The sequence below is a fragment of the Gekko japonicus genome, unplaced genomic scaffold (assembly GCF_001447785.1).
Source record: "Gekko japonicus isolate JY-2015 unplaced genomic scaffold, Gekko_japonicus_V1.1 scaffold202, whole genome shotgun sequence".
NCBI lineage: Eukaryota > Metazoa > Chordata > Lepidosauria > Squamata > Gekkonidae > Gekko > Gekko japonicus.
This window is the reverse complement of record NW_015170893.1, coordinates 393971-460503: the sequence shown is the minus strand read 5'-3', so window position 1 is coordinate 460503 and position 66533 is coordinate 393971. Positions and strand designations below refer to the sequence as shown.

Genomic DNA, 66533 nt, shown 5'->3' with positions numbered 1-66533 from the left:
TGCCTTGCGGGGGGGGGGGAGTTTGATGTGTGGAATGGAGTGAAGTCCAATCAGCTTCCATATGCAAAAGACCTTGAAGGTTCCATATGCAACTGAAAATTCCAACTGCCTTGCGGGGGGGGTTGAGTTTGAGGTGTGGAATGGAGTGAAGTCCAATCAGCTTCCACATGCAAATGACCTTGGAACGCGGGGCGGGACTGCACAAAGCAGCCAGTCAACCCAGCCAGTGTGTTCTGAGTGGCAGTTCTTCCGGCCTAACACTAAGGAGGCCAAATTTAGAATGTTCAATATAGAATGTTCTTATTCAATTATATATAAGGAGAGATGGTCCAATCAGCTTCCACATGCAAATGACCTTGGAACGCTGGGCGGGACTGCACAAAGCAGCCAGTCAACCCAGCCAGTGTGTTCTGAGTGGCAGTTCTTCCGGCCTAACACTAAGGAGGCCAAATTTAGAATGTTCAATATAGAATGTTCTTATTCAATTATATATAAGGAGAGATACTTCCCTGATTCTCTTCCTTCCTATGCTTATCATCAGGCCTCACCTGGTTTTCTTAGGGCTTTTATTCTTGCTAGAATGAATGCCTGTCTGCAGGACCACTGAGAAGAGGGACTGGGTGTCAGCACCAGTTCCCCAGGGGGACACGGCAGCTTTGGAGGGCGGACTCTATAGTTCACATCCTCACTGAACTCCACCTCTCCTAGCACTGCCCCAAATCTCCAGGAATGTCTGAAGCCAGAGTTGGCAACCATAGGGACTCAGAGCCAGATGAGGCATGCAGTTTGTTTTCGTATGATACTTGGATTGGATCTGGATGGTGCGAAGGGACCCCAAACGGAATTTTCGTCTTGGGGCCCAAAGTGACTCTTGGCAGCCTTGCCTGTCGACCTCCCAGATCTCATTCTGTTCACTGGCATTCTGATGATGACATCAGGTTTGGAATCAGAAGAAGCTTCTTAGCCCACAATTGCTTTTTCAGACTGCAGAGGAAAATTAAACGTGTGGTTAGAATGCAAGAAGAGATTTTTATAACATGGAAAAAGCCCTTCGCCGGAACAATTTCAGTGTCACTTCAATAACAGAGTATGGGGGAGGAGGGGAAAACTTACAATGAGAATAAACAAAGCAAGCATTACCTATTTCCCTAGGCTTCTAGAAAGGGGGGAAACACCAATAGGCTTCCCCACCCACACACATGCATATTTCCATAAAATGTTCTTGTGGGATGGCCAGGAGGACTGGCTCCTGCTTAATTGCGCGTCATCATTACGCTACAAGAACTCATTGAGATGGGAAGTTCGACTATTGGTTTTTAATTCTGATGTTGTTTTTCATCCTGATGGCTCTTTTGCCTGACACTAAATTACCTTCCTGCAAATTAAATACAATAAAATTGCTAATAAGCCTATTAGAAGATGCTGACAGCGTGGAATCTGCTAGATGGAGAATGCTAGCCCCCCCCCAATGTCTTTTGCACTAAACCTGTTTGATAAAATCAATCTATTTGTAAACATGTACACGCCCGTGAACGTGAACAACCAGTTCATCTACTACATAATGCTACCACCCCAAACAGACTTGGTAAAAAGATAATCTGTACTACAGATTTATATACCACTCTCAAACTGGTTCACATGCTCCTCTAAAGAACCTTGAGAATGGTAATTTTAGAAAGTTGCAGACGTTATTTCTGCATGAAGTACTTTGATCCATGGAACTGTGGCTCCCAGAGTTTTTTGAGAACCATGACAGTTGAACCTGTTTGAAAGTGGTTGAAATGTGTACTGGAGATCTGTTCTAACCAAGTACCCATAAGTAAAGGCACCTGCTTAGGGTGGTGCTGTAACAAGGTGTTCCCCAGCCACCCCACTTGTCTCCATTGTTTCCTATAGGGGGGGAAATCCCAAGCTTTCTCCAGGGCAAAGAAGCCAATAGCCAAACACATAAGAGCAACCACTGGCCAAAAGTCTACAAATACAAACAGAATGAACAAGCCCAAAGAACCAATATCAAACCAGAGAATACCAGAAGAACCACATGCAAATATGGTGAGCCCAACAGAACCAATGCCAAACCAGGGAATCCAATAATCATGCCTGGGCAGACAGTTCTAGCATTCCTCCTAACATCTGATCCCATTAGCTGGGAGAGCTGCCTCCCTCCCCTGCTCCCTCTCATTTACTGGGAAACCTGTTAAAGGGGGGGGGGGAGGGACAGGCCTGGGAGGCTTAAACTACATGCCCCAAATATTGCCAAATATTTCTGGAAATATTCATGACCCAGATACTGCTATTCTGAGAATCCTAAATACCACTCCAGATACATGAATATACCTGAAAAGTAACTAGAAGTTATTTTTTGGATATATATTTGGACTGGAAATATCCAAACGTACATCCCTAGTTGGTTGTACTCATTGATTTGGGCTCATGCAAAATGAGGCATTCTTTTTTATCATTCATGTGTTCCAAGGACGAGCCCTAGCATCAAAATAAGCTCTTTACTCTTCAATAATTTTGACTCTCAAGGCACAAATAAGTGCAGTTCAGTAAAATGACCTTCAGATGCTTTCAGTGTAATTATTGCCTCCCCTGCTCTGTAGTCACACATTTTAAATGTGGAAAACAACATTTAGTAATTTCTTAGCTACTGAAAAAGATAATGAACTTTGAATGTAAACCTGGACCCCCAGTTTAACTCCGGAAGCAAAGAGTCTCTTTGGTAATGGGAGGACTGTAGCCCTCGTCTTCTTTTCCCCTTCTGTAAAGACAAGCTAATTGGCAAACAATCATTTCTGTAGTTGCAAGTAGTTAATCTCTATCTGTAGTATTCCTAAATAATCAAGGGTAAGGAGCAGAAGTCTTAAAGATATTTTACTGAGCATTTTTGCTAAGTATGTACCAATGTTTTAGTATTATGCTAAATGGCAGGAAAACCAACTCAGTGGAACCATGGCTGTTTTCGGATGTTTGTTATTGACCAAAAATCAACACACAAGATTGGATCCTTCAGATCCATTCTGTTAATAGAGGGGCTTCCTAATTCACTGCCAGAGGATGTGGTGATGGTTGCAGGCATAGACAGTTTTAAAGGGGACTGGATAGATTCATGGAGGATAGTCTATCAACAGCTACTAGTCATGGTGACTAAAGAGAACCTCCAGATTCAGAGACAGTGAACCTCTGAATACAAGTGCCAGGGGAAGGCCTCAGCCTCAATGCCCTGCTGTTGGACCTCCAGAGCAACTGGCTAATAAAAGCTTAGTGGGCTATTATTTATCAGATTATTTTATTTACTTTCAGGCCATTAAAAACTTCAGCTCCACATTTCCACCAATTAAGCCTCAATTAAAGGGACAGGACATTTTTCAGCAGGCCTATTAGCAACCCTACAAACAGGTCTAAGCAGAGCCGTGTACTATGCTGAAATGGTGAGTGCTTTCACACATGCTAAATAATGCAGTTTCAATCCACTTCAGCGACTGTTTGCAAGTGGATTTTGCCACTTCACACAGTAAAAGCCAGTTGCAAAGTGCATTGAAAGTGGATTGAAAGTGTGTTATTTAGTGTGTATTTGTGCTTCTCCGTGGCCTAAATATACGTCACATATCTGCCTGTGAAAGGCATCATGCACATAACAATAAAATAAAATAAACTAGAGGACCCCCCCTTTTGAAGAACACTTTTTTTTCCTTTTCTTTTTTTTGGAATTTAAAAATAGACCAGCAATGAAGAGCACTTTCTAAAACGCCATATAGCCTGCCCTTCTTTTCGGGAGCTCAGAATGAGATTTTGGCAGCACACCGATCCAGTGAGATCCAGGTAGTACACCGATCCAGGTGTTCGGTAGAAGGACATTGACTTTCCCAAGGCAACATGTTCAGCTTCTGAATAATAGTTGAGCACAGATTTGAGCCCGTCAGGATTTCAAATGTAAGAAGCAACACTTTGAATTGTGCTCAGAAACAAATGGGCAGCCAGTGCAGGTCTTTGAGTGCTGGGGTGATACGTTCCCATCTAGGGTTGGCAACTATGGTTTAGGACATTTCTGGAGATTCAGGGGCAGAGCCTGGGGAGTCACCCAGCACTGATGTGATTCCATACAGTCTTCCCTCTACAATTGCCATCCCCCCTCCCCTAGGAAACTGATCTCTGTAGTCATGAGATCAGTTGTAATTCCAGGAGAACGCCAGGCACCACCGGGAGGATGGCAACCCTAATACTACCCATGGCAATAGCCTGGCTGCTGCATTTTGGATGAACTGAAGTTTCTAGACCACTTTCGAAGGCAATGCCACGTAAAACACGTTATACTAATCTAACCTGGATGTAATCAGGGGAAGGATCACTGTGGCCAGATCATGCCTTTTCAGGAATGGCTGTAGCTGGTATATCAGCTGAAACTGATAAATGGCACCACGTGCCACAGAGCTGAGCCTCCAACTGTAGGCCATGATCCAGCGGTACCCACGAGTGATGAACCATGCCCTGATTACATCCAGGTTAGATCAGTATAACGTGTTTTATGTGGCTGAATCGTCAGTACTTGAGCAGCTTTGTCATTGACCAACAGCATCACAGTCTTATCTGGATTGAGCTTCAGTTTATTGATATTCATCATACCCCATTACCATCATCTCCACACACCTATTCAGGAGCTGTTCTATTCTCAGCAGTAGTATCTGGTTTTATTATCACATTGAAACTTGAAAAATGGTAAGCCTTGCCCTCCAAATCCCTTACTGAAAAGGGGGGGGGCTTAATTCACAGTGAACTAAAGACTTTTAGAAAGGTTGAAGTCCTCTGAAAACTGGGTTCAGACACGTAGAGTGATTAGCTCATGTTTATTAGGTGGTTTCAACTCAAAACTAAGACCAACTAGCAGGGTCAGAGCCCTGCTTATATTCGTACCACACACCACACCCAACACACACACACCACTCCCAACGATAAGCTATTTACAGGGTATTGTTAAACAATTGGCTATTACTAGGATCCGGGGCAATCTATTGGTTCATTCTAGGATCCTAGCCTTCTATTGTTATGCGTTCAAAGCTTCGCCATTTCGCATGTCCGTTGCCAGCCAGCCCATTCGCAAGTACGGTTCCATTGCAATACATACCATCCTCATTCAGGCTCATTGAGAGCAACTTACTTCTCTACCAACTAGGGAATATTAGCTTTTCTCTCTCTCATCAGAGTCAGCAGGGGAAATATAACAGCACTATCAATCAATATGTCTATCAATACAAAAGAATCTTGCTGTGATTTCTTACGGGTTCCTACAAAACTCACCTAGTACGACAAGATAATTTTGTTATATTTGAAAAGCTGACAATGAAGACACTTCTGGACTTGGACCTGGGAGTCTTGGACCCCAAAGCCTTCTTGGGCACAAATTGAACAGAGGTTTAACTGCCATGTTTCTCAGCTGCAGTTGCCCCCCATTTGCAAACACTGACGTGCCTCCAACCTACCTCCCAGGCTGGCTCTGTGAACAAACAACATGCAATTTACCATACATTTTAAACAGGACTCGTGCTTCAAATGAAAGTGACTCAGGTTTTGATTTGCATCCAGAGTGAAAATTTGTTTGCCAAGAGTCAACCCAATGAGATTTCAAGCAGCTGAGATATTAAATGCACCAAAACAGAAACATAATAGGAATGCTGACAGGTTTTTAATTATTGCTCTGTGCGTGGGGCACTAATATAATTTCAGAGGGGAAATTTTGCCTTGCCTTTAAAAAAAAATGTGAAGTGATGAAGTCTTCACTAACCAAAACCCCTTTTTGTCCTCTCTCTTCACTTTTAAAACATTTTTATTTCAGTGAGAACTAAATCACAGAGCTCCCATTCTCTGTGTCCCCATATTTAATGCTATGCTTTGAACAAGGAATTTCACGGCAAGTCATGGGCTTGTTCCAGTTCTTGTTTATGAATGCTTCCTCTTGACTTCAACGAGAGCTGGGGTAGGTTCTTTTGAAAAAACTATTGGGGGCATAATTGATTCTGCAGTCACCCCATCTCCTTCATATAACTGGAAGGAGGACTCCTCCTCATTAGGAAGCGCAAGTCTGAGGCAGAGTGCTTCAGGCTCTCCTACCAGCAGTGCCTTTGACAGAGTCAGCTGGTGTCCCAGCAGAGGATCTGTCTGAATGGGGCACAGATGCTCCCGCTTTCCATGCCCAGATGCTCTACAGACACAGTATTTCTCCCCCTGCAAAGGGAAATAATAGAAAGTTCCAGAAACTCTGTGGATTGCCGCAGATTCTGCCTAACGTGGCAGCCCTCTTTGTTTAGTGAGCATGATGATGAGGAAGATAATCATTCAAGATAATTTCTGCCGTTCAGGATAAGCTCAGCAGTGGAAGTTAAACAGGACCTGCAGACTGTCTGACCCCATCATCTCTGGGGCACAGAAAACAAGAAGCTTGTCAAAGGCATGTATTTAATTGGACTCCCGTCTTGCAGATTGACACGTCAACACTTGCTCCAGGCAGTTATTCTCTTGCAGGAAATGCCTTGCCTGCCTGCCATTATATTATGTCTTTATGTCCCAAGTCACTGACTTATTGCCGCCTTTTGAAGGTTGATGAAATCGTTCCCAACTTCTACTACACTCCATGCACCCCTTCTGCTAATCAATGCAATATGGTTTTTAAAAAAATATGGCACCGATGGATTCAACCTGCCTCCTCAGGCCTATCAGTTAATGCTACCCTGATGGAGTGTCTGTGTTCAGGTTCAATGTACACAGCTCATGGCATTAGGGTGGTAACAAGAGCAGACTCTGGATAGGAAGTTGGTACGAGCATCCCAGTCAGCACCAAGCTAAGCCCCTACCCTTAAGACAAAGCAGTGTTTCAGTAGTACAGAAAGAATCTTTCATTGATACTGAAGGGCAGGGACATGAATAAGAGGCAGGAAGGTTATTTGCACAGCATCCAACTGAAAAAAGGGAATTTATACCCAAAGGGCGTGTAGCCAATCAGTTATGTGCCACTCACTTCTTGTACATCGTGTTGCAGTGACAGTTACTGCTACTGCCACACGATATATGCCTGTGCTAGTGGAAAGGAACATGTCATTTCATTCATACTTTTATAAATGCAGGGACCCAAACCAGCTTCTACTCTGGCTATAACACCGATTCTTCCTTGGGCACGCTAGAGGTGTAAAGCTTGGATCTGCCCATGTCCAAACCCACCCAGCTTTGATGACTAATGTTGTAGGAAAGCCAACTGCCTCCTATTGGAATTTATGCTGTAGTAGTGGCTGGATTCCTTTGAGCCTAAATGTACATTGAAACAAACAGAATTCATGTTCTTTAGACGTGACTGATGTCTTTCCTGGGAAGCTGGAGAACATCTGTAAGAGCTCATTACAACATAAATCATGTCAGAACTATACATAAGGTTTATATCAGCTTTTCTGACTCATCTTATTCCACAGGAAAATATACATATAAATATTTCTCAGCACACTGCAAGTACAATGCTATGAAGCACTTTTTAAAATGCCAGTATCCTAGAACTATGACCAGACTTGGTAAGGACACATTGGTAATGTACATTAGTCAGGTAAAACCTGGAAGATGCCAGAATTAATAGTGGGTAGCAAGGATATAGTAAAAGAGAAAAAGAAGTGTGAGCAAGACAAAGGTGATTCAAGAAAGACATCATGAAGGAAACAAATCTTGATCAGAAACAAGCACTGGTCTATATGTGCTTCATCCTTTTGATAAGTTGTCTTTGCAGCAGCATCAAGAGAGGATTGCTATATAGATCCTCCAGGTTGTGTGGAGGATTTCTGTGCCAACAACAGCAACCTCTTGTACACCCAGAACCAATGATGGCACGGAAATATGCCATAGGGTCAGGAGAATCCTTATGGCATGCCACACAAATGTAACAGGAATGGAAGCATGTTCCCTCTAAGCTGTGGAGTCTTGTGAGCAAAGATTCTACTTTGTGAGCTACTAACATTCAAGCTGTGAGCGAGCGATTTGGCTACTGCATAAATTAGTTTGCTCTGGAGCCATCCTTCCTGAGCTAAGACATAAATGTGTGAGCCAGAGGCTAAAAAACTGTGAGCTAGCTCACACTAACTCAGCTTAGAGGGAACACTGGAGATAACATGTCGACCATTCCCTTCAAAGCAGAGAAGGAAGTGAATTCTAGGCTACAAGAGCAGCATAGAGATGGGAAGTTAGAGGACAAAAGCGAGAGAGGGGTAGATGATGGATTACTATTGATTATGTATATAGTCATTTTTATCATAGTCCAAGAGTGCTTTAAAATTTAATATTTGTCTATGTCTGCAATAATCTGCAAGGAAGGTCAGCATTAGCAGTTGACATTTTGCAGATGGGGAACAGAAACCAAGTTACACATGCCAAAGGGCAACTAAGGAGTTTAAACAGAGATTTAGATTGAGGCCTTGAATATTTAACATATTACCCACCTGACTCTCATATGATATGTCACAGTGTAGTAAAACAGCTTTTTAATACAGGCTTCATTTCACAGAATGAAATGATGAGCATAAGAAAATCCAGCCATAATCTTATTATTATACACAGACTGATACTAACTCTACATCCATATTATAAGTATGTCAGTGGACAATAATAAAATATATTAATGCTATTCATTTGGGACAAGTAGGAAGCAACAAAATCATAATTTACAATATTGATTTCTTTAGGCCACTTCTAATGTTACAATTACTCACTCCAAAAATTCATGATTATTTTGATAGCTGGCAAGATTATAGTATCCTAGGAGGCACTGGGAACCATTTAACCCATCAAAAGAGAAAGAGCTTTATAAGCTGTGGGGTATAGAAGTAATAAAGTAATGGGCTTAAGTTAGATAACTTTATATGTAGTAGCCTAGAAGTATGCTTGAGAATTCCGGCTTGTGATTCATCCAGGCCGGCATTTCACATGATGTATTCTGCATATAAATTAAATAAGCAAGGTGACAATATACATTCTTATTGTATTCCTTTTCCTATGCTAACCCAATCAGTTGTTCCATATCCGGTTCTAATTGTCACTTCTTGACCCTTATACAGGTTTCTCAAGAGACATGTGAGGTGGTCTGGTACTCCCATCTCTTTAAGGACTTGCCACACTTTGTTGTGATCCACACAATCAAAGGCTTTACCATAGTCAATGAAGCAGAAGTAGATGTTTTTCTGGTACTCCTTTGCTTTCACTATAATCCAGCAAATGTTGGCAATTTGATCTCTAGTTCCTCTACCTCTTTGAAACCCAGCTTGTACTTCTGGCAGTTCTCTATCCACGTACTGCTGAAGCCTAGCTTGTAGGATCTTGAGCATGACCTTGCTAATGTGTGAAATGCGTGCAATTGTGTGATAGTTTGAAGAAGAAGAAGAAGAGATTGGATTTATACCCTGCCCTTCACTACCCAAAGGTGTCTTAAAGCAGTTTACAAACTCCTTTCCTTTCCTCTCCCCACAACAGACACTCTGTGAGGTAGGTGGGGCTGAGAGATCTCTTGACAGAAACTGCTCTTTTTCAAGAACAGCTCTTATCAGAACTATGGCTTGCCCAAGGTCATCCAACCAGGTGCAAATGGAGGAGTGGGGAATCAAACCCGGTTCTCCCAGATTAGAGTCCACGCACTTAACTACTACACTACACCAAACTGGCAAACCACTACACCAAACTGCGCACTTAACCACTACACGAAACTGAATGGTTTGAACATTCCTTGGCATTGCCCTTCTTTGGGATTGGAATGTAAACTGACCTTTTCCAATCCTGTGGCAACTGTTGTGTTTTCCAAATTTGCTGGCATATTGAGTGCAGCACTTTAACAGCATCATCTTTTAAGACTTTGAATAGCTCAGCTGGGATAACATCACCTCTGCTAGCTTTGTTGCTAGTAATGCTTTCTAAGGTCCATTTGACTTTGCACTCCAGGATGTCTAACTCGAGGTCAGTGACAACCATCATGGTTGTCAAGGACATTGAGGTCCTTCTTGTATAGTTCTTCTGTGTATTCTTGCCATCTTTTCCTAATTTCTTCTCCTTCTGTTAGGTCCCTACTGTTTTTGCCCTTTATCATGGCCAGCTTTGCATGAAATGTTCCCTTGATTTCTCCAATTTTCTTGAAGAGATCTCTAGTCCTTCCCATTCTATTGTTTTTCTCTATTACTTTGCATTGTTCATTCAGGAAAGCCTCCTTATCTCTCCTTGCTGTTCTCTACCCAGAAATTGTGGATAAAGATTCTGACAAAGGAGGAACACAGGCACAGAGGAGAATGGCTTCTCTCCTATTATACTTCACTTCTGTAGCTGCCAAAGTGAGCAAAGACAATAGCTAAGGTAGCCAAAGGAGGTGAAAGGTGAAAAGTATTATTGACAGTGAGTGGGAAGATAAGGGAATTGCTAATGGTCAAAGTGGCTGGTTGATGTCCAACTTGGAGAGGCAATGGCCCAATCTGCTCCACTGTTTTACCAAGCCCACACTGGAACAGAAAAAGATGTGGCTCAAAACCACATTCATATACCCCAGGCCAATGCCATACTGACTGCAGAGTCATCCCTGAATGGCCATAAAACAGCCATAAATCTATGTATACGGCTACCATAAAACCAAAAGATCAAAGTGAAAGCGCCATGCAGTCTGGACACTGCCATAAAATCCGAAAGTCAATCAAAGTGAAAGTGGCTTGCAATGTAGAGGGGAATTTCTGTTCCAGCGAGGGTTTGGTAAGACACCAGAGAAAATGCTAGATGCAGATTGGACCAATGACAGCAAGCACTGCAGTAAACGCCATGTCTCTGAGACTGAAACAAGCACAAGCATGGCATATCCTGCCACATCAAGCCAAGATACATTGGCCGGGAATCATTTCACCTTTAAGTAGGCAAGTATAACAGAAAGGAGGGGACTCCAATTTGCCACAGATTCATACATTTAGTACATACATAAAATCAAAAAGATTTTAAAACATGGTAATAAAATGTGTTGAACTCACTGTGTTGCAGGGCAAATGTGAGAAAATAAATATATTTTTAAAAAGGCACTGATTAAAAAAGTTACTTCAAGTTCTAAATTGGACATTACTGTAGTGAAGATTTAAAATACAATAATTAAAGCATCAAAACCCAACTATAACATTAAATCAAATTTAAAATCCCAGACCCAACACACACACACACACACACAGAGGGAGAGAGAGAGAGAGAGAGAGAACTTTTAACATTTAAACTTACCCCATACAGAGCTCATTATCCTGTATCTAATGCTGAACCAGAGGATCAGGTCAGGTTCAAATAGGGGGTATTTTTCTGCAGGCCTGGGTGGCCATAGCTTTGTAGGAAAATGTGAGCCCCCCCAGTGAAGGAGGGTTTAAATCCCCACAAAAGAAAACATTGTATGTGCTTATGCAGACAATGTAATGGAGCACTCCATTCTGGGTGGTTGTGGGGCAGGCAGAGAAGCAGGAGCCGCTATACAAGCCAGGCAGGCAAAAGAGACAGACAGAGAGGTTTCTGCATGTGCCAGGAGGCAGGAGGAGGGGAGAGCTTGAGCCACTATCAGATATGCCAGGCAGGCAGAGGTGATAGCACTGAGCACAGGTGGAGGGAGGAGGAGAAAGGCAAGCTGGAGCTGCTCCCGTACCACATGAGCTATGTAGCCATTAGCAGTGGCTTTTGGAGGCAGGCAGACTGGCCAGCAAGTAGACAGCCCAGAAAGAGAGGGGACAAAAAGGATGCAGGTTCCCACTTGTAGTAGTCTAATCTGGATATTATCAGGTAACTTTCTCCCAGAATAGGTAATGACCCCTGTGGCAGAATGTTTCCCCTCTGGCCTGCAGGTCCTATTCTGCCCTGCCCTCTTAGGTTTTTCCCAACACCTGGAGAGGCTTTTCTTCCACTCCTGGGTAGCCCGCCACCACCACCTGACCTTTGTGTGGAATTGCCCTCTGAAGTTTTGAAGCCTTGCCTCTGCTGCTGCCCAGGGCCTAGTCACCATGAGGACAGTTTACGGCCTTGAGCACCCCTGGAGGAATAGCCACTTGACAACTGTCTGCCTTCCTCCTGGCACTCCTTTTAAAATAGCGTGTCTGAGACAGTGGAGGTCTGTGTGGTACAGAGAACCACTGCCAGCATCAAAAATTATAAAATATTTATTAAAAAGAAAATGTTCACAAGCATACTTGTAGTACAGCACCAAACTGAGCAAGGGGTTCAAAAGAACTAGGTAAAATGCAAATCCTCTGTCCCTCTCTCTATATATGCCCTATCAAATCTTAAAATGGGACAGGCTCCTTAAGCTTAGGAAGTTACAAATCTCTACAGATTTGACCTAACCTTGAAGCTTGCTCCAGTTCTTTAAGCAAGCACATGGTCAATGGTTACCTTCCCAGCAGGGAGGTCAAGTGCTCTCATGGACTCAGCACTCAAGGAAAGAGACCTCCTTTCTGCTGCAAGGAGTTTTTATCATATCTGTTTCTCCTCCCACTGACTCAGTCAAGCCAAGTCAAGAAAGCCTTTCCTGAAGCCTCCAGAAATCTCCTTCCTGAGGCCTCTCTAGCATTTAACACCTCCCAATCTCTGTTCCCTGTTTGGGGAAAGGGGAAGAGCTTGACCTACCCATTATCTCTCCTGCCAGATGTATTAGCATTTGTATAAAGGTGAGCTGAGGTATGTCTGGAAAGCAATTGCACTGATTTCCCTCTCTCCTGCCTGTTCTCTGCCCAGAGGGAGAAAAGAACTTTAAAATGCACAGTGGAGGTTTTGTTCATTTGAAACCTCCAAAGCGAAGACACATTTCTTCACAACCCCCATAAGCTGGTAGAAGGCATTCCTCTCCACATCCTTCACCTGTTTATTGAGGAGCCCTGGAGCACTTCCAGACTACTTGGTCTTTCGGGAATGCAACTCTGTCCAAAAAAGGCTGAATTACTGTACTGGCTTTATTACTGAATCACAGCACTTACATCTTGTCTGGATGTGTCATTTTTGTTCCATCTCATCCAATCCCAGACTGGCCTCTTTCCTCCATCTCCTTAGAATGATATGGGAGGGGGTGGGGAGATGGTTATTACCTACATACTGAATCAGAGAATACAGAGAGCCCAAGATGTTTGTCACTAAAGGGAGGAATCTGTTGCTAAAAAGGGGAAGGATTTGTACCACTATAGGAGAGGGAACTGGAATTTTGGATGCAGTCCAACAGAAGCACAATGTTGGATCCCCAGGCATTCGAAATAACTCCACATTTGGATCAAAGCAAGGTTTATTTCAAAGCGATGGTTCAAGCAGGAACAAGGACATTGTTAGGAATAACTGCTAATACACATGAGCAACATAATAAAGAGATTTGAACCAGGTGAGGGCCAATGAGCCCAGTTCCCGCTGGCGGGAATAGAACTTAGAAACGCGCGCCCATTTCATGGGAACATAACAGTTCTACACAATCAACACAGGTTCAGTTCACAGGCTAGATACCCATAACAAGCTGAGCGAAGCACCGACTCCCACCACCAGCTGCATGACCTTGGCCAGTTCCGCAAAGTACAGAGTAAGCATAAGGAAGCAAAAGGAACCGGGGGGGGGAAGGGTACAAGATGTGTTAAGCAGGTAACACCAGATACAATGGCAGCTAGCTGACACACAACAGAGTTTAGCTATGGAGCACCTTGTGCATACAGAACTTTGCCCTCCGTGGCCCCAAACATGAGACTATCCTTACAGTTTATTGGGCATAACTTTGATCTATAACATGGGGTTTCTTCAGAAATCTTTTGTACCTCAGAAACAGAAATTAGTATCCAGAGGCATTACCGTAGCTTACATAATCCATATGTACTTTTCCCTTTTCTCCAACATAGTAATATTAGAGCTTTCCCAACAGGACAATTTCATACAAATGTCTCCCTACACATAAATAAGATAAAATCATTGACTATGGATTGCACCACTTCAGAAACAACACATGGATTGGGTTGTATGTTAGCATTTATTCGCATTATAATTTGCAGAGAGAGAGAAAATAACCTTGCAGTAAAATATAAGATAATAGATTTGACTGACTACTGTGTGTTGGATTTTAAAGCAAAGTACAATAGCCTGCTGTTCAGAAAGCTGTTTTTTCTTACTTCACTGAAAAGATTTCAGATATCAGTGCAGAAAAGCATTGGCTAGTTTTACAGCTAGGAAGGCCCAATGTAAAAAGACCAGTATTCCAGACTAAATTTATGCATTCATTTTATAGTCCACCTTTCTTGCTAAGACCCAAGGCAGATTATGAAATTTAAAAACAATGCAATAGGGCCACTATAAGATACAAGAATATAAAGCAATGCAGTAAGAACAAGATAATGCATATAATACAGTGCCATAAACTACAGCTCTTGTCCCTTTGTAAAAGCATCCTCTTGAATGACTGCATTTTACTACACCCCTATTCCTTTTAAAAAATGCCTTCTTGAACCATTCTGTTTTACACATGCTGCAGAATGATGCAAGTGTGAGAGACTTACTGACCTCCTGGGGCAGGCCATTCCACAAAGTGGGAGCCACAACAGAAAATGCCAGGGTACAGGCAGCTGCGGATTTTACCATTTGCAGGTACCTTCACCAGAATTTGCTCAGATGAACACAGCTTTCTCAGTAGGGTGTATTGTGAGGAATGGTCCTTTAGATATGTGGGTCCCAGGCCACGAAGGGCTTTGATGGCAACAGTCAATACCCTGAATTGCTCCATTCATAAGTCAGTGTTATTTCCCTATTTCCAGGTGTAAAATGGGTGTGTCATTTCATCTCTTCCTGTGAGTGGAATCTCTCCCCCACCTGTAGTGTGAAGCCCCTGAGTCCCTGGCTAACTACAAGCCACAGGACAACAGCCCTTTGGATCTCAACCATAGGCAACCACCAAAGGATCATGCCTCTCATTAGAACTAGTTTAAGAGCCCAATTATCTGCAATGAAGATCTGCATCCATGCACTGTAAACGACGGCGGCGGCCAGGCTGCTTCCAGTTCATTCCACAAACACCCAGAAAAAGTACAGCTTCCCTCTTCCCCTTTGACTTTCCTTAACCTTTAATAGGTATATAAACATAGGGATTTTGGCAGGGGCAGCTCATCACAGCATGGTACTGCAGTCTGCAAGGGTTACAAAAGCTGGACTTCCAGAAATTCGATTCATTAAGAGATGAGATCCAGTGTGGTATAATGTATGAAACTTTGAATTTGGACCAAGGACACTTGAGTATAGCTCTCCACTCAGTCATGAAGTTTCTTATGTGATATGGGGTAGTCAGTCCAGCCCAATCTACCTCACAAGGTGGTTGTGAAGATAAAATGGGCAAAAACTCCATGTCTGCACTACTGAGCTGCAAGACAGAATACAAATGAAATATATTGAGAGACAGAAAGAGACATATGGCAGCCTTTATTCATTTCAGCCACCTGACTGGTGTGTTTTCTTTTCAGATTTCTACATGATGTCATCCTCTGTTTGTGCACAGACTGTTAACAGCCCACTTCTTCCATTAAAAATCTGCTTTATTTTAAACTTGTAACCCTCCACTCTCCTGTTTCCTGGGCAGGATGCTATCAGTACAAGCTGTTTGTTGGCTCTGAAGGGGAAACACTATAACTTAAGGACTTTAGTGAAGTGCCAGTGTGTTACTCTATTCATTTGTTGATGGGTGCAAGGAGCCAGTCCCCAGCAGAAATTAACATAACAGAAGAGTTGCCTACCTTTTTGACAGAGGGGAGGGGGAGGCTCTGAAAATATAAAGAGGTTTTTTTAAAGGTTGTTAAAGATATTGTGTTATTCCTGTCCAGCTGTTACTCATGTTCATGGCTTTAAAAAAGAGAATCACCTGTTCAGACTGCTCTTTAGGGAGTGGGAAGAGGATCCTCAATGTCTGCAAATACATGGAAGATTTTCAAAAGGTTTTTTTAAAGTTATCATGTTATTTCTATGCCCATGCGCCTTAAAAAAATTTAAACAAGTGGGCAAAGAATCCTGAGAGTCATGTGTATGCACATCAGGTGTGAAAGGGAAACCACAGCTAAACATAAAGAGAACTAGGGTTGTCATGTCCACCCTGGCCACCAGCAGGGGATGAGAGAGCTGTAGGGTTGCCAGGTCCAGGTTGGGCAATTCCTGAAGATTTGGGGATGGAGCCTGGTGAGGACAGGGATCTCAGTGGGGTACGATGCCATAGAGTCCATCCTCCAAGGTATCCATTTTTTCCAAGGGAACTGATCTCTGTAGTCTGAAGATGAGCTGTAATTCTGGGGAATCCCCAGGTCCCACCTGGAGGCTGGCATACCTAGGAAAAAGGATTACCCTAGACTGTCTGGAATCTCCGTTGCGAGAGAGATTGTACAGAAATCATATCAGCAACCAGACTGCCATCAAAAATCACCCTGGTGTGGGGTCACCCTGGTGTGGAAGCAGATGCATCACATACACATACGCCTTCAAGTCTTGTAGCTGTATGAAACTCAAAACAGTTCAACTTATCTTTGGCAAAGGGTCAGACAGGCGTAAAAATACAACCTGGGTTCTTTTAAGAGAGCGTAGATTGTTCTTTAATACTGAAGTTCAGTTTCAAATAAAGGGCAGGTGGGAAGGGATTTCCTTAAAATTTCTAGTGACATTTATTTTTGGTAAAATATCAATATTTAATGTCATGCTGATTAGCTTCCCTCTAGTTGCTAAGCAACACAATATATTTAGAGGGGATTATAGAGGAATAAATTCATATAGCCTCTGTGTAAACATTGCCATACTTTTCTTCACCTAAATGAAAACCAGAGTCTGTCACACTGACTCCTGATATATAATGTATTTACTTTGAGGGATCATTTGCTGAAAAAAGTTAGGAAAAAACTGAGACTTCTGTTTCTTTCTTTCTTCTTCTAAAAAGGGTATGATGCAATTTCAAACCAGTTACACTAAAGACTTCCAAATCTAATTTATAGTATAAGCCTATGCAGAGTTACTTCAGGATAAGCCCTGTTTCATTGCACTCCTAAGAACACTTTTCTAGGAGTAAGTCCCACTCAATAGGCCTGAGCAGGATTCTGAGTTGACTGGCTTAGGAGGATTGCACTGTCAGTCTGCAACATATCCTGAACAAACTGCAGACCAGAGGTTTTTCCATCTTGGCTTAAAAACATCTCTCCCCCTCCACCATTTCCCCCCCAGAGATCCACCGTAGTAAAGTGTTGCGAACAATGTTCCCTCTAAGCTGAAATTCTACCTCATGAGCTAAAAGATCTACTAGCCTTAAAGCTGTGAGTGGGCCTATCCCTCTAAGTAGGGGTCACTTCCTGCAGGAGCGCCCAGGAGCGGAGCTCCGGCAGTAAAGAGCCCAGGGGGTGGGCATATGCAACAAGCCCCGCCCCTGCTCCTTCTCTCCCTCATTCTTTCCCTCCTTCTTTCCTTGTCTTTCTTTATTTCTTTTCCTCCCTTTTTCCTTCTTTTTTCCCTCCTCCTTTCCTTCTCTCCATCTCTCTCTCTCCCTCTCTCTCTCTGCACAGATCTGTGTGAGGGCAGATCTGTGCGCCTGCCCCCCCGTCTAGCAATCCAAAACAGTCCAGTGGCACCTTTAAGACCACGTTTTATGCAGGTACAAGCTCTCCCTCCTCTGCAAGGGCAGATCTGCATGTCCCCCCTCCCAATAGCTAACAATCCAAAAGCATTCAGTGGAGCCCGAGCAGTAGCTGTTGTCTTCTGACACACTTCCAGTGATGTCAGGGGGTGTGGCATATGCAAATAAGTTATGCTAATGAGTTATGCTAATGAGATCCTGCACCATTTTTTCTACTAAATGACCCCTGCCTCTAAGTATGCTGAAAAATATATATTTAACTTGCATTAAAAATTGAAGAAAATTTTAACCAGGCTTTGCCCAATTTAATTACAAGCTGAAAGTTACTCCAGAATATGCTGTATTATTCACACTCAGTGTAAACTATATGTGGCACCCAGGGGCAGATTAAGGCTCACTGGTGCCCTAAGCACTGACCAATCTTGGTGCCCCCCTCCTTTCCACACGGAACGAGTCCATTTTAGTTGTTGACCTGTCTGACCAGATATACCATGCAGGTTGCAGCAATACAAAAATTTATTCATATGATAACACAATATACTGTACAAACTAAGCTTTTCACCCTTTTCCCAACTTTGTGGTGCCCTCTTTGGCCCTGGTGCCCTAAACACGTGCTTAGTCTGCTTAATGGTTAATCTGCCCCTGGTGGCACCCCTGCATTTGGACACATTGGCATATGTAGCACAGACCTTCCTGTAGAACTCTTGAAATACATTATCCAAAACCTCCAACAAAAATGCATTTCTCTGTTAATTTTACCCTGTAAACATGGGTTTTGCACTCTCAAGCTCTTATTCACTAATTTTAATCTTCTATTCCCCCTTTCTGTTTTGAGGAAGGAAGGAAGGAAGGAAGGAAGGAAGGAAGGAAGGAAGGAAGGAAGGAAGGAAGGAAGAGAGGGAAGGAGGAAGGAAGAAGGGGAGAAAAAGAGAAAGAGAGAAATGGAGGAAGAAGAAGAGAGGTGGAAAGAAAACAAATAGATGGGGAGAGAGGAGTGAAAGAAAAAAGAAATAAAGAGAAGCCCCCACACAGCCCCCCATGGTGCTGGCAATGGGAGTCAAAAGGAGGAGCTCAGCCAACCACAACCACCCCAGGAGTCTGCCCACTATCCTTCAAGCCCGGCTCAACCCCCCACCTCCACCAGCAAGGGGAGAAGGGCCACCCATATAACCACCACCTCAGGAACCCACCCATCAGCTCTGCAAACCCCCTCAGAGGCCCCAGGAGAGACTCAGCTTTAACTTTAAATAATTTCTCCAAGCACCTCCTGCCTCCACTGTTGCGTGGGCCAACTTGCCTTGAAGAAGAGATTTAAAGAGACAAATGCCTTCTCCAAGCCAAGCTGGCTCCCGTGGCTTGGAGAAGGCATTTGTCTCTTTAAATTCCTTCTTCAAGGAAACCTGACCCGCATGGTGGTGAGACAGGGGGTGCTTGGAGAACACTAACTTTAAATGCATTATTCAAGCTCCCCTCACCCCCACACCGATTGGCTTGGCAAAAGGATTTAAAGAGAAAACTGCTCCTAGGAAGAGGGGAGGAAGGAGAATATGCACCTGGGCCCCCGCACCTTCCTCCACCCCTGGCTGCATGCCCAAGTTCCCCAGAGCCCTGATTGCCCCCCCAACAACACTGGTCCTGGAGGGAAGAAAATCAAGGGGGCGACTCACCCCTGATGATGTGGGCCATGCAGCAGGCAGCAGCTCCTTGAAGACCTCTTGGGTGGCAGGGGCGATGGCTGCCCTTTATAGGGCCTGCAGGCTCCCAGGTGAGGGGGGCCAGGCCCAACCCAGGTTAGACAGCTCCCACCTCTGCACTGGGGGTGGGTAGCTCTGTGCTGGGAGGGGGAAATTAGTGTGCTCGCACAGTTTGGTGCACCCTAGAGGGAACCCTAGTTGTGGAATTAGTGCCTAGATTGAGCCTCAGTCCTTTGTTAAACCTATGTTACTTTAACCTATGTTACTTTAATTTCTCTAGTAAAGTATAGTTGAATCTTTGGTTCTGTTTCCCAGGAGGCTTCAGGACCCTGCTGGTGCTGTGGCCTTCTGGTATCGATAACCCTGTGCATGACGTTTGCCTTACGTGACTTTTGCCTTTGGGAATGCTTATACACTATCAAATTCTAAATAGATAGGGTATCTGTAAATAGCTTCCTTGACTCTCTGAGTCACCCTAGCTTTCCCTGACTTTCCTTACCCCAGAGATAGAATTTGTCATGTATATCAGGTATACATCAGATGCTTAGCAACAGACTTGACTGACAGTTACATTAGCTCCTATGGATGGAAAAGAGTACTTTTTTATATATAATTTCTTTATTGAATTTTAAAGACATAACAAACACAGATAAAGAAACAAACAAATACCCAACCAAAGATTACATTTTTCAACATCATTGCAACAGTCATACTTAACTTTAAAATATTTCTTCATATCTTATGTATTTTTCCACTATAAATCAAAGCATATTTTACATAATCTATCAATCTACTTTTCAACCCAAAATATAAAGGTTCTTAGACTTACATTCTAAAGTAATTACCTATCACCTTATCTTCTTTTATTTAGTTCAACGGATATCAACAACAGCTGAGTTCTTCAATAGTCTTCTCAGCAAAAATTTATCGAATGTTTAACCAGGCCCCAACATGTCCATGACCTTATTTCCAAATCTTAACCCTATATTTTATATATTGTATACTAACAACAAATTAGTACTCACAACTTTAGTCCTATTTTATTTCTTTACATTATAATGGCAAAAATAACCGCTGTAAAAACCACACATAAACGAAACAGTCTTTAAAACGGCTGGTCACAGCTAAAGAAATACATGGGAGCCATGTCTCTTTCTTTCCCTCGGTCGCTCCTGCTTCGAGGCAAAAAACGGCTCACCCCCACACTTGCCAGGTGCGGGAGGTGACTGAGTGAAGCCTCCTGCTAACCCACCTCCCTCCAGGAGGTTGGGCGATGCCCCCAGTGAGCCAGGAAAGCATCAAAGGAGCAAAGGGGGGAGCGGGCAATTCGGGAGTTTCAAAGAATGCCCGCTCTCTCACTGCGCTGTACCGGACGTCTCTAGGAAGTGTCAGAAAAGGGTACTTATTGTCTGAATTTAGTCTTGTTCGTGGTTGTTCTGGCCAACCACCCTCCGTTACAGATCTTGACAGAGCAACCAAGGATATCCTTTATAGAAGTAGGAGTGTACTATTTATGTGTTGGGGTTGTGTTGAAATATTCTTTGTTGAATATTGAAATGCTACAAAAGTGTTTTCTGACTTAAGAGTGTGTAATGGAGTTTTGGTTTAGAACAACTCTCTCTCTCGGTCTCTCTCTTGATGAAATATGGATTCCTGCCAGCTTCTCTCCCTCGCCAATGAACACAGTGGGGATGGGAGGCCATGAAAAGGTTCCTGCTCTCCTAATTTCCCCATCATAAAGAGTTCTAGAGAATTCAAAAGCTTGCATACTGTTTTGTGATATCTTGGATGGTCCTAATGAAAGGTATTACGTGACTTTGCTTTGGGATTTTTCTTTGGATGAACATAGTCCCTATCTACAACATCTATCTATTTGGGAAATACCAAATTCAGTCAGCTGATTTGGATTCTTCAACTGGAAGATGATGTGGAATGTGACTTTATTTCTTGAGGATCGATAGGCCTCCTACGGTCCAGTGTGGCTTCCTCTGACTCTATGCCTACAGTATCATTAAAATTTCTCTCCAGGTTTCTTTATACAAGGACTTCCATATTTTGCCTCTTCTCTTGACCTTTTACAGAATCTCTGTATTGTGTTTGGTGCTGGAAAGACATTTAATTAGCTGCTGGCTTTTATATTCTCAAATGGAGACTGTAATTTTTTCTTCTTTTTCCCTGAGGTTTTGGTACACCTTTAAATCAGTCAAACTAAGGACTTTTAATTGAATTAACTCTGCAAGATAGCCTGAATGAACTGCAAACCAGAGGCCTTTCCATCATTGTTTTGTTGTCCCCTCCCTTTTTGTTTTTTAACATTCAGACTGATTAATAGTCCTGGAGAATTTAAAAGGTTGCACCCTGTTTTGTGATATTTTGGTCATCCCTAATATAAAAAATTATACTACTTCTGATTACAAAGGAAAAATCTGTCTCATGTATAAGAATGTAATCAGAGCAATTAATGGATTTTCTAAATGCATGAGTAACATTCAAAGATTCAGTAGTATTTCTGACTCACAATTCTAGTAAAAAATATGGACTGAATCCATAAACAGACAGAAAATATCTATATAAAATCAAAATGTTCAAACTCTTTTATGTAAGGAAAAAACCTAGAATAATTTTATACAATGAAGTACTTTTTCAGTGTAATCTTGAGGACTGCTGCCACAGTGGTGGCCAGCCGCTGACACAAAAGCAACACCATTTGTCTGTTCCCTGTAGACATTCTGCAGGGGGAAGTAGGGCTCAGATGGCATAGCAAGCATGCCACAGTCCATAGCAATCCTGGTAATCAGACAATAGCAGCTTATGATGCCTGTGAGTGGCACGCACAGGTGCAGCCAATTACCATCCACCAATCCAGCCACTGCCTCTCAACACCACTCCCCCAGCCCACTGAGAAGACAGGGAGGAACAACTCAGCAACAGCAGAACCCCAACAGAGGCATGTAGACCTCCCAGCCCATGGGGGGACAGGATACCCAGTCCTTCCCTGGCATGTACCTGGCTAGCAGCAACAGTGCTACCCACACACCACCATCCCTGCTTCAAGCCACCCACCCCCTCCCATGAACAAGTAAAAAAAAAGATTTTTAAAAAGACAGACGCCAGGCCCAAATCCACCACCCCCACATCCAAGACCAGCATCCCAACCACTGGGTCAAGAGGGTAGGTTCAAGGATGCATGCCATCAAGCATTAGGCATTCTACCGCAGCCCAGACATCACTACCAGTCACATGGGCCCATGTGAAGGGGGTGGGGCAGCCCTAAGGGGATGGTTCAGAAAAAACATATCTTCCAGGAATAGGATTCTGTCAGGAAGTTTCACCACATTCGTGGGAAATTCTCTGGCAGAGATGTTAGATGCTACAAACATGTATGGAGAGAGACTTTGTGCAGAAGCAGCTTCTCACATGCATACTGTCCCTTACTAGATGAACTTTTGTTGCTGAGACCAGGAGGATGCAAAAGTGAGACCAAAGACCATGGGCTAGCAGTCTTTCAGCCACTTTCTCAGGTACACTTCTGGGTTGTGCTAAGGAACAACAACAACAAAAATGTTTTGGCTGCTAATGCAGTAATCAGAATGGGAAGACGGCCTTAGGGATATCTTGTGAGGGCTCCACGTTTCAGAAGATTCGGAAAACTGGACAAAAATGTGTGTGTGTATGTGTAAGTATTATTTTTATGTTTTGCCTGCTGTGCCAAACGGCCAAGGGATCAGTCACGTCTCGTACTTCTTAGAGATTCTGAAACAGTCCAGCTTTGCTAACTGAACATCCTATTATGAGAGCGTCTGTGGTGAGCATAACGAAATTCAAAAAGGAAAACAGTACAAACAAAATTCACATTAATATGGCTGCAAAAAAATAAATTGTATCACTATAAAATGGCATGATCCATAGCCATCTCTAAAATAACCAATTTCCTGTGATCTGTTTTTGCACAAAACAGAATCTATATTTAGCATTTCTGTTCTCATGCAGAAAATCAATAATGACAAGGTTGAAACAAAATTCAAAGTAGGTATGGCAATACATCACAAACTTCCCTTAGGGTTGCCAGGTCTCCGCAGCCACTGGCAGGGGATGTGGGGGTAGAGTTGCCAGATCCAGGTTGGGAAAGTCCTAGAGATTCAGGGATGGAGCCTGGGAAGGACAGGGACCTCAGTGCAGTACAACGCCATAAAGGCTACCCTCCAAAGCATCCCTTTTCTCCATAAGAACTACTCTCTGTAGTCTGGAGATGAGCTGTAATTCCAGGGGATCCCCAGGCCCCACCTGGAGGCTGGCATCCCTAATTGCACTTTCTGAGGTAATGGGAGTTTAGTCTTTGAAATCAGATGGAGCAAAATTTGACCCCAATATATGCAGTGCTGGGGCCTAAATAATTATAAAGTAAGAATATTCTAAAATGTAAATCTAGATCTAAATGTAAAAAACCCAAGAACATGCAGGGCTGAGTAATTCCCAATCACAATGACTAGAACAGTAGCTTACACTCTACACAGAGGACTGTGAAAGTAGAAGAAATCAGAGCTACAACTTGGCCTAATTATTTATTAACTGGATGCCACATTTACCAGCCAGAAAGTGTTAAATAAAATATTGGCTTAAAAGCTTAGGATTTTCCCCTGAACTTTCTCCACAAAATATTAATTGCATGGATTTTAGCTCAATTAAATATTCCTATCTTATTTTCACATTTCCATACAACACATGGTTATTAAGAACAGGCTTTCTCATAATTTTGCAGGTGATTTGATTGCTATAGACATGATGGAAGGCCATCCTTTGCTACACGTTTATAATATGTTAAATAAATTCACATGTTCTTGTTTCTGCATAAGGGAACTGAACTACACCATATGTTACTTACCCCTGTTTACCAGCAGGGCAGTTTGCCCCGGACCATTTAAACTGATTTCTCATTAGCTTTCTTGGCACGTGGTTGTTTTCAATCTGCTCCCAGAGTTTGATTTCCTTGGCGAGGTTTCCTGTGGCTTCCTGCATCCTCCTTCCTCCCACTCCCCTGTCTTCACCCTCTTAATCCCTCCCCTTCCCCCTCCACTTTTTCTCCGCGCGGCAACAGGAAACTTCTGGGAAATCAAGGATCGAGCTGAACTGGAGCAAAACGGAGGAAGCTGCGGGTCAAAAGGCAGCCGTGGAACAAATGGTGTGAAATTGACCAGTAGAAGAAAAACATAAAAATTACAAAGAGAATATATATAAGATGTTCTACAGATGGTATATTACCCCTGAGAAACTTGCTAAATTTGATCCAAATTGTTCAAACCAATGTTGGAAATGTCAAAATAAGTTGGGATCTTTCTATCATATGTGGTGGTTTTGTGACTTAGCTAAAAAATATTGGGCTTGGATACATGAAATATTGCACAAAATGTAAAAATGTTCTATACCATTTGCACCAGAAATATTCTTGTTAAATATTTTACCTGAAAGCTGTAAAAAATGTTTCTTATTTGATTTTGTATGTAGTTACTTCTGCTAGAATTTTATATGCAAAATATTGCAGAAGAGTGGAAACTCCTACTAAAGAAGACATCATAAACAAAATACTAGAAACAACAGAAATTGATAAATTGACTTTATTACTGAAAGACCACCCAGAAAAAACTTGAGAATACATAGACAAGGTTCTACACTTAGTTGGAAAATTATAACTTAAAGTTATAGACAAACAATACATGTGAGGATACAGAGAAGAGAGTTCGTTATACTGGCAACAAAAGACTAAAAATTTTTGAGATTAACATTTGACCAATATGGTTTAGTTATTAGGCACAAGTATTATAATTACTTGAAATATTTCCCCCCGTGTATGTATGTATGTTTGTACGTTGAATGTATGAAAATTAATAAAATATTGTTAAAAAAAATATAGAAACTCAATCTCTTTTTCCCGACTTGAACACATATTAACCCAATCAATGTGCGGTTAGTTAAAATCACCTATTACGCCAGAGGTATTTCATCTGGCCGCTAGCTTTAATTCATTCATCATTTTATAATCCTCCTCCATCTTTTGATCTGGTGGGCAATAACAAACTCCCAGTGTTAAGCTTCCTTTTGGGCCTACCATTTCAACCCATAACATATCCAGAGGCGAATCCAATTCTCTTACCCTCTCAATTTTACTGGACTGTATACCCTCTCTGACATACAGAGCCACCCCACCTCCAACCCTTCCCCCCCTATCCTTCCAATATAATTTATAACCAGGAATCACCGTATCCCACTGATTTTCCTCATCCCACCAAGTTTCTGAAATACCCACAATGTCTATTCCCCCCCCCCAACACCAAGCATTCCAATTCCGATATTACCTCGGACACAAAAGCATCCCAGTGCCTAACAAACTTGAACCCTTCCCCCCTACACCATCGTCTCATCCACGCATTGAGACTCCTGATCTGTGCCTGTCTCTCCAGCCCTGCATGTGGAACAGGTAGCACTTCCGAGAAGACTACTTTGGAGGTCCTGGCCTTGAATTTCCTGCCTAGCAGTCTAAGTTTTCCCTCCAAGACCTCACGACTGCATTTCCCCACATCGTTGGTGCCAACATGTACCATGACCACTGGCTCCTCCCCAGCACTATCTACCAGCCTATCTAGAACACACATAATGTCTGCTACCTTTGCACCAGGCAGGCAAGTCACCATATGGTCAGTACGTGGGTTCACCACCCAGCTGTCTACCTGCCTAAAGATCGAATCACCAACTACCAAGAGCCCCCCTTCCTCCCTGCCAAAGGATGGTTCCTTGGTGCAAAAGGATACTCATTCACCAGCTGAAGAGGTCCCTTCTGAAGGCACATTCCCCTTATCCTCAGCACGGTGCCCTGATTCCCCTCAACCCTCATGCTCCCTGACAGTGGCAGGGCTGCCATATTCAGAGTGGGACATATCTAACAAGTCCCCGAGGGTCTTCTCCATGCACCTGACTGTCTCTGCTTCTCCAGTTCTGCCACCTTGGCCTCAAGGGAGCAAACTCGTTTCCGGAGAACCAGGAGCTCCTTGCACCGGGCACACAGCCAAGACTTCTGTCCAGCGGGCGTCATACATATGACACTCCATGCAAAACACTGGATAGCCCCCAACCCCCTGCTGGCATTCTGGCTTCATAATTGCTTTAAAAATAATAATTATATATAATTCCTCTTTTTATTTAGTATTTATGTGGTTCTTAGTATTTATGTGGTTCTCCTTGTAGAAGTCTACTTACCTTACTGGGAACCCAAGGAGACTAGGGCCCTGGCTTTCTGGCTCTTCCTGGGCTTTTTACAGAGTCCCTAGTCTAAGGGCCAAGAGCCCTTTGGCTCTCACTCTTTGGCTCATGCCAGAGGCTCGTGCCTCGTGTCTCTGGCAAGGTGCTGCCTTAAATAGAAGCTTCCCCCAGCAGAGGGTGTGGCCAGCAGCTATTTAAATTCACCCAGGCAGACCTATCAGAGCATGCTCAATTTTTTTGCAACTCTGTGCAAATGGTACCTTCCTCTCAGAATCCCATAGAATGCAACAGAGGATTCTGAGTTGGGACATGAACACATAGAAAATTAGCCATGTTGCAACAACATGAATATTTGGTCTTGTCTCAAGTGCTGCTTTTGGCACTGCAGCAACCTCTTTACTTTTGAACTTCTAGGCTTATATGTTGATGTAGAGTTGAAGGCCTCATTTTTAAAAATTATTTATTTTCATTATTTATATTCCATCTTTCTCACAGGGACTCAAGGTGGATTGCACACAGTGAGTCAGTACAACAAAATGGGACATTCAGTAACCAATGCATTAGGGTTTTATAACTCTGGAACCACCAGAAAGAACTGAAGCATAGCATAAGAACTTGTAACACAGCATGACACATTAAGCAGTACGTAGATTACATAATATGATCATACTACAATAAACTATACACAGTGGTATAGACCACATTCCTAATAATTTATCCAGGTAACTTTGTGAATCGTTTTGTACAGAGCAACCCTTTTACCTGCACAGAAGATTCCTCTTGAAAAGTTCAATTTTGCATATTGTGAAGGCAAGAAGTGTGTGAGCTTTCCTGACCTCTTCAGGCAGCCCATTTGACAAGGTGGGAGCCACAACTGAGAAAGCGGTTGTTAATTTTGCCCATTTGCAGATTGGCACCTGCAGAAGCCCCTGCTGACATGGGCATGCAGTGTTTTGGAAAAGGAAGACCCATATGTCTGCAAGGGCTTTTCATTTGAACTATCACATTGTATTATGCAAGTATTTTCTAAAACCTAATTTTGTAGGTTATCTTTAATGCTGTTTCTGGTCTACTTAATTTGCTTGAAGAATATACAGGTGATTGGTGCCTGTGAGTTAAGACCTGGAAAGTAAAACATTATATCTAGATACACATGAACACAGCATGAATAGCCATTTCATTATTAATAACTTCCACAGTTCTTGTTAAATGTCTAAGTATTTCCCAGTCCTTAAATGATTCATCCTCACAAGGTCACATACACACCCTCCAGTCAACATTTGATTCAGACATTTGCACATTCTGGGTATTAACCCTTACTTCCCTTTTCTTATTCATAAAATAAAAGCAATGTATACTGTACCTTTTCATGTCATAGAAGACTCAGTATTTCTGAGTGTTCTCTGCGCATGTGTAATGTGCTGTTATTTGATTTTATTATTTTATTGAACACTAGGAAACAACTTTTCCCAATTCTCACTTACCTTTATATGAAAATTGTTTGCTTGAAGAGCTTTTGTTGGTTTCACCACCTAGATTTTCATTTCTCTTACGGTATTAAAAATTCAACTGTATAGTGATTTGCTGTTTTAGTCATGCTATTTACTGGTTTGCTAAACCATATAATTAGATGTTAATGATGCAAACATTATTTCTTAATATTTTGATGCTGCCCAGCCCATTATTGCTCTGGGCCTGTGTATTTTAAAGCTCCTTGCCCATTGTTAGAACAATAAAAAGATTTGATTGCATTTCATGGTGTACAAGCTCTTCTTTTTCAGAGCACAAACTTTTAAATGAACTATATATCTTTTTGTGTTGTCAGAAGCTGTACTGTTATCCATGACACAGCCACATTTCCTGTTTCTTGTTTTCTTTTTTAAAGGAGCAGCTATTTTATTTATTTGTATTTTTACCTCACTTTTCAGCAAAATGTTGGTTTACAGCAATAAGCAGGCCCAGCACAGGGTGCAGTTTGCATAACTGGGGACAGTGTCACCATGGAGGTTCCCTTATGACTTGATTCCTGTCTCCAGGTGTTTTCAATAGTCCAGAAAGCAAGGCCTCAAATATAGCACCCTAAAAGCAGGGGTTCCCAACCCTGCTAAGCCTCAAGGCACTTCTAGAATTTTGAGAAAGGGTAGTGGGCACCACCATAAAGTGATTGCCTTTGAGGTGGGGACCAGTCACAAAGTCTTAGAAGGTTCCAAGGCAATGCTCCTTTCATTTTTTTTAAATAGAAGATTTTTATTGATTTTCAAAGAGATACAGAATAAAGAAAAGGTTAAAGCGTGTTATATTACTAATAACATTTTGCAGTATAGTATAAGTTTCAGCGTTTAATTTGTTATTATCTTAACTTTCATGATGGAAACAGCTGCTTCCAAATGGATGCTCACTGTAGGCACAAAGGTGACACCTACTCTGAAGTTCCTCCTACTCCAGTGAATTGGAGGAAAGCCACCAGTGGTTCTTTACCTTGGGGATGAAGCAAGAGGGCACCCAGAAACACACATTAGGCACCATATTAGGAATCACTGTCTCAGACTGCATCTTCAGGAACACCCACGGTCTAGCTCAAACAGCTGGGGGCATGTAATGGTTGCCAGGATGCTTGTGCCCCTGAGATCCCACTGGATCCACCTACTGTTGGATATTGTGCTATCATAATCATTCACCTCCTGAATTCTCTTGTCTACACAGGAACACCCAGGAGATGAATTAGCCCAATACCCAACCAACTGTAGAGCCTACCATAGTTTATACAGTCATAGCATCACGTTTCTGAGCCACCGCAATCCAACAACTTTACATGATGCACATCGCTACACACAAAACACGCCTCTGATCGGCCTGCAGACTCCAGGCCAAATGTTGTGTAAACTTCCCAGGTCTAAATCAAGCTAACCAACTAATCGGTTCAACCCCGTGAAGAACTAGTGTTTTATTTATATGCAAAGAAACACATCCCCAGCGGCCAACAAAACCAGGTAATTAAGTCGGAAGAATTTCTTTATAACAGGAAAACGGTCCTTTTCATTTGAATTACTATTCAAATGTTAAATTGTAAAACAGAAAAAAATACCGCATTTTACAAATGAGTAAATCCGGTCAGCCCACTCACCCCCACACATGCAAGGAAATCCCGGAGAAAGACTCTCCCGTCATTCAGTAATCCCCCAACCTATGCCCCTCCTCGTAGTCAGTCCGGCACTTTTCAAGCTCTGTAATGGCACTAGAATACACGGCTACCCTTCAGACTTTCATTGGGCCAATCAGAGGTCAATCTAATCGCAGAACACGCCCGTCTTATTAATGTTCGGCCTCTGCAAGAAATTAGGCAAGCGCGAGCCAGAGAGAGAGAGATCCCGTGTATTCTGATTGGTAAATTTTCCAGTCGCTGTATCACCTCCTGCCGTCGACCACTTCTCACAAGCACATCTACGCATGCCTGACATTTCCTCGCCAAAGACAGCGTTCCTAAGACGAGTCAAGAGATCGTGTAATTTCTGAATGGCCACTGTGGCTATCACTCAAGTTTGAAGCCCTGCCTTCTATGAGGGCAAGCTTCTCTTCAAGCGAGTCCCATGACTAGTCTACTCTTTTTTCCCCCCATAGTGTTATCATTGGTCAGAGTGACTTGTCTCTCATGGTCTAGCCACTCCTCTTTCCTCCAGTTCCTCATTTTTTAATTATGAATGGCTAGTCGTATTGTCAATCAGAGCCGGAGGCGGGCTAAAGTTGGGCTGTGGGGCCGGCTGGTTTATACTTCCTTTTTCACCTGGTTTTTCGTCGGCGCTGGGGTGGCAGTAGTCATGGGGTTGCGGTGGACCGGGCTGGCGTTTTGGGCGGCAGCGTCGCTTGTGGCAGGTAAAGCTCCTCGTCTGTCAGGGATTACCACAGGCTCAGCCGGTAGAGAGTCTTCTCCGTTAGACCTTTTTTCGGGAGAGGGTGAAGGAGAGAAGAGAGATAATCTACTACATTTGGGTATGGAGGGGGTGGTCGAGCCGGTGGAGCTAGGTGTGGAAGCTGGGATGGGGCTCTGTCTTCATGGGTGAAGGGAGCGGTGTGCATCCTACTCGTAGAATGTGTATGTATGTGTATATATAGGGACGGAGAGAAATGGTGGTGGGAAAAATACAGAGAAGTGTTGGTGTGTGATGAAACCATTTTGTAGTTAAGGTCCGTTGTTGTTCAAATTAGTATCTTTCAGTTGTAATTGGAATTCAGTTTGTGTTGCTCATGGAGGTATTAAAGTGGTAACCGGAGCCGTTTCGGGTTTTTCCCATTTTCTTTTGCAACCGCTATGGCATCTATAAGAGTGAAAACAAAGGGAGCTTTTAAGTATAGAGCCGTGTAGGGCTGTTAATAAAGTAAAGCATTAAACTTACAGTAAAGTGCCAATAAGTCTATTTTGTGCCTGCACATGCACTAATACAGAATGTTGAGAAGCATAGCTGAATTCCTGTTAGGTTAGCTAGAGGCCAAGGTAGCTCTTATGTGGCAGGTACATGTAAATATTCTCCTCATTTTAATTTTTAAAAATGGAAGGTACCTGTGGTTGGCTGAAATTTTTATTGAAAAGGATGGAGGAGCTGCTTACAGTTACCAGAATGCCCCCCCACACACACACACACACCATGAATGCAAAAGCAGTCATCGAGAAAAAAATATTCAAAAGATATGTAACTTTTAGTTTAACTCTTAGTCTCCCTGTAGTAGAGAAGCCAGTATAAAGAATAATAGTGACTACAACTAGTCATAGCTTGCTCTTTCTGACTTCTAATTCTACTAGTGTAGTGTATTTCCGTATGTGCATATGGTCAAGAGCAGAATGAGACATTGGAGGAAGTCTCCCTTGTATGTGGTTAGGATTGTTGTCTAAGTGAGAAGATGTTGTTCCTTTTAAGTCCTTGGGTTAATTCATTCCTATGCTCTAAGTACCAGTCTGGTTTAGCTGAATCCAGGCTACCATAAATCTCATGGGAACACACAAGAAGTGATCTGTTCCTTTTAATTGTTATGCTGTAAAAATTAATAGACCGTTTCAGTGGGGTGGCTCCTACCTCTATCCATGACTCCTCTGAGCAAAGTGTATTTGTTCGTTAAACTTTTTATACCCCACCTTTCATTTTGGCTCAGATTTGAAGCCTTCCTCTAACTTAAATGGCTCTTCTGTCAGAGGAAGGCACTTTAGGCTATAGGAAGGCTACCTGGAGGAGGGTTGGATCTACCCCACTGTCATTCTCTTTTAATGGCAAGACTATAAAAAGGGAGTGAAGGATGTTCTCATCATTGGTAATCAGCTGATAATTGGTCAAGAAGGCAGCTGCTGGAACAGATTGCTCCCAAGGATAAAGCAGGAAGTGCTGTCTTTCATACCAGTTCATATCAAAATCAGTTTGGTGAATGTTGCTGTCTTGAGTTTATTGATGAGGAAACATGTTCTGCTCAGGTTTCTGCATGCTGAGCTGATATTACATTGAATATTTGAGTAGAATTATATTGGAAAACTATCGGGATATTGCAGAATGTATTCAAACCCATTACTGTCCTGAAGTCTGTTAGTAACAGGAATCTGGTAGAACATCTGGATTCTTTAACTTGTCTTTGAAAGTACCTAGCCCTGACAATTGTGAAAATGAATCTGAAAATGTGCAGATGTTGTAGGGCAATCTTGAAACACCACATTGGCTCCTCTCTTGGTCTTACAACCTCTAATCATACGCCTCTGTTGGTTGCTCTTATCCATAATTCTTCTCACACCGCTACATTAGTACTGCTCAAACAGTGGTTAAGAGTAATACAAAAGAATAAGTCTAAAACAAAATGCATGCGTAAATACTGCCAGTTATTATCACATTTGAATTTAGAATACAGAATGTAGAACTTCTGTTGCACACAACTGACATGTGTGGTCATATGTCCAAAGTGGTATGGGTTTGTATATTTCTGAGCAGTTGGCTTTCTAAGCAAAAGTGCAGAAATTGGCTTGAAGCTCAACATCAAAAAAACTAAGATCATGGCATCACTCCTTGGCAAATAGAAGGGGAGTTCATGGAAGCAGTGACAGATTTCACGTTCCTGGGATCCAAGATCATTGCAGACAGTGACTGCAGACATGAAATTAAAAGACGCCTGCTCCTTGGGAGGATAGCTGTGGCAACCCTTGGACTGCAAGAAGATCAAATCAGTCAATCGTAAAGGAAATCAACCCTGACTGTTCCCTGGAAGGCCAGATACTGGAGCTCAGATACTTTGGCAACCAAATAAGAAGGGAGCACTCACTGGTGAAGATCTTATGCTGGGAAAGATTGAAGGCAAAAGAAGAACGGGACGGTAAAGGATGAGATGGTTAGACAGTGTTATCGATGCAACGAACATGAAGTTGAGCACACTCCAGAGGACAGGAGGGCCTGCTGTGATGTGGTCCATAGGGTCGCGAAGAATTGGACTCGACTGTGCAACTGAACAACAACAAAGCAGTTGGTACACATAAACTTGTAATATGTCCCGTTCTTTATAAAGCATTCCAGAATTCAAATGTGTGTGTGAACTGTAACTATGAGTTGACAGTTATTATGCTGCCGCCTGCATTGGAAAATAGGGGACAAGTTTATGTGGGAATAATAATAATAATAATAATAATAATAAGAGAAGAGATTGGATTTATACCCCGCCCTTCACTACCCAAAGGTCTCACAGAGCAGTTTACAAACTCCTTTCCCTTCCCCTCCCCACAACAGGCACCCTGTGCAATGTTCCGTCTAAGCTGTGAAGTCTTGTGAGCAAAAATTCTACTTTGTGAGCTTTGTGAGCAAACGATTTGGCTACTGCATCAATCAGTTTGCTCTGGAGCCCACCTTCCTGAGCTGAGACAAAAATGTGTGAGCTGGAGGCTAAAATACTGTGAGCTAGCTCACACTAACTCATCTTAGAGGGAACACTGCCTGTGAGGTAGGTGGGGCTGAGAGAGCTCTGACAGAAACTGCTCTTTTTCAAGGACAGCTTCTTATCAGAACTATGGCTTGCCCAAGGTCACATCAGCAGGTGCAAGTGGAGGAGTGGGGAATCAAACCCGGTTCTCCCAGATTAGAGTCCGCGCACTTAACCACTACACCAAACTGGCTTCAATGGGTCTGTCTTGTAAGTAAAGGGCTTACAGTCAAGTATTTGGCCTGTAGATGAGCACATGGAATAGCCCATCCAACAGGGAAAAAAGATTTTTTTAAGTACCTCATAAAGGAAAATTTCTTTTTCCTTTGTGAGTGGAAATATATTTCTGAGTGTCAAAATACATTAAATATTTATTTGTTTCTGTTGAAAAGTCATCTATCTTAAGTGTAAAGATTTTTTTTAAAAAGTCTTTCTAGACCAAATATAAACATATCTTTGAAGGTAAGTACAGCTGCCACAATCTACCCCATCAACAGCCTACTTGCAGGTTCATCTTAAATGCTGTACTGGAGCTATGCTATCCTGGGATACCTGCAATTCTTGTATGTTCATAAATAAACCATAGCTCCCAAACTGTTAATATGGTTGATCGGTGAATGTGCCCTTGCTTCCCTTTATAGTGGTACAGAGAAAAAAAGCTACACCAAGACAAGATTGCAGTTTTAGAAAAATAATAATCTTGAACCACTTCCTTCATCTACGTTCTAATGACCTAATGGGTAGAAAATATTTACAGATGCCATACTGGTAGTATAAACATAGAATGACAGATGTTTACTGTCAATACCTGCTTTGTTTTTATATAACCTTGAGCAAGGTTTAATCCTGCCTTCAAGGTTAATGTGTGTAGAACAAATGAAGAAGACTGTTGTAGCCGGAGAACTGAGCCTATTGGAAGCTCTTGTCAGTCTGATGGTGTAATTCTGCCTTCAGAATTCTGAGTCGAATACAAACCTTCTGGAATTGCTAGCTCTCAGTTGCCAGTGTTGGGGCTAATTAGTATAAGAGTACCTCATCCTAATATTAGATCTGTGAGTGTATTAAAAGGATAAAATAATAATAATAAAAAAGATCTGTGGGCATATGAAATATTGTACATCTTGGTGAATTGCCCATCTTGCATTTCAAGAATATTTATCACCACTCACTCTACGGGTGAACATCTCAGTGTGAGTAAAGTTGTTATCCTAGTTGCATATATTTCAAAATATTTAATATTTGTTGTTGCTTAACAGACATATAGATAATTATTTTTCTCCTCCCTCCCCTTTCATTTTAGGTCCATTCTGTGTACGATGAGTTTTGTGTATATTTTTGTTAAATGTATGGAGTGCTCAGTTTGAATTTGGCTTTTAGCCAAAACACATTTGGTATTGGTTCTTGTATATGGATATAATTTGTACCTTTTAACCTGTATTTATATGATTGGACATTTGTCTTCATATTAAGATTAGGTACTCATATGCAGAACCATAGGATCATAGTTTTTAAATGGTATTTTAGCACTTTTGAATGTATAATTAAATTATATATATTTTGTACATTAGCACTACATGCATAGTGATATTTTAGTATTTTAGTTTTTGGCTACCTTTCTTCTGTAGGGTTGTGTTTTTCTCCCCTTTTTTGGCCGCACCAGGGCTAATGAGTTGCATAGGATGTAGCAATAGAATTTGAGATGTTACGTCACAAAAAGTGGAGATTGAAGTGATGGTTTGTTAATCCTCATTCCTTTATCAAAGTGGTTGCCCGAGAACAGTGGGATCTGACATTAAATTCCCTAGGATGGGAGAACCCTAACACCCAATCCACGTAGTAAGTGCAAGGTACATTCAGTGTCCTTTTGCCAGTGCATCCTTTTTGGCTCTGTGTGGGACAGCTTTGCTAGAAAAGAGCCTGAAAATTGTTTTAGACTGGATTCATCCACTTCCACATTTTGTAATCTGTTCAGGTTGCTTTCAATCCCATTAGTGCTTGCTTTGGTAGTGGTGTGCTATAATTTTATAGGTAAAATAACTAAAGTTCAAACTGTGTTTTCTGTAAATAAACCTTGTCTAACTATGCATCAGAATAACACAGTAAAATGTCAGGTGCTAGAATGAACTGCATCAGTTCAGAATGGAGGTAGGAAATTGTTGTTGTTTTTAAAATTTGCCCTTGTATTTTAACCTTACCATGAATAAAAATAACATAATAGGCAACAACCGTTTTTCTTTGGTGAATTTGTTTCCTCTCTGCCGGAAGATTAACTTTTTACACAGGGAAATGTTGAAAATTAGTGTTCCCTCACCTGTAATATGGTGGTCTATTCAGTTATCTCATTCTGTGGCTTGTTGAAGACCAGCAAAAGGATTGTGTGTGTTGTTGCTTAAAACGTTCTGCGTTTTGTCTTTCTGTTTCAGGTATTTTTGCTAATGAATTCAATGTATTACGATCTCCTGAGTCAGTCATTTTCCATCAGGGAAGCTGGCCAATACCTGGAGAACGAATTTCAGATCTGGCTGCATTATCCATGGGCTTCTCTGTTGAGGAAGTATGTAATTTATTGTGTCTGTCTCCAATCACAGTAATTGTCACTACTTTTGATTATTTAAAGTAGGCCTTACCCTAGGCAGTTGTGAGTCTTATGACACTCTGCTATTTGGGGATTTTGAACAAAAGGCAGAAGACCAGATTGTGTTTATGTGAAGCATGTTTAGCCAAATCATATTTATTTTATTTTTATTATAGTTCTTTCTTTTCCTGCTGCTGCAACTGAAATTGGTCTCCACAGGTTATGCATAGTTGTCATACATAGGATTACATTTTATCCTCACAACTGCCCTCTGAGGTTGATTAGACTGAGTGTGTGACTGGCTCAAAGTCACCCAGCAAGTTTCATGGTTGAGCAGAGATTTGAACCTGGGTCTCCCCAGTCCTAGTCTAACATTCCAACCACTGTATCACAATAGCTATCTGAGTGTTGCTGAGATGTGTTACTTTTTATCTGTAAATGGTTCCAGTAGCATGAGCTCTATAACTCTTTAATGGATGTCCCATCATAGCTTTTTTAAAATTTGAGCCTAACTTGAGTGGTTTCATTTTTTCTGGCATTTCTTTTAAAAAGCTTAACTAAAAAATCAACCCCTGTTTGATTACAGGACGTCTCCTGGCCTGGACTTGCAGTAGGTGATCTCTTCCGGCGTCCTCGAGCTACAGTTCTGGTCACAGTAACAGGGATAGACAAGTTAACGCTACCTGAGCGTGGTATTTCTTACCCAATTGAGAATGTAAGTACTAAAATGCTGTGAATTAAGTAGCTTTTCTAAAAGCCCCCCTCTCTCTCTCTCTCTCTCTCTCTCTCTCTCTCTCTCTCTCTCCACATACTTTAAAAAGAGTTTTTATAAAGCAATACTTGTTCACTGCTTTTGCACTGTATGGTTCAATTCTGTGTGCCAGTTCATTGCTAAATGTCAAATTTTGGAATGCTTGGGTTTTCAGTAAATCTGTACTGAATCCGTTTCCTGTCTGCTGTGTGAAAGGGCATGGTGAGGCTTCATTGTTGATACTTAACAGTAAGAATGATATGTTCGTAAAAACTACTTGGGATGGAAAGTACATAACACTTCCTTTTTGTGTCCAGTCAGCGCTACAAGATCCCCAGAATGAATATTTTGTTCATACTTCCTTATATATCCTCTACTTGTCTATTTGGTGCAGTGGGAAGAAAATTTTATTCCAATACATTTCTAACTCCTATATGTTCCACACTGAGCTTCTCTGGGGGATCTGTGGAATATAAAAGCAGTAGTGCTCCCACTAAACCACGAGGCTGGAATAAGATGTTTTTCCCACTGCTCCATTGTTTTCTCTTTGTCTCTTTGCTCCAGTTGGTCAGCCCTCTTTTTTTCTTCTTACAATCCTATTGGGAAGGCAAAGAAAATCTGCAGTGCCCCCAGTTCTTTATAAAGTGTCAGAATTCTTAAAAACAATGACAGGAACAATCCAGTCCCTTCCTTGTGCATTGCTGTGCGTAGTGGATTCCCTTAGCCTCAACAGAATCTGTTTCTCTGTACGCCCCCCATGTGTGCACATAGATATATGCAGAGCTACAGCAATTTTGTGCACAGCATCCAAATCCCAGTCCAGTTTAGAAGTTCCTTGTAATTCAAAAGTAGAAGGGTAAGATATGGGAAGCATGCATAGCCTTACCATTTACCCTAGTTACTTCTGTCTCTGTATGCGCTGTGTACTACTGTCTTCAGTAGTAGTGGTAAACAGGGCTTTAAGTTAATAGGAAGCCTTGGAATGTGTATGCTGCTCCAGCAGTTGGCCCTGTTGCACTCTGTATTTATTGTGTGTTTTATTTTATTTTTTATATTTTTTTGCTTACAAATTCAAATAGAGATGCAGAATTCTGTAATGGTGATTGAGAGTCATACACTGGGCATATGAAAGCAAAGGTGCAGGAGTAAAACTTAGCGCTCTCTGCACACCATCAAAAAGTGTTTGTTACCTTACATTTCTTTCAATGAATCTTTTATTTGTTAGGATAGTAGATCAGCTGAAATTGACAGAGATAGAGTCACTAGCTAAGTTTATTTAAAGCTTCTCAATATAGTCATCAAAGTTGGGAATACCTTTGGGTGAAAGTATCAAAATAATGTGGCATTTAAGTAGCAGTCACTCAGCCTGCAAAAACAAACATGAAGCATTTCAAATTTGAAAACCTTATGAAAACACAGCTGTGTGGACTGAGGATGCTTAAGAAATGAATTGAAATGAAATAATTAAAATAAACCTATTCATTGAAACAAGTCTAAAGAGTAACAGCATAGTCTGGGTCACCAATTTTATCCAATAATATATTAAAGTGTGTATCAGTGATAGGTACAGCTTTGTTTTTGTTAAGCTGCCTGAAGGTCCAATGTCTTAATTGAAGAGAAGTGCTGAGATGATTCTAAGAATCAGTTTGATGTATCTTTATTTTTAATGTAGTTCTTCTAACAGTGACTGTAGAACTGCATGTTTCTGTAACTCTGGGGGAACTAGCTAGTATAGTCACTGCATACAGATAACCTTACTACAATTAATGCAGAATCAGTTTCTTCATAAGTGGCTGATGCCTGAATATGGTTGCATGCAATGTGTAGGCAATTAGAAAGATGTACAATGTTTGCATTTCTATAAACTAGCATTTTTATATTGTTCTAGGCAGTTCCTTTCAACCTGGATGGTGTTGCAAATGCTATTCATACTTTGTTTTCTGAGGAAACCCCCGTAGTAGTACAGCTAGCTCCTAGTGAAGAGGTAAGCAACCAATTTGTTTCTGAAAGCACTTGACATGAGTTAAATCACTCTTTGTTCAGGTTTCCAAATACAAATCTGTCTAAAAGTTACAATGTTAGAAAAAAGTTGCTTGATCTGAATGTGTTCTCAAACGATTTGGTATTAATTCACTCTTGTATTGAACAACGGTGTTTTTCAGAGAGTCTACATGGTGGGAAAGGCAAACTCTGTGTTTGAGGACCTTTCAGTCACACTACGACAGCTTCGGAATAGATTATTCCAGGATAATTCCATTCTGGCTTCTCTTCCCCTTAATTCTCTGAGCAGAAACAATGAGGTAAGACATGACTAGATATTGGATGTGAATTTTTTTTAAATCTACCCTCCCATTTTTATTTAAAATTCTTCTCTCTTTTTTGCAGAATAAAATGTTCAGAGTGTGGGGGGTTTGCTCTGCACATTCTGTCAACATTTGTTTTACCCATCGTGTGTGTGTGTATACACATTATATATACACACACACATACTATATATATATATATAAAATAAAACATAATATTATAAATAAAATAAAAACCATAATATTATATATGGCTATTTTTCTGATTTCACTGTGGCATTACTAGCATGGATAGCTGTTAAACCTCTGGCTACATACAGTGCAAAGCATTCACACACAGATTTAATCTAGTCAAATCTGTCAGACATGATCATCTCAAGGCATGATTTAATCTTAACTGAAATCTATTTGTCATTGAGTTACTGATTAAATGATTAGTTGGTAAGCAACAGTGTGATGATATTGGCTCAAATGACAGATGTGAGAATTAGTGTGCTAATATATAAACTGACTTGGACTCTTCACCATGAATTAAATGTTATCATTTGATTCCTGTTAAAAATAATTAAGTATATTCTTTCCTTAGGTTGATCTGCTGTTTCTGTCAGAATTACAAGTCTTACATGATATCACAAGCTTGGTAAGCAAAGACACTGTTTTTTTGTTTTTTTTAATTTAATTTGACTGTGGGTTGGCAACTGGCACTCATTGGCAGAATCTGGACAAAAGAAGGCTGCCAGTTGGCTCCAGACTCAGTAGCAACAGACAGTATGTAATTTTCCAGCCGTGTTAACTTTTCAGCTGGCTTGATGCCAGCTGGCTGGGAAAACTTTAAACTGGAAAGAAGAAACAATTTGTGCAGTTTTTGAATAATTGGCATTTCCAAACCAACAGCTGTAGAATACAGGCAGACAGACAGAACAGAGATTCTGGTCATCCTGTCAAATGGCAAAGTTATTTTATTTCTGTTATTAATAATCTGCCTTTTTCACTGGGACTCAAGGTAGATTACACAATGTCAATCAATGCAATCAATAGGATGATAGATCTAGTAAGCAATGTAAATAGGACTATAAATCACAGAAATCTGAAATGGAGCTGTAGTCTGAACAAAGCATAAACATGAAATGTTGAACAATGCAGAATGTGGTATTACATGAATAGAAATAGTGCATTTTCCTGGACTGATCTGTTATGTGGTAACTCTGTTATCTTTAGTCTCTGTCCTGGATATTCCAGCTAGCCTGATCTCATCAGGTCTTGGCAGCTAAGCAGGGTTGATCCTGGCAAGTACTTGGATGGGAGGCCTCCAAGCAATACGTGGGTCATGATACAGAGGAAGGCAATGGCAAACCACCTCTGAACGTCTTGAAAATGCCTTGAAAACCTCACAGGGTCACCATAAGTCAGCTGTGACTTGACTGCTCTTTCCACCACCATTATCTTTATTAAAATGTCCTCCTGAACAAGTCTGTTTTGCAGGACTGTAGGGGCCTTCCTGACCTTCTCAGGCAGCCTCTTCCATAGGATGGGGCGACTACAGAGATGGGACATGTATGGGAGCTTGTTGGTCTTGTCCATTTGCAGATTTCAGATTTTTTTTCTGTGAACATGGGCCTTTTCTGAAAAAGAAAGGTCTGTCTTGTCTGTTCATGGCTCCAGTCTCCAGATTTAAGTATCCACAGATGTGGCTGTGTTGAGAATTAGAGGTATTGATTATTATAAGTCCTTGCACTCTCTGCAACATCCCCAAAACCCACAGCTGTCAATTAAGAGCAGAGCTAACAGTTTAACCAGTTGGCAGGCCTAATTAAAGGTGATAATTTTCACCACCAATGTTCCAAACGGATCATATTTTCCCTTTCATATTAGTATACAGAGAACTGCACACCACATCACATTATGGGACATAATTCATACTTATAATTTTAGAACAAAATAATTTGTCTGTGAATTTGGCATATGATACACTTTTCTATATGGAGCTGTGGTGGCTCAAGTGCTGGGTGGCCGGTCCTACTCCAGCCCAGATGATCTGGAGTGGGCGCTTCAGGATGTGGTGGGCTGGTTCAGACTGAGTCGACTGAAATTGAATCCAATGAAGACGGAGGTCCTGTGCTTGTGTCAGAGCGGATCGGGGGTAGGGATCCCACTACCGACCTTCGGTGGGGCGCCTTTGGTGCCAGCGCCGCAGGTCAGGAGTTTGGGAGTGCTCCTGGATGCCTCTTTAACAATGGAGGCCCAGGTAGCAGCCAGTGCCAAGGCGGCCTTTTACCATCTACGGCTGATCAGGCAGTTGGCTCCCTTCCTCGAATGCAACGACCTTGCAACAGTGATCCATGCGCTGCGGTGGCTCAAGTGGTTAAGACGCTTAACTGCAGGCTGTGGAAGGTCGGTAGTTCAGCAGTTCGAGACCCGGGTGCCGCAAGACGGAGTGAGCTCCCGTCTCTAGTTCCAGCTCCTGCCAACCTAGCAGTTCGAAAGCAATAAATTGCAAGTAGATAAATAGGTACCACTTTGGTGGGAAGGTAACAGCGTTCCGCGCGCCTTGGTGTTTAATTATGCCGGCCCCATGACCACGGAAACGTCTTCAGACAGCGCTGGCTCTTCAGCTTTGAAACAGAGATGAGCACCGCAACCCTAGAGTCGGATTCGACTGGCTTTCGAGCAAGGGAACCTTTACCTTTACCTATAATGTAGAAAAGAATCTTTAAATTGAAAGTGCACTCACAAAATTTCACTCACAATCTTTTTCCTGCTGTTTCCCAAGCTTTCCAGGCACAAGCATTTAGCGAAGGATCATTCACCAGACCTATATTCTTTAGAACTTTCTGGGTTGGAAGAAATTGGTAAACGGTATGGAGAAGATTCGCAGCAGTTCAAGGATGCCTCTCAAATTCTTGCAGACTCACTGCAAAAGGTAAGAGAAACATGGTTAAATGAATTTATTGAGGTGCTAGCCTAAAGCAGGGGAATGTTTTCCTTTACCCACAACCTGACTGAATGCTTCGTCTCTCATTAATGGATTGCATAACAGTGGGTTGGATCTTTTTTTTTTTTGCTTGTGAAAAGGAAGGACGTGTTCTTTAGCTACCCACATGATCCGAAAAAACCACTTGGGATGGGGTGGTAAATAAGGATGAGCATTGGTGGATAACTGTAGAATTAGAGTTGATGGCTGTTATGTATGGAAGTTCGACCGCGTGCAAGGCTGGGCCTCCCCGTGATCATGCAAAGCAGCCGAGCTTCGTCCCAGAGAACAATGGCCGGAGCGGATCTTAGCCGCACCTATCTGAGGGCTAGGATCCCAGCGAGGACCTATGGAATGCCTGACCAATGTAAATTACCTATCACTGGCGTTGGGTGTGTTTTGGGAGTGGGGCTTACTGGGAATATAAGCCGGCCTGCAAGCCGGTAGAGTTGTCTTGTTCTTCACTTAAAATAAAAGTAGGAGCTGAAATCACTGCATCAGTCTCAGTACTTTTCAATGGCCAAATGCGAATTTGTAGTCTTAGTGGGAGGATGGGAATCATCAGCTAGCTAGCTAGCTAGATAAGCTAGTAAAAATCTGTGCTTCTTTTGAAAGCTAACAATTGTAAAATGCTTTTAAGAAAGCGTCATAACTTGCGGTCTTGCTTTCTTTTCTTAACAGAAGCTCATTGTGCTTCACTGGAAATTGCCTTTGTGACAGCATTTTGGCAGCAGTTTCTTGTGTTGCGCAAGACTGCTGTCAGAGGGAGACAAAACCTGGAAACTTCTCTACACTTTTTTGCTTAATGTTTAGCATCACAAATTCTGACCTGAGAATAGTGGGCCTGGATACAGAATGTCATATGGCACACTCTTAGCTCTTAAAATTGCAGCCTTGAAACAATTTTCCTGCGTGTTTCCACTGAAAACAAAGTGAACTATGTTCTTCAAGTATTTTTTTAAACATTTTTATTGCTTTTTCTAGTCTATAAACCTACAGGGTCAAGGGAAGGGAACAACCTAAAACTACGAATAGCAAGGATCATTAATAATAAATTCAAGATACTCGACATTTCCCTATTACTCAAATAGTAATACATGAGAGTATAAAGTGAGCAAACACAATCTTGCTTTGCTATAGTGTGTGTTTCTTAGCTTTAAGATAATTAGTTTATAATAAACATCAGACTTTCAAAGTTACTCTATTTTGCTTAATTCTTTCCTCTATGCTTCTTATCAAAATCCAGTCTAACTTTTAAAGGTTTCAGAGCAGCAGCCCCTAATTCTGCTTCCCGGTCAGAGGATTCTGCCGAGCTGTTCGCATCATTGTCAGAATTTCACTCCTTTTTATCTTCTTCTTCTGCATTTATGTTGTCCTCCACTTTCTCATATCCGTCACTCGCTTTCTGTTGTTGCTTCAGGAACATTTTCGCTTTAGAAACAGAGTCAATCTTTTCTTTTTTCCCATTGTAGTTGAAGATAAGGCCTTCCAGTAATGTCCATCTGTATGGGGTAGTATGATTTTGCAAAAACAGTTCTCTGTATTGTCTCCTTCTTTTCCTGATCTCAAATGGAACGTCTTTTAGAACTTCGATTTGTTCTCCTTTGATTTTCAAGACAATTCCGTTTGTTGCCTTCAAAATTAAGTCTCTCATTGACCTTTTTGAGAATTTCGCATATACTTCACTGGGTAGCTTGGTTTTTTTTTAAATAAATTCTGGATAAGTATGATATACCATATCCATTTCACTTTGTATCACTTCTGCTGCTAAGCCTACCACGGGAGCAAGCTCTTTGCTTAAAATCTCTTTCAGGTTCTCTCCTTTCTGCTCCGGAATGTTTTGAAATCTCAGGACATATGCTGATTTTTCCGTTTGAAAAAGTAGCAATTGTTGACTTTCAGAGATTTTTTCTTTTTCCACTATCTCCAATCTTTGTTCAAAGTCTTTGGACTTAACGTCAACTTTTTTCAGCTTCTTGGTTAACTTCTCTGTTTTTGCTGAAGTTTCTTTAAGCTCCTTTTGCAACGTATCAAACTTGTCATTGAGGTTGGTCAGCTGGTCCAGTAGAGGGTGCAAAGCTGCAGCTATCATAAAATGTTGGGAGGGACCTTGCAGGTCATCTAGTCCAACCCCCTGCACTCCGCAAGGAGCATAGCTGAAAGATAGCCCTACATACCTACCTACATTTTGGGAAAGTCTATGGTTACTTCCGATTTAGTAACCGGAGACGATGTGCTGGCAGTTCCTGTTGTAAGTTTTGATTTTGCTGACATTCTTTCTGCTTGCTGTGTCATTGTTTAGTTAGCGAAAGGTTTTCAGAAGTCTCTGAAGGTCTGGTAATAAGTGTTTTCTTGCTAATCCACAACACAGTCAAAATCCACTCCCTGGGTCGCACACATTTGTTGCCAGTTGCAACTTAAACGGTGTGCCTTCTGTCACATGATCTGTCTTCCGTTAATCCTTTACTGCTGTACGAGTGTTAAACATTTTTCTTTTCAGTTTGCAGATGAGATGTACAACCTTTATGGTGGCAATGCAGTGGTAGAAGTGGTGACTGTGAAGACATATGACACACCCTTTGTGAGGAAGTCACGATCTATCCTAGAAACCTCAGAGGTTGGTATAAGCATTTAATTTCAATGGGCTACCAATGCAGCTTTGCACCTCAATCCAAAATACAGTTATTTTGGAGCCTTGTGGATTTTAGAGGCATATCCAAGCAAGTTATTCGACATGCAGTCTCACAATAATAAAGCTGCTATACCTTGAGTTTTATTATTTGGTCTCCCCCCCCCCCTTTTAAGAACAAAATGGAAGTTATTTTGAAGATACTTGAATGCAGTTGTTTCAGTTTTAATGTGAAGTAAGGATCAGCAACTTATTCAGAATAACGGCTTTGCCAGAAACTTCATGAGCTTGACAGGCTATCCCATCTAATTTACTAATCAGTGTTCTATAATTTTATGGACATATAGGCACATAATTGCAGTACATTTTATTTATTTATTTATTTAATTGTATTTATACCCCAACCTCCCCGCAAACGGGCTCAGGGCAGCTTACACACGGCACAAAGTGCATATAGTATATAAAATAGATAAAACAGTTAAAATTCAATTCCATCGAATACAAAGATAAAATTTCCCAACATCTTGCAAACAGAAGGGGAGAGCTAGGGCCGTAGATAGATGTTACCTGGCCCTCCGGCGGTATCACTCTATACTGGAGTGGTGGTGGTAGTGGCAGTGGCGGCTCCTACTTGAAAGCCTGGCAGAAGAGCTCCGTCTTACAGGCCCTGCGGAACTGCACGAGGTCCCGCAGGGCCCTGATCTCCGGGAGCTCATTCCACCAGATAGGAGCCGTCACTGAAAAGGACCTGGCCCTCGTTGCCGCAAGCCTGGCCTCCTTGGGGCTTGGGGTCACCAGCTGGTGTTGTGACCCCGACCGAAGTGCTCTTTGGGGAATATGTGGGGAAATGTGGTCCCTCAGGTATATCGGACCCTGGCCATGTAGGGCTTTAAAGGTGAGCACCAGCACTTTGAAGCGAATCCAGTATGCTATAGGTAGCCAGTGCAGCGCTTTCAGTACAGGTTGGGTGTGCTCCCACCTAGGGGCGCCCACCAACAGCCTGCCCACAGCATTCTGCACCAGCTGCAGCTTCTGGATTTGCGACAGAGGCAGCCCCATGTAGAGAGCGTTACAGTAGTCTAGGCTCGAGGTGACCGTCGCATGGATCACTGTAGCTAGGTCGTAGCGGTCGAGGAAAGGAACCAACTGCCGTACCAGCTGAAAATGATAAAAGGCCGATTTGGCAGTGGCTGCCACCTGGGCCTCCATCATTAAGGTGGGGTCCAGGAGCACTCCCAAGCTCCTAACTTCCGAAGCTGGCACCAGAGGTGCCCCGTTGAAGGTCGGAAGTGGGAGCCCTAACCCCGGTCTGGTCCGACCCAAGCACAGGACTTCCGTCTTCGCCGGGTGTAATTTTAGCCTGCTCCGTCTGAGCCACCCAGCCACAGCTTATAAAGCCCGGTGCAGATCTTCTGGGTTGGAGTCCGACTGGCCGCCCAACATCAAATAGTGTTGAGTGTCATCTGCGTATTGATGGCACCCTAGCCCATACCTCCGGGCAATCTGGGCGAGGGGGCGCATATATATGTTAAACAGCGTCAGGGAAAGCACTGCCCCCTGAGGCACCCCAATCTCCAATTCCCTACCATTTTGTCTGCTCTGTGGCAGAGCCATCAAAGACCGAATTGTTCTAAATAATTGGGCTGGGCGAGAGCTTACGGACGCAACCCTGGCTGCGTAGAAATCCCTCATCGCAGCCTTGACTTCCATCTCATAGGATCTCATAAACGTCCTATAGGATGCTCTTGTAGCATCGTCGTGGGCTCAGCGCCACCGTCTCTCTAACTGTCTTAGCTCTTGCTTCATCAGCAGGGGGCCAGCCTAGAGCGAGGGCGTAGAGGGCGCCAGGGAGCGATCACATCAATGGCCGTGGAAAGTCGACCATGCCAGTCGTCCACGAGCTCATCCAATGAACCGCCAGGGGGCATCGGATCCCGTAGAGCTAATTGAAGCCGCACTGGGTCCATTTGGCTCCGCGATCGAGCTAAAATCCGCTCGCCGCCTATACAGGGTCGGGGCAGGACATTCACACGGGCCTTCAGGGCATAGTGGTCCGACCATGGCACTGCTTCCGCAGTGATCCAGTCCACTATAATCCCCATTGCGAAGATTAAATCGAGTGTGTGCCCTGCCTGATGCGTAGGGGCCGATACATGAACACAATGCGTTTGCCATGCAACTTTTTCTGAAGTAATTTTCAAATGATAATTATGAGCCAGCTGTCATTATCTGAAGTTTGAAATCAAAACTTTTATAATAATACATTTGGGCTAACTTAACTTTAAAACTCTTCTCGCTATTTTATTTCTGAACTTTTGCTACATGGACTAGAAACGTCTTTCAAAAGTAGCCATAAATTTCAGAATAGTATTTTCTGAAGTATGCACAAACATACTTCAGGCTCATAGCAGAGGTAGAAGAGTTGTTTCATTAGAAATCTGCACTGGTTACAACAATATATTTTCAGTCTTTGTCTTTCAAGTACTTACCCAGAATATTCCTTGTGTTTCCTTGGGGCAATCTGTATTTTCATCTAATACTAAAGAGCAGTTTATTTTTTATGGTATTTTTTTCTCTTGCTGTAGACCATCCCTGGGAATCAGTATAACCTAGGATATCCATACAACTTTAACTATGCTGTGGTCTTCAACATAATTCTGTGGATCATGATAGGCCTCATCATAGCTGTGATTGTTATTTCCTACAACCTCTGGAATATGGATCCAGGCTATGACAGCATCATTTACAGGATGACCAACCAGAAGATCAGGATAGATTAAACACCAGCTAATTGCAACCTGAGGAGGAGTCAGTCTTCTTCCAGTGCAACCATCTCCATGCTGTTTTGCTTATTAATGTGAAAATATATTAAAGGCTAGTAGTGGACAGTCAGTTTGCTGAGTTGGAAAGTGCAATGGGTATGAAATTATGATCTAACTTCTATAAACAGATTCATGTAAATGATTCCTGTTTTGTGCCCATGCAGTATGTATTCAATTTCAGAGCTGTTCCTCTTGCTGGTTAGTAAACAATGCACTAAAAGTAAGCTAGCGACTTGTTTTGTGTTAAATTCTTTTTACACTGGAAGCTTAGGATGCTGAGGTAGTATTGGGTACTGAATCAATTGTAAATGTTTAATGTAAATAATTCAAGTTTTTTGTCTATAGGGGTTTAGTCATGTTTATGCTGAATCTTTAGTGTCAAAGCTTGTTGAAAAATCTGAGTTCGATGTTTACTTGTGAGCTACTGTACAGACTTTGAATAAAGTGAATCTTTGTGTGAAAGTTTCATGCAGAAATGACCCAGAATAAAGAGAAAAATAAACAGTGATATATGTTGCAGCAGTGTAGGGCTTGTAGTTGAAATGCTATGAATTAATCCAGAGAAGATCCCATTAATAAGCATAGCTTTATTACTATCTTGTTCTATGCAAAGGACAATATTAGCATGGCTGTGGAGTGAACTGTCAGAAAGACAGTGCCATTTTGTGCAGAGTTTTTCCAGTCTAAAACTGTGGTAGTAGACTAGATGAACTCTGTCCACAACTGCGTTGAGATGCAGATGTGAACTTGAATGCACAGTCATTGGTGTGCAATGGTGCCTGTGGTACGCATGCATCAGATAAGTGCCCTGACCTGGATAGCCTGGGCTAGCCTGATCTTGGAAGCTAAGCAGGGTCAGCCCTGGTTTGTATGTAGATAAGAGACCACCCAGGCAGTGGCAACCCCCCTCTGACCATCTCTTTGCCTTGGAAATCAAAAGGGGTCACCTGTGATTTGATGCACTTTACACACACGGTAATAACAGCAGTAGACCCTGAGTGAAATAAATTTTAAAATAGGTCTGTCTTTGAGCTGTGAAGCAGCATAGTTCCTTCCAATATTGTAAATTGTATAGCTACACTGTGCATTGATAGTCATCTGACAATTGGTGTGATCTCTTCTCTGTTCCATAGCATGTCGCAACACAGTCCATGCTAACTTAACCTATACAAAATAGGTGGTAAAGAGCAGCTTCAGTATGAAAAACTCAGTGGGCAACCTAGAACTATAATTGTTAATTTAATATATATCATATTGTGGAGAAATTGATATGTGTAAACTTATGCTTTGCCTTGGTTCAAACTATTAGCAGTATTAAAAGATGAGGGACTGTTTGAATTAACAAAAATGCCACCTTTAACCAACCATTGCCCATAAAAATATGGCTTCTTGTTTGCCATTCAGTTGTGTCTGACTCTTGGTGATTCTATGGGCCAGCTCTCTCCACGTTTTCCAGTCTTGTACTGTTTGAGTTGTTCCATGCTCCAGCTGGTGTCGACTTTTATGATGTTTAGCCACTATGTTCTATGATGGCCTGGTTTCCTTTTGCCGCTAACCAATCCAAACATAATTGTTTTTTCTAGTGAGTTGTTCTGCATGGCATGGCTGAAGTAAGTCAGTTGCAGTTTTATGATTTTTCCTTCCAATGACATGTCTGGTTTAGTGCTCCAATACTTGCTTGTCACCTTTGCTGTCCAATGAGTGTGCAGGAGCCTTCTCCAGCACCACAGCTCAAATGAGTTGATTTTCCTCCTTTGTTGATCAAGGGACATACTAGAAATACCTGAATATCTCCCAGTTGCAGTGGGCTAAATGACCATAAAACATTAATCCAGCTGAAATTACCAACTGAAATTAATAGACTAATTTATCTCTGAATTGTGTTCCTGGTATACAATGAAAATCAAATTAGGATAAGTCACGTCGACTGGCTTGCTAAACTTGAGTCTTAAGTATCACCAATAACAAGATGAGGTGAGATCTTACCACATTAGGCTGTGGAGTACAGTTGTATCATAGACCCCGTCCTGTATCTTCTATACTGCTGAAAATTTTCAGATTTAGGCATATTAAGAGCATGCTTATCTTGTGTCTTTTAGGGTTAGTCTTAATATTCTTGTGTGCCTGTCCCCAATCACAATGCATTATAGAATGCCTAATTTGTGCGAAATAAAATGTGCTGAAACTTTTCACAATCTGTTTTACCTGTACCTGGTGATTATTCTAAGTTACTGTTCTTAGTCCTTGATTTATTAGTATGGTTTGATTCCTAGACAACTGAAGATAGTGGTTTTTAGAAAATATATTCTTATATGGTGATAGTAAAAAGAACAGAGAACATAAGCTCTAAATAGAGCAAGACCTCATCCCAGCTTTGTTATGGCCTCTGGTTACAATGAAGAGCAGCTGAGGCGAAACATTTTCTTGAAACAAGTGAAGTTGAGTTAAAAGTCTCAATCCTGATATGACAGTGGAAGAACATTCTAATTCTGCATGTTAGCCATTGTGCTGTAGGAATGACTAGGGAGACTGATCCATATCTCTTCTCATGAAATTTGCTGGATGACTGGGCCAGTCTCCCTTTAACATACCTCAAGGTATTTGTAAGGACTGAAGGTAAGAGAGAATGTTCATTGTAAGCTCAAAACCGTTGCATACTTCCAATATGTACAACAACTGTAAGTCTACTGATTCTTCACCATATCAGATTTGTTCCATTTCCCAACCACCAAGGCCAAGCAAGAACAGAACCATTCTGTTCCTGCCTGCTTCTTACCTATAGCTACAGCGAGCAAGTCTGAAAGTGTTCCTGATTATCAAAAGAGCAACCTAGAGATGTGTAACTACTCTGACAGTAAACTAGACTGCCAACTCCCCCTCAGTGTACTTCATATTTAAAGGAAATTGGAAACATTCTTAGATAAGGTTTCACCTTTGCATTGAGGTGCCCCTGAGCCCTTCCTCAGGGGGACAGAGAAGGGGGTTATGGGGTAAATACTGCATTAGAACTCCTTTGATGGAGGAGGGAGCGATATTTTGAATCAACAAAACCAGTGCTTCAAAAGTAGCTTGGTTCCCAAGATGTTTATACGGAAAGCAAACTCAGGTAAAATGGAGAAGGGGCAGTGTTGTAAGCCAATGTCCATCACAGTCACATCACGAGAAGACAAGAGTCACTGGGAAAGAGCAATGGTAGGAAAAGTTGAAGGAAAAGAGGAAGACCCAACTGAGATGGATTGACTCAATAAAGGAAGCCACGGCACTCAGTTTACAAGACCTGAGCAAGGCTGTTTAATGATAGGACATCTTGGAGGTCATTAATTCATAGGGTCACCATAAGTTGGAAGCAACTTCATGGCACTTAAAACAGACACAAAACATGAGCACAGTTTTACTGAGCCTGTTGCTGATCAACCACCATTTGGTTCCAAACACACACTATTGAATTCAATGTAGAAAAACAAAACAATTACACAAAAAGAGATTTATAGACAGCTACAGCTTTTTTGGGGGTAATGTTTTCTTTAGTATATTGGATTATATCCTACCATTCTGCTCAGCTAAGGACGGTGCATTCTGCTAACAGAAGAGCCGCTTGCACAGGCAGAACATGCTGCCATTAGCTGAGCTGTAGGTTTACAACCCTTTGTCTAGTACAGAATAAGGAAAGAACAATTACAAATGGATTGCTCCATTCTGCTGGGATTTCCACAGATAGTCCTGATGAGTATTACTGATAGAAACACAGAGTGTCAAACAGTTTGCACAGAAATGAAGTGTGGGCAATTGCTTCAGTGTGCAAAGAGCACAGTGCTAAACTCATGAAAGCATCCACTGTACAGCAGCAGGGTGTTCTGAATGTTTTCGAAGTTAATTTAATGGCAATATGCCCTTTGAAGTCTCAATATACACGATCCCTCAGGAATACTTAAAGAGATCACTCTGTTGCAAGATTTTCTTGTGTTAAAACTGTTCATAGTATAGTCAAGTTCTTCACAGTGTACGCTTCCTTTTTTGTAAAGGAGAACCTAAAACAAACAAAAACATTGATAAGGTTAATCTCATGGTTTACTGATTTTTAGGTCATTTCAGTACTAATACCTATTGGGTGAAATTCAGTGAAAACAAAACACTAAAGCACACCATTATGCACCTGAAACTTTAGGACCACTGGATGTACTGACCACTGTATTGGAGCAAAGCCCCCCCCCCAATGGATCACCCACTCCAGTCAAGACTCTCGTCATAGCATACTGTGCCACCTGTAGCTTCTGGACAGTCTACAAGGGTGACCACCATGTACAGTGCATTGCAGTAATCTAATCTAGATGTTACCAGGGCACACAGCACAGTGGTAAGACCTTTCATGTCCAGGAAGGGCCGCAGCTGGCTCACCAGTCAAAGCTGCTGAAAGGCACCCCTGGCCACCAATGCCACCTGTTTATCCAACAGGAGGCCTGGGTCCAGAAGCACCCCTAGCTATGAATTTGCTCCTTTAAGGAGAGTGCAACCCCATCCAGAACAGGGGATAACCCATTTCCCAGATCAGACCTCCCCCCTACAAATAACACCTTCAATTTGTTGGATTACGTTTCAGCTTGTCAGCCCTCAGCTATTCCAAAACTGCTTCCAGGCACCTGTTTACATTTTCCAGACTCCTTGGGATCTGCTGGTAGTCCCAAGATAGAGCTGAGTGTCATCTGCATATTGGTGGCATCTCAGCCCAGATCTCCAGGTGACCTCTCCCAGTGGCTTTACATAGATATTGAAAAGCATGGGGAACAAGATCAAACCTTGGGGAACCCCATAGGCCAAAAACCAAGGGGCAGAGCAGCAGTTCCCCAGCACCACACTCTGAAAACTACCCTCTAGGTAGGACTGGAAACACCATAGAACAGTGCCTCCCAGTCCTGAAAGGTGATCCAGAAGGATACCATGATCGATGGTATCAAAACTGAAGGGACGGGGAATGTGGGCCAACGACTCCATAGATTAAAGCATCACAAAGGCTGCATTCTGCTTTTAAGAATTACAGAGAAAGGAAATGTCACACGCTGATTCAAACTAAAAAACAGTAGTTTCAAAATAATACTTGACCAGTACTAAATTTGTCCACTAGTTGACATAAAATTGTATCTTCTGATGTAATGGTAATGAAATTTTCATATGACAGTAATATTTCCAGGCATTTAATAAATGTCAGAAATGTAAAGCAGCATGTAATATAGTTAGAAAGATATAACTGATTACATTTTAAACCAATACACTTGCCTTCATCCTTTTCTTGTTCATTATTCACTTCTTGAGTCTCTTCTGTGGATTGCTTTTGGCTGTACAATTGTACCAGGATTTCTAGATTCTGTATTTCTGCTTCCAAGGTTCTTTGAAGATCATGGTTGTCCTTTAAGAAGTTCCTTACAATCTGTATTTTATTTACATCCTAAGACAGAAAATAACATGTTTACAATCGGAAATATGCATTCATTTGTACCCCACCCTTTCTCAAAGAAGCTTGTCTCACGAGCTTACAGCAAGTGAAACTCAGAGACTCATCCGTGGTCACTGAGAACTTCAGAGTGGAGCAGGGATTTCAACTTGCACTTCTTATCTGCACCCCCAACTCTATAGGCACTGTACCGTACCATACCTTCCTCTGTCTCTTTAATGCTTCTTGTAATGTCCTAAATTGCTCATTTTAAAAGATTTCCACAAACTAATGAGAAAGTACTTGCATTTTCTGCACAGCTGAAACTAGGATGCTAATATAAGAAAAAGCCATGACTATTTGACAGTAAATCAAAGGGTGAAATGAATAATGCCAGGTGTCTCCCAGAAGCACAGGAAAAATAAATCACACCACAATTTCTGAAAGCACAACCATTTGCTGACTATACTGTAAATCGTATGGCAGATGAAAGGCAGACCAAGGAGGGTCTAAAATTGTATTCCAAGGAAGCAAGCTAAGGACCAAAAGAAAGAAAGAAAGAAAAGCTCAAGATTTGAAGAAACATAGTAGACAAGTCTTTGCCAACAGGGACGGCAAAGTGACTTTAAAATATTAAATTGTGAATACAGAAAAGACTGTTATGGTGATGTCCACTATACAGCTGACATTCCATCCTATGACATTTCTACCTGTAGTAACTCAATGCTAACAGGAGAAAAGTGACCTCAAAAATTCCTTTCTCCCTACATGCTAGAATTCAGTGGTTCAGATACTCAGTGGTCTCCAATTCTTGTACTCTTTCTAAAACAATTTAAAGTAGAAAATAAAGTGTGGGATTTTAAACTCCCTTAATTCTAATAAATTTCTACATGAATGGGCTTTACCAGTTCACAAATGAGAGAATGCAATTCCTTAGGTGCTGCTGCTCTTACAGCTTGCCATTAGATACCAGATTTAGATAGCACATTTTTATCTTACCCTTTTCTCCAACATCCTCAGGATGGCATACATTTACCTTCAACAACACTTCTGGGAAGTAGGGTTATGCTGAAAGATTGCCACAGGTCACTTAATGTTTTTCATAGCTGAGCAGGTATCTGAACAAAGGTCTCCCTAGTCTTAACCAAACACTTTAAACATTACATCCCACTGATTCTATGATGCTTTATTATAATAACACCTCCAAAATAACTTGTTATTGAGTAAGAAAGTTCAGCATCACATAGTTTAATTTAAAAAATAATTGCCAATTCTGTTTACAAAAATTCTGTATGTCTAGTTGTCTCTGATGTACCTTTGGAAAATGGCCAGGATCCAAAGATACACTTGTGCAAGTAGACAGGACTTCTACTTACACAATGGGGGAATACCTCAATTTTCACTGATTTCTCTTTTCTACTACAGCCCTCTATGCCACATCCCATGCTATTTTAGAACCACCCTTCGGACTAGCTTTTCAGGGGGGACACAGACCTAGAATGGGAAGGATATGAGGAAGCCCTATTCTATCAGTAGAATTCTGTGCAAAGTTTGTTGGAGCTCAGACGGTGTCTATGTTGTCCTTTAAAAGGGAGCTTTATCAAGGTAACCAAAATTCTATGCCAAGAATAGCTTTAGTTCTAGGACTTGTAAATGTGCACAGGGAAAAAAGGATGTGTAGGCCACAAAAGCTCTATTCCCTGAGGACTAACTCTTAATCAAAACCACAATTATGCATTATTTCACCTATCTTCACAATCATAAGGGCTAGAAACTTGCTTTCAAAATACAGAAACTCGTGGGATTTTAAATTCTGTAACTAGTACAAAATTCAGAACTCACATGGAATCATGGAATATTGAAAAATGCAATCTCAACAGGCAGCTGCATATTTGTACCCTAGAATAAAACTGCCTAGCTGTAAAATTCCGTAAATTCAGTAGGGTGGTTTGGAGTTCAGCTGTATAGGCTTCTTTTTTTTAAAGGCAACAGTAATGTCTTTGTCCTTCCTCCGAACAAGCTCATTCTAGTAAACACTGATTTAAAATCAAAATAAACTCTATTTATAATTTATGATTAAATTAAAAATATAGCATGAGTGCATGGCTGCTTTGATGTTTTACATTTTAGTTACCTCGTCTGACATCATTCCTTGTACTTCCATTGCTAGGCTGATCTCATGAAGTCTCTCTTTTATCAACTCTGCTTCTATTTCACGGATCTGGCTCTGACTCATTTCACCTTCCAGTCCATCGAGCTGATCTTCCCCTGGTACGTGAACAGCCCAGTCAGATGACAGGAGCTATTTGATTGGTGAGAAAAATAATGACTGTAGAAGCTGTTTGGTGAGAAAATTATTTAAGGGATTGGATTTAAAGAGGTTATGTGTGTTATTATTGCCTTAATACTCATAGTGCAATATTTTATACACAAAAAATGCGACTTCTTCATATTGTAACTACTGTGTTGAATGTGGTTATGTGAATATTGTGAGGCACCTAATAAACAAGCAAGATCCAAATATGTTCAGGGACCTGGGTATGTCCAATAGGATTTTTATTCCCTACCCCTGAACAGTAGAACCTCCTCCCTCTGGCCACATCAAATTTCAATCTATACCAATGTAAAAAATGGTTTGCCATCTGGCAGTGTTGCCGTTAAGCCTACAAACAGAACTGATTACACAACTTTTGGAAGAGACAATTCTACCATACATCGCACCCTGCTGAATGCCAGCCATTTTAAAAACCATTTCATTAGAAACTATAGGGATAGTGTGAGAATACACATTTAGCTGCTAGTTCATAACAAGATGGCTGGTGTCTCCACAGCAATGTCCCTGCCATTTTGTGAATATTTTTTAAATACCTAATTTTACTTTTCTTATTTTTCAACATATTTAAATCCACTACCATGTAGGGTTGCCAAGTCGTACCTTAAGCCGCAGCGGGGGAGTCCCGGCTCGCTCTGGGAGAGTGCACGCGCAAAGCGCGCATATGCCACAAGCACATTACCCGGAAGTGACGCAGCTGCGTCGGGAGCGCCGGGGGCGGGGCCACGGTCATCCAAGGGGGAAACATAGAGTTTTCCCTTGGATGACCGTGGCCCCACCCCCGGCGCCCCCGGCGTGGCTGCGTCACTTCTGGGTGACGTGCTGACGCCGGGCACGTCCTGTGCTTTGGGGGTGGGGTTCCCCCGGGGCCCGATCCGCCAGCGGCAGGGAACGGGACTCTGGGGCAGGGGTTTCCCCGTCCCCCGGGGGGGCTTGGCAAGCCTACTACCATGCCTTTGGAAACAACTGAAGTAGGTTTTTGGACAATGGATTTTGTATTCTCTCATAAGTGTGCCTCTCCAACCAGGTTTTTTTTTAATGTGTCAAATAGCATTAATGTGTGCCACACAACAGCAAGGCTATCTGCCCTGCAGCAACTTTATCCTGCCATATATTACATGTAGACAGAATGTAATATTATTGACAATGAAAAGTAATTACTTTGGAAGTAAAACTGCAATAGTTAAATTGTATTGCTCTACACAAATCCTCTGAAAAAAGACATTCTGATATAGCCTCAGGTACCTTGACCAAACAATTACAGAATTAGGCCATCCAGCTTCATATTCTGTCATTTTTTAAATTTTCTACCATGAAGAATAATAAATCACCCATGGATAACAGCCAAAACTACTAGCAATGGTCTTAAAATAGCATTTATTGGTATCAGTTCACATAGATAGCCTCTGACTTGGAGATACACAAATACTGAAATACTAGGTTCTAGACAATACTTAATATCACTATATGAGATTACTTGATAGCCAATTATCAAGTTTCTGTAATTGTTAAATCCTGAGAACTCCCACCTTCTCAAGGGGAGAAATTCCAGGCTGGTCTCATCAATCATGTCACTAATAGATGCTAAGGGAAAGGATCTTGGTGACAATTTATTTTTAACTTGATCCCATACATTAAGTATTACATTTATGATAGTGTTATCATTATTATAGTATTTCTTCCTAATTTTTTCCCCCTCATCCAAGGCCAACTTTTCAGAAGTACATTTACAAAGGATTGTTCTATAAAGGCTGGTGTGTTTTCAGAAGCATTTGATAGCCAGTCTTTCAACCATTTTACTCTGGCAGTTTGGTAGTATATTTTAAGTTTGGATATCTCCAACCCACCATTTAATTTTTTGTCATACATGTTGCTATACCATATCCTAGGTTTCTGTTCATCCCAAATGAATATATTTAATAATAGCTGCCACTCTTTAACATTTTTTCTGGAATTTTAGCCAAGAGATTACCAAATAAAAAGTTTAATTTGGGAAGAACCATCATTTTTATCGTGTTTACATGACCAAGGAAAGATAAGTTTAAGGTTTCCCAAAGTTGGAACTGTTTTTTTAAATTTCAGCTCACAACTGATCTTTAATAATCCATCATTGTTCTTATTTAACCTCATACCGAGATACTTAATTTGGCCAGTAATCTTCATATCCCAAAGTTAAATTTGTATTAAGACAGATAATCTTAGATTTATCTGCATGCAGTTTATACCCGGAAACATTCCCATATTGTACAATATGACTTTCTAGTATTTTACCAGATGTTTGTAAAATGTCTGTAAAAAAAAATAACAATATCATCTGCATAAAGACCAATTTTATATTGGATTGCTCATATTTTAATGCCATGGATTTTTGGTTCTTCTCTTGCTGAAATTGCCAGTGATTATAAGGAGAGAGTAAACTGGAGAGCAGAGAGAGAGCATCCTTAACATACACCTCTAGTAATATTTATTCATGAAGACAGACACCCATTTATGCTTACCTTAGCAAAGCACTATGAATAAATCAGACTTGCCCACTTTTTAAAATTATTTCCAAAACCAAATGCTACAAGAGATTCTGTCAGAAAGCTATATTCCAGTCTATCAAATGCTTTTTCAGCATCTAAGAACAAGCTGACTTAATTTTTTTCTTTCTTAACAACATCAAACAAATTAACAATTTTTTAAATATTGGTGGTAATATGGTGGCCTGGTACAAAGCCAGTCTGCGCAGGTGATATTGTAGCAGGCACATTAGTGATTTATTCCGCTTTAGGCCTAGTTCAGCTTTGGGCCTTATGACCTTAGTGATTATTTCTTTTAATTAAAAGTTAGGTAATGTTTATTTTGCTAAGGCTGGGAAAGAGGCTGCTTGCTTGGCATGAAATCTTCTAGGCCCAAAAACATTTCTCTGATGGGACCTCTCTGCATAGCTATTTATCACAGCTCGTAGCATTTTCATTTTCAAGGTGAGAACACTGAAGATCTATTGTTAAGTAACAGTGGTGAAAGAACATTCTACAGTAAGGGGCAATAGGCTGAGGTTTGTAATTTCCAGCCGGGAGACTTGGAAGATTCTTTGTCTATTGTGCTCTGCAAAATGCAGGTGTCATCACATAACATAGCTGTGTATATCACAGGATCTGTGATAGCCAGTTAATATTTTGCTTGTAAACTGACAATGAATTTTTTAAAATGAAGAAAGGACAATGTTTTCATTATTGTACAAAATTTAAGGCAAAAAAGGATTCCCTTTTAAAAATGATCACATACTGTAGTTAATAAAACAGCAAAACATATTAAACACCTCACATAAACTCCTTTTCTTGCTCGATAATCTAGATACAGAAATAACTGAAACAGTAGCAAAGTTTCTCTGCAGTGCCATGGTCCTACGGCCTGATAAGTGATATTATGAATTAGGTTTTATTATGATGTTACTCTGTGATGTTACTCTGCAATTTTAATTTTACTCTGCATGATTTTGTATTTAGATTACTGTATCTTTATGCCAATAAAAGGCTTTGGGAAAAAACCCTCACATAAAGTAATCATTATGACAACAAAACATAACTACTGTAAAGTAAGACTTGTCTTTGCTTTTACTTTAGCTTTGGTTTTTTTATGAAAAAAGGAGTTATTAACAAACTCTTTCATTTCTCTCTTCTTCTTTTTTAGCTCCCCGGAGGGGATTTTTTAATTGCATTTTTTAATAGACTACAAACTACAACGAAAAATTAGGAAGGGGTAACTACATCTAGGGAGAAAGGAAAGAAAACCACTAATAACTAAAACCCCAAGAATAGGAGATCATAACAACAGCTTATATAAATGTTAATCTTAAATTGCTAGTGTTACTTTGAACATAGTTGGTTATGCTAAATTATTTATCTTTTTATACATTAATTTAACTGTTTAAGAGAACCCCAAGAGCATCCAATAATAAAACCAAAATTTTTGGCACATTTCAGAGTCCTTCAGCCTTCATTTTGGTTAATCTTTTCTCATCCTCAATTGATATGTGCGTTTGGGGGCAGCCGCCCCTTTATCGGAAGCAGAGTCCTCGTCGGAAGACACCGAGTCCAGTTCGCCACTGGATTTGCTGTCATCTTCTTCCTTAGCAACCTCATCTGTCACTCCCAACTGCAATCTCAGGAACTCACATGCTTTAAAGACAGAGTCAATCTTTTCTTTTTTATCGTGTAGTTTGAAAATGATGCCTTCTGGAATTAACCATCTGTAGGCAATGCTATTTGTTTGTAGAAGAAGGATTAAGTCTTGATATTTCTTTCTCTTTTGCCTTATTTCAAATGGGATGTCTTTTAGAATCCTGATGATGTTGTCCCCGATTTTCAAGGGTGTTCATGTAGTTGCTTTCAGGATTGAATCCCTCACATTCCTCTTCAAGAATCTGACCACTATCTCCCCAGGCAGATTATTCTTGATATACATGGAATAGGACCTGTAGACCACATCCATTTCATTTGCAAGATATTCTGCTTTCAAATCTGTAACTGGGGCTAATGCTTCACTCAAGAGTTGCTTTAGATTCTCGTCTTTTAATTCTGGGAACCCTTGAAACCGGAGGACCAAATTTGCTTTCTCCATTTGCAGCTGTAAAAGTTGAGATTCTTCCGAAGCTTGCTTCTTTTCCAGCTTTTGCACCTTTTTCTTAACTTTTTTAGTGTTGGCGTCCATTTCCTTCACCTTCTCAGCTGTTTGCTCCGTCATTTTTAAAGTTTCAGTCAGTTGGAGCTGCTGAGTTGCAAGGTTCTGATTTAAAGTTGTCAGCTGTTGTTTGATGTTGGTCATCTGGTCCAGCAGAGGGCACAAGGAATCTGCCAATGTTTTGGAGAACTCAGTGACCTCTTCCGGTCGAAGGCTCATGCTCCCCGCTGGTTTCACTATATGCTAGTTTGTCTTTCTCTGCCTTCTTCCCCGCCATCTTTATGGATTGTTTACTTTTGTAAAAACTTTGCTAAAGTCTCTGAAAATCGCCCATATGCCTATCCGCGCTCTGGTAAGTCTCTCAAAACAGATTTCAACGCTTTTTCTTCCGCTCCCCCCTTGGTATATCTTTTTAGTTCATACGACCTCGCTCAGAACACATTTAAAATGCTCGATCTCCGACACTTGTCCCGGTCAGCAGCTCTAGATCCATACGGACACTCAGTGGTAGGACCGTCGGGGCAGAAGAGCGCCTTAATTCCCCAGCATCGCGCTGGTGAAGAGGTCGCCCCTCAAAAGCCCCATGGCTAAGAACCTTTTGCCAAGGCTCCGGGGGGGGGAGGTGACCCGTCTCCTACACCCTAATCCAGGCTCCTGCCAGGCTGTTAGCTGTCTGGTTGGTGATGATGTTGATGTTAGGGCCAGGGCCATGATGTTGAGGCGGCACCCTACTTGTAAGCCTGGAGGAAGAGCTCCATTTTGCAGGCCCTGCAGAACTGCAAAAGGTCCCGCAGGGCCCTGATGTCATTCAGGAGCTCATTCCACCAGTGAAGGGCTGCCACAGAAAAGGCCTTGGTCTCTTTTTTTTTTTAATTTTTTTTATTAACATTTATAAAACATTTCCAACAATTGACAACTTTGACCAACTACTAATTTTTGTTACAATTGAAAATTTTTAAAGTACAAACAATGACAAGTGCAAATGAAGTAGACGAGATGCAACAAAATAAGCATACAAATAACTGTTTTGTGGATCTCACAGCACCCAGTCATGACGGATATAATTATGATAATGAGATTGTTGAGATGCGCTAATTCTTTTCAGGACATATTCTAGGTTTTTCAAAATTGGCAATTGGCACAGTGGCAATCTTGAATGCACAGAGGAAGGTTTGCAGGAACAACATAAACCATTCCCGATCCTTCAAAAAACACTTTTTGCGTAAGTTGTTCAGCAAAACCTTCCTACCAACCCGTGTGCTATTGCATTCCAAGTGCTGAAATGCTACATTGAATCTGCAAAAATGTGAGCACGCTCTGTAATTAAAACAGATGGCAAATAAAAGGAATAATTGCATAAAAGATGTGTTTTATTGGATCATGTATTTTTGTGATAATTTCCCCAAAGAAAAGAGGCCTAGGAAGTTATTTGGCCCACCAGAACTATGTAATGCACTTTAAATAGGCTATACAGCTGGGGTTGCCACCTCTGGTTTGGGAAATTTCTGGAGATTTGGGTGCATTGCCTGGTGATGACACAGTCTGGAGAAAAGAGGCCATCTTTATGGATTGTTTACTTTTGTAAAAACTTTGCTAAAGTCTCTGAAAATCGCCCATATGCCTATCCGCGCTCTGGTAAGTCTCTCAAAACAGATTTCAACGCTTTTTCTTCCGCTCCCCCCTTGGTATATCTTTTTAGTTCATACGACCTCGCTCAGAACACATTTAAAATGCTCGATCTCCGACACTTGTCCCGGTCAGCAGCTCTAGATCCATACGGACACTCAGTGGCAGGACCGTCGGGGCAGAAGAGCGCCTTAATTCCCCAGCATCGCGCTGGTGAAGAGGTCGCCCCTCAAAAGCCCCATGGCTAAGAACCTTTTGCCAAGGCTCCGGGGGGGGGAGGTGACCCGTCTCCTACACCCTAATCCAGGCTCCTGCCAGGCTGTTAGCTGTCTGGTTGGTGATGATGTTGATGTTAGGGCCAGGGCCATGATGTTGAGGCGGCACCCTACTTGTTTGCGAGGATTGTAGAAAATAAAGGCAGTGAAGTGGTTGTATAAGCGATTTTGGTGGGTAAGGTGGAGGAGTCAGTTCTCTATGCGACCGCCATCAACGGCCGCTAAGCCACGCCCCCTCGGCCTTGGTCTCTTTAGGGCCCGGGAGAACCAGCCGATTTTGGGATACCGATCTTAGTGCTCTCTGGGGCACATGTGGAGAAAGGCGGCCCCTTAGGTAAGTAGGTCCCCGGCCATATAGGGCTTTAAAGGTAAGAACCAGCACCTGGAACCGAATCCAGTACACTATAGGCAGCCAGTGCAGTGCTTTTAGGGCGGGCTGGATATGTTCCCACAAAGGAAGACATAGCAACAGCCTCGCCGCTACATTCTGCACCAGCTGCTCATCACTGAAGGCTTCAAGGGACAATGGTGCTGAACTCTTACAAACATGATTCATTATGGTTCTTGTGGATGTTTTTACTTCACTGTGCATCACATGCACAAAAGGATCTTTTTTCTGGAACACTCCAGTGAACTTTGTAAATAAGCGGGCACTTGTGCAAAAAAATCACCTCTGCTTTCATTGTCTCATGTTTTAAGAGATTAATTATGTTTCTATATGTTGTGGAAGATTTCACCAAATCACTTTTACTCTTAGGTACAAAGTCCTTAAAGTATTTCATAACTGAACTAAAAACAATCTTCTCACTGGGAAGTCATCATGTTTTCCCCAAAATGCAGTAATGATAACAAAAAACACACACACTGCATTCACAAAAATAAAAAAACTACTGACTTTACTGACCATATTTTTTAAAAAACTGACAAATTACTGACCAAGATGAAAAAACTGACTTTTACTGATTTTACTGACCATTTTCCACCCCTGAAATTAAAAACTGCTGCTGTTCCATGTCACAAACTTGTGGTATTTTGGGATACCTGTATAGTTCTTGATAATACCCAATAAAGGAGTTAATAATGCAGCTATTACTTGATGGAATCACTCCATCCCTCATTTTTATTCCAACAAGTATTTCTTTAGCTTGTTTCTTAAGTTTTATTTCCAATATATATTTTACTGTATTGAAAATGACACTCAAATCTTATCAAAACTTCCACATTAGGTGGTCAAAAAACTTAGGTAGCAACTTAGATTATTCAAAGTGGAAATTTATCTTCACCCATGGTACTACCTTTACAGTTTGCCTCTCCTTTAGAAGAAACCTGTTGCAAATGATTTACAGGTGGCATTTAAGTCTTTTAAGGTTGGCAAAAATCTATAAGACTGGTACCAGCATATGCTGGTTCCGTAAAGAAGATAACACAGACTTCTTTCACATGTGGTGGACACGCATACGTGCCTCCAGCTATTCAAAATAAGTGGTGAAAATTATATCAATCGGGTTAGAAAAAACAAATCCCCTATAAACCAGAGGCACTGTTGCTGAATTTTCTACCTGATATTCCTAGAGATCAGCAAATGGTTGCCTTACATATGATTACTGCTGTCAGGCTGGTTTTTGCCAGGCAATGGAAACAAAAAATATCCCTAAGCTCCAAGACTGGTTGATGAAACTAAAGGAGCGCTACACTTTAGTGAAATTAACTGTGTATCAGAAAAATAAGAGATACACACAGAGTAGACCTCCTATGGTCAAGAGCAATACAAAGAATGGAACTGGCAACTCTGTAATTGGCAATACTATTAAAATTGTCAGCTACTGCTGAAGGGTTTTCTATGCCCATGGAGGCAGGACATAAGGGGGGTTAGACTGGCAATGTATCTTATGTAATTTCATATTTATGTATATATCTGTTATTTGTTTGTTTTTAAATAAAATTTTACCAAAACCCCCCCACACAACTATAAACAGTGAAGAGTAGCAAGCATTACCTTCTTTATCCTTGTACAGGCCTCCTCAGCCTCTGGAACACGTTGGAATTCTTTTAACAAATTCTGAACATGATTTTCAAATGTTTTCAGCCAGGAAGAAGAGACTTTCATATCTGAAGAATGCATCAGTTCATTGCGGCACTTAATCACCTAGAGATGTTAATATGAAGAAGAAGAGTTGGTCTTCGCTACCCGAAGGAGTCTTGGATTGGCTTACAATCACCTTCCCTTCCTTTCCGCACAACAGATACTCTGTGAGGTAGGTGGGGCTGAGAAAGCTCTGAGAGAGTTGTGACTGACCCAAGGTCACTCAGCTGGCTTCATGTGGAGGAGTGGGGAATAAAACCCTGTTCAATCAAAATATGAAGTAAAACAGGTAGACGTATTAGGGGCAAAGTAAGCATGAACTATTTCTCAAGTTACAGCTCAATCTTGGAGACTAGCAACTGAGTTTTCATAGCAGAACTACAAACAGTTGTCACTACAATGAAAATACTTAACGTGATAAACATTGTGTAAATATTATGGTTCCTGAGTATAGGCAGGGGCCTTTTGGGGCCGGAGCATGCTGGAGCGCTGCTCCAGGTGCCCAGCAGCTGGCAAAATGGCGGTGGCAGCAAGCCCTGCCCCCAGCTCCCCCTGCTGTGGCCTGTCGCCGGCTTCCCGGGGCCCGCGCTGGAGCGCTGCGGCCCCAGGGAGGCATGAGCAGGCCCATCGTTGCCTTCCCGGGGTCCGCACCAAAGCGTTGCAGCCCGGAGGAGGCCAGAAGAGCCCCCTTGCTGCTTCCCCGGGCCAGCGCCGAAGCGCTGTGGCCCAGAGGAGGCAAAACCACCCCCGCTTTCCCGGGGCCAGCACTGGAGCGCTGCGGCTCGGAAGAGACCAGAGAATGCCCCCCGCCACCTCCCTGACTGCGCTGCGGCCTGGAGGAGAGCAGAAGAGGCCCCCCGCTGGCTTCCCGGGCCCGGGCTGGAGCGCTGCGGCCCGGAGGAGGCCAGAAGATGCGGAGGCTTGAGTGGGGTGGGAGAGCCCCCCTCCCCCCATCTCTTTGCCCTCTTTCTTTCCCTCCTTTCCTTCTTATTTCCTTTTCTTTCTCTTTCTCTCTCGCTGGAGAGCTGTGGCCCGAAAGAGGCCAGAGGATGCCCCCGCCGCCTCCCTGGGCCAGCGGCAGACACTGCGGCTGGAGGAGACCAGAGGATGCCCCCTGCTGACTCCCCAGGCCAGTGTCGGAGCGCTGCAACCTGGAGGAAGCCAAAAAAGACACACACCCCGCCTTCCCAGGGCCAGCGCTGGAGCGCTGCGGCCCGGAAGAGATCAGAGAATGCCCCCTGCCACCTCCCTGGGCTAGTGCTGGTGCACTGCGGCCCGGAGGAGGCCAGAAGAGGCCCCACCACCACCTCCCCGGGCCAGCGCCAGAGCGCTGTGGCTGGAGACCAGAGGATGCCCCCCGCAGACTACCCGGGCAAGCGCTGGAGCTCTCCAGCCTGGAGGACACCAGAAGAGGCCCCCCCACCTTCCCGCGCTTGCGCTGGAGCGCTGTGGCCCAGAGAAGGCCAAAAAAGGCCCCCCGCCCCCATCCCGGGGCCCGCGCTGGAGAGCTGTGGCCCGGAAGAGGCCAAAGGATGCCCCCGCCACCTCCCTGGGCCAGCGGCGGATGCTGCGGCTGGAGGAGACCAGAGGATGCCCCCCCGCCGACTCCCCGGGCCAGTGTCAGAGTGCTGCGACCTGGAGAAGACGAAAAGAGGCCCCCCGCTGCCACCCCGGGCCAGCGCCAGAGCACTGCGGCCCAGGGGAGGCCAGAAAATGCCCCCCGCCACCTCCCGGGGTACGTGAGGGATCCGTGGGGGGTGGCGCGCACCGGAGTGCTACTCCAGAAGCCCAGGAGCTGGCAAAATGGCGGTGGCAGCAAGCCCCGCCCCCAGCTCCCCCCGCTATGGCCTGTCGCCGACCTCCTGGGGCCCATGCTAGAGTGCTGCGGTCCCAGGGAGGCCTGAGGAGGCCTGTCGTTGCCCTCCCGGGGCCCGTGCCAGAGCACTGTGGCCTGAAGGAGACCAGAAGAGGCCCCCCGCCGCCTCCCCGGGTCAGCGCTGGAGCACTGTGGCCTGGAGAAGACAAAAAATGCCCCCTCCGCCTTCCTGGGGCCCTCGCTGGAGCGTTGCGGCCCAGAGGAGACCAGATGATGCCCCCTGCCGCCTCCCTGGGCCAGCGCCACAGTGCTACAGCCCGGAAGAGACAAGAAGAAACCCCTCCGCCGTCTCCCCGGGCCAGCGCCGGAGCGCTGCAGCCTGGAGGAGGCCAGAAGAGGCCCCCGCTGCCTCCCTGGGCCAACGCCAGAGTGCTGTGGCCCAGAGTAGGCCAGAAGACCCCCTCACTGCTTTTCCTGGGCCCACACTGGAGCGCTGCAGCCCAGAGGCCTGAGGATGCCTGTCCGCCGCTTTCCTGGGCCAGCACCGGAGTGCTGCAGCCCGGAGGAGGCCAGAAGACGAACCCCCCACTCCCCGGGCCAGCGCTGGAGCGCTGCGGCCCGGAGGAGGCCAAAAGATGCCACCCGCCGACTCCTGGGGTAAGTGTGGGATCTGTGGGGGGTGGCGGAGGCTTGTGGGGGGTGGGAGAGCCCCCCCATCTCTTTGCCCTCTTTCTTTCCCCTTTCCTTTTTTTCTCT

General features: G+C 42.4%; 2 protein-coding genes across 4 annotated transcripts in view; one reads left to right on the top strand and one right to left on the bottom strand.

The window, feature by feature from the left end:
- Window positions 1–30355: 30355 nt before the first annotated feature.
- On the top strand, window positions 30356–49234 carry ATP6AP2 (ATPase, H+ transporting, lysosomal accessory protein 2). Its single transcript, XM_015418466.1, has 9 exons — window positions 30356–30438; window positions 35928–36058; window positions 36666–36794; window positions 38719–38814; window positions 38993–39130; window positions 39720–39773; window positions 41904–42053; window positions 44605–44721; window positions 47319–49234. Exons 1-9 carry the CDS (start codon window positions 30384–30386, stop codon window positions 47511–47513), a joined length of 1065 nt encoding a protein of 354 aa, XP_015273952.1. The 5' UTR covers window positions 30356–30383; the 3' UTR covers window positions 47514–49234.
- A 1612-nt stretch (window positions 49235–50846) lies between these two features.
- LOC107116543 (chromosome unknown open reading frame, human CXorf38) overlaps window positions 50847–66533 on the bottom strand; it is a 35894-nt gene continuing 20207 nt past the window's right edge. For 2 of the 3 annotated variants that reach the window (XM_015418470.1, XM_015418471.1), the window contains 4 exons: window positions 63875–64024; window positions 55115–55282; window positions 52827–52995; window positions 50847–51583 (listed from right to left, as the gene is read on the bottom strand). In XM_015418470.1, the coding sequence (XP_015273956.1) occupies window positions 51549–51583; window positions 52827–52995; window positions 55115–55282; window positions 63875–64024 (522 nt within the window). In that variant the 3' untranslated portion in view covers window positions 50847–51548. The remainder of the gene's footprint in view (window positions 51584–52826; window positions 52996–55114; window positions 55283–63874; window positions 64025–66533) is intronic. The other variant, XM_015418472.1, reaches the window with a different exon arrangement.

What these genes read in the sequence shown, in the direction of transcription:
- ATP6AP2 (XM_015418466.1), top strand. Translation starts at nt 30,384, where the DNA reads ATGGGGTTGCGGTGGACCGGGCTGGCGTTTTGGGCGGCAGCGTCGCTT. An exon ending in GGCAGCGTCGCTTGTGGCAG is followed by an intron (nt 30,439 to 35,927) that starts GTAAAGCTCCTC and finishes TTTCTGTTTCAG; the next exon opens with GTATTTTTGCTAATGAATTC. An exon ending in TTTCTTACCCAATTGAGAAT is followed by an intron (nt 36,795 to 38,718) that starts GTAAGTACTAAA and finishes ATATTGTTCTAG; the next exon opens with GCAGTTCCTTTCAACCTGGA.